Source organism: Saccoglossus kowalevskii, chromosome 5, assembly GCF_978046115.1.
Source record: "Saccoglossus kowalevskii chromosome 5, keSacKowa6.1, whole genome shotgun sequence".
Classification (NCBI taxonomy): domain Eukaryota; kingdom Metazoa; phylum Hemichordata; class Enteropneusta; family Harrimaniidae; genus Saccoglossus; species Saccoglossus kowalevskii.
The window spans coordinates 33,406,318-33,478,406 of record NC_140645.1 but is presented as its reverse complement, the minus strand read 5'-3'; the positions used below and the strand labels follow the sequence as shown (position 1 = coordinate 33,478,406).

At 36.3% G+C, this 72,089-nt stretch overlaps 1 protein-coding gene across 1 annotated transcript; it reads right to left on the bottom strand.

The window, feature by feature from the left end:
• Positions 1 to 47,714: 47,714 nt before the first annotated feature.
• Positions 47,715 to 71,708, bottom strand: LOC144344455 (putative G protein-coupled receptor 156). The gene is made up of 8 exons (XM_078006377.2): positions 71,408 to 71,708; positions 53,119 to 53,303; positions 52,601 to 52,736; positions 52,208 to 52,315; positions 51,546 to 51,671; positions 50,910 to 51,257; positions 49,829 to 49,984; positions 47,715 to 49,600 (listed from the first exon to the last, which is right to left on the bottom strand). Exons 2-8 carry the CDS (start codon positions 53,292 to 53,294, stop codon positions 48,776 to 48,778), a joined length of 1,875 nt encoding a protein of 624 aa, XP_077862503.2. The 5' UTR covers positions 53,295 to 53,303; positions 71,408 to 71,708; the 3' UTR covers positions 47,715 to 48,775.
• Positions 71,709 to 72,089: the final 381 nt, after the last annotated feature.

The window sequence follows — 72,089 nt, the reverse complement described above, 5'->3', positions numbered from 1 at the left end:
TACAATATAAAACTGTCAAGACATTGCCAATCTAATGCAAAGACAATATAAAACTGTCAAGATAATGCCAATCTAATGAAAAAACAAAATAAAATGTCAAGACAATGCCAACCTAATGCAAAGACAATATAAAAATGACAAGACAAAGTCAACCTAATGCAAAGACAATATAAAAATGACAAGACAAAGTCAACCTAATGCAAAGACAATATAAAACTGTCAAGACAGTGTCAACATAATGTAAAGACAATATAAAAATGACAAGACAATGCCATTCTAATGTAAAGACAGTACAAATATGTCAAAACAATGCCAACATAATGCAAATGCAATATAAAACTGTCAAGACAATGCCAACATAATGCAAAGACAATATAAAAATGACAAGACAAAGTCAACCTAATGCAAAGACAATATAAAACTGTTAAGACAATGCCAACCAAATGTAAAGACATTATAAACCTGTCAATGCAATGACAACCTAATGCAAAGACAATATAAAACGGTCAAGAAAATGCCAATCTAATGAAAAGACAAAATAAAACGTCAAGAAATGCCAAGCTAATGTAAAGACTATAAAAATGACAAAACAAAGCGAATCTAATGCAAAGACAATATAAAACTGTCAAGATAATGCCAATCTAATGAAAATACAATATAAAACTGTCAAGACATTGCCAACCTAATGCAAAGACAATATAAAACTGTCAAGAAAATGCCAATCTAATGAAAAGACAAAATAAAACGTCAAGAAATGCCAAGCTAATGTAAAGACTATAAAAATGACAAAACAAAGCGAATCTAATGCAAAGACAATATAAAACTGTCAAGATAATGCCAATCTAATGAAAAAACAAAATAAAATGTCAAGACAATGCCAACCTAATGCAAAAACAATATAAAAATGGCAAGACAAAGCCAACGTAAATCAAAGACAATATGAAACTGTCAAGACAATGCCAATCTAATATAAAGACAATATAAACATGACAAGACAAAGTCAATCTAATGCAAAGACAATATAAAACTGTCAAGACAATGCCAACATAATGTAAAGACAATACAAAACGATCAAAACAATGACAACTTAATGTAAAGACAATATAGAAATGTCATGACAATGCCAACATAATACAAAGACAAAATAAAAATGTCAAGAAATGCCAAGCTAATGAAAAGACAATATAAAACTGTCAAGACAATGCCAACATAATGTAAAGACAATACAAAACGATCAAAACAATGACAACTTAATGTAAAGACAATATAGAAATGTCATGATAATGCCAACATAATACAAAGACAAAATAAAAATGTCAAGAAATGCCAAGCTAATGAAAAGACAATATAAAAATGACAAAACAAATCCAACCTAATGCAAAGGCAATATAAAACTGTCAAGAAAATGTCAACCTAATGAAAAGACAATATAAAAATGACAAGACAAAGCCAATGTAATGCAAAGACAATATAAACCTGTCAAGACATTGCCAACATAAAGCAAATACAATATAAAAATGACAAGACAATGCCAACCTAATGCAAAGATAATATAAACCTATCAATACAATGCCAACCTAATGTAAAGACAATATAAAACGGTCAAAACAATGACAACTTAATGTCATGAAAATGCCAACCTAATGCAAAGACAAAATAAAAATGTCAAGAAAATTCCAACCTAATGTAAAGACAATATAAAAATGACAAGACAAAGCCAACGTAATGCAAAGACAATATAAAAATGTCAGGAAAATGCCAACCTAATGCAAAGACAATATAAACCTGTCAAGACATTGCCAACCTAATGCAAAAACAATATAAAAATGTCAAGAAAATGCCAATCTAATGCAAAGACGATATGAAACTGTCAAAAAATACCAACCTAATGCAAATACAATATAAAAATATCAAGACAGTACCAACCTAATGTAAAGACAATATAAACCTATCAATACAATGACAACCTAACGCAAAGACAATATAAAACGGTCAAAACGATGAAAGCTGAATGTAAAAACCATACAGAAATATCAAGACAAAGCCAATCTAATACAAAGACAAAATACAATGTCAAGAAATGCCAAGCTAATGTAAAGACTATATAAAAATGACAAAACAAATCCAACCTAATGAAAAGACAATATAAAACTGTCAAGAAAATGCCAATCTAATGAAAAGACAAAATAAAATGTCAAGACAATGCCAATCTAATGAAAAGACAAAATAAAATAAAATGACAAGACAATGCCAACATAATGCAAAGACATTATAAAAATGTCAGGAAAATGCCAACGTAATGCAAAGACAATATAAAACTGTCAAGATAATGCCAACCTAATGCAAAGACAATATAAAAATGACAAGACAAAGCCAACGTAATGCAAAGACATATAAACCTGTCAAGACAAAGCCAAACTAATGCAAAGACAATATAAAACTGTCAAGACAATGCCAACCAAATGTAAAGACAATATAAACCTGTCAATGCAATGACAACCTAACGCAAAGACAATATAAAACGGTCAAAACAATGACAACTGAATGTAAAAACCATATAGAAATATCACGACAAAGCCAATCTAATACAAAGACACAATAAAATGTCAAGAAATGCCAAGCTAATGTAAAGACTATATAAAAATGACAAAACAAATCCAACCTAATGAAAAGACAATATAAAACTGTCAAGATAATGCCAATCTAATGAAAAGACAATGTAAAACTGTCAAGACATTGCCAACCTAATGCAAGGACAATATAAAACTGTCAAGAAAATGCCAATCTAATGAAAAGACAAAATAAAACGTCAAGAAATGCCAAGCTAATGTAAAGACAATAAAAATGACAAAACAAAGCGAATCTAATGCAAAGACAATATAAAACTGTCACGATAATGCCAATCTAATGAAAAAACAAAATAAAATGTCAAGACAATGCCAACCTAATGCAAAAACAATATAAAAATGGCAAGACAAAGCCAACGTAAATCAAAGACAATATGAAACTGTCAACACAATGCCAATCTAATACAAAGACAATATAAACATGACAAGACAAAGTCAATCTAATGCAAAGACAATATAAAACTGTCAAGACAATGCCAACATAATGTAAAGACAATACAAAACGGTCAAAACAATGACAACTTAATGTAAAGACAATATAGAAATGTCATGACAATGCCAACATAATACAAAGACAAAATAAAAATGTCAAGAAATGCTAAGCTAATGAAAAGACAATATAAAAATGACAAAACAAATCCAACCTAATGCAAAGGCAATATAAAACTGTCAAGAAAATGCCAACCTAATGAAAAGACAATATAAAAATGACAAGACAAAGCCAATGTAATGCAAAGACAATATAAAACTGTCAAGACAATGCCAATCTAATGTAAAGACAGTACAAACATGTCAAAACAATGCCATCATAATGAAAAGACAAAATAAAATGTCAAGACAATGCCAATCTAATGAAAAGACAAAATAAAATAAAATGACAAGACAATGCCAACATAATGCAAAGACATTATAAAAATGTCAGGAAAATGCCAACGTAATGCAAAGACAATATAAAACTGTCAAGATAATGCCAACCTAATGCAAAGACAATATAAAAATGACAAGACAAAGCCAACGTAATGCAAAGACATATAAACCTGTCAAGACAAAGCCAAACTAATGCAAAGACAATATAAAACTGTCAAGACAATGCCAACCAAATGTAAAGACAATATAAACCTGTCAATGCAATGACAACCTAACGCAAAGACAATATAAAACGGTCAAAACAATGACAACTGAATGTAAAAACCATATAGAAATATCACGACAAAGCCAATCTAATACAAAGACACAATAAAATGTCAAGAAATGCCAAGCTAATGTAAAGACTATATAAAAATGACAAAACAAATCCAACCTAATGAAAAGACAATATAAAACTGTCAAGATAATGCCAATCTAATGAAAAGACAATGTAAAACTGTCAAGACATTGCCAACCTAATGCAAGGACAATATAAAACTGTCAAGAAAATGCCAATCTAATGAAAAGACAAAATAAAACGTCAAGAAATGCCAAGCTAATGTAAAGACAATAAAAATGACAAAACAAAGCGAATCTAATGCAAAGACAATATAAAACTGTCACGATAATGCCAATCTAATGAAAAAACAAAATAAAATGTCAAGACAATGCCAACCTAATGCAAAAACAATATAAAAATGGCAAGACAAAGCCAACGTAAATCAAAGACAATATTAAACTGTCAACACAATGCCAATCTAATACAAAGACAATATAAACATGACAAGACAAAGTCAATCTAATGCAAAGACAATATAAAACTGTCAAGACAATGCCAACATAATGTAAAGACAATACAAAACGGTCAAAACAATGACAACTTAATGTAAAGACAATATAGAAATGTCATGACAATGCCAACATAATACAAAGACAAAATAAAAATGTCAAGAAATGCTAAGCTAATGAAAAGACAATATAAAAATGACAAAACAAATCCAACCTAATGCAAAGGCAATATAAAACTGTCAAGAAAATGCCAACCTAATGAAAAGACAATATAAAAATGACAAGACAAAGCCAATGTAATGCAAAGACAATATAAAACTGTCAAGACAATGCCAATCTAATGTAAAGACAGTACAAACATGTCAAAACAATGCCATCATAATGCAAATACAATATAAAAATGACAAGACAAAGCCAACGTAATGCAAAGACAATATAAAACTGTCAAGACAATGTCAACCTAATGCAAAGACAATATAAAACTGTCAAGACAATGTCAACCTAATGCAAAGACAATATAAAACTGTCAAGATAATGCCAATCTAATCAAAAGACAAAATAAAATGTCAAGAAATGCCAACCAAATGCAAATATAATATAATATAATATAAAAATGACAAAAGAAAGTTAACCTAATGCAAAGACAATATAAACCTGCGAAGACAATGCCAACCTAATGCAAAGACAATATAAATATGACAAGAAAATGCCAACCTAATGCAAAGACAAAATAAAACTGTCAAGAAAATGCCAATCTAATGAAAAGACAATATAAAAATGACATAACAATGACAACTTAATGCAAAGACAATATAAAACTGGCAAGAAAATGCCCATCTAATGCAAAGACAATATAAATATGACAAGAAAATGCCAACCTAATGCAAAGACAATATAAAACTGTCAAGAAAATGCCAACCTAATGCAAAGACAATATAAAACTGTCAAGAAAATGCCAATCTAATGAAAAGACAATATAAAAATGACATAACAATGCCAACCTAATGCTAAGACAATATAAATATAAACGTCAAATGATGCGTTTCGTGGTCAAGCATCTTGCTTTAATGTACAGTAACCACATAACATACAATAAAACAGTTCCCATAATCAAGTAAAGACTTCCAAAATGTAAACAATAATAAGGCGAGTTTGAGTATAACATTGAAAAAACATATATAAATCGCATGCACAAGTGTCCTCGCATGTATATGTGTGTTTACTGAACTTTAAACCTTTCCTGGAACTGTAGATATAATAGTGGTAGTGAACATTGAAACTTCAAAACAGATGATTAATGAACTGAAACATGCTCTATAGAAATAAATGTACTTTATTGCAACCTCATTCAATACTCTAATATGTATGCATACACTACATCCATTCTACATCATTCATCTTGCACTTTTCAATCCAACAAATGCTTTGATTGCCTTTTTCACCACTTTAAAATCACCCCTAAAACAAGAAGTGTGTTATTTTAAGAATATATTTACCTCACCAGAGTTCTTCTGGCATAGAGGACAAAGACTATACATCGCAATAATAACCCATATTAACAGGAAACAAATATTTCCCAATATCCGGTCATTTCTCTTAAAATCTGAGAATTTAAATATTATCAAAATCGAGCAACTAATGTTTAATTATCAGTATAGTATCCAGCAATGCAATATTTGAATCAGAAATATGTAAAATATTATTGTTATTACAGTACCGCACACGGAATATGAAAAAAAATATGACCACAGACCATTGACACGAATCGAATTCTCCCGTTAAATTCTAACAAAATTTTCTTTGATTTTATTTGGTAACTCAGATCATGTCTCTGGGGGATGTCGGCAAGGAAGGTGTACAGTAAGAAATTCTCTGGTCCAGTGAATGCATGGTCTTGAGTTTAATCAGTTATTCACACAATAACGCTGCCTCTATTAATTACACTCTCCAAAGTTTGTTACAGAAAAACAATACCATATTAGCTTCAGGTGTATTAAGATAACTTCCGGTTCCCTTATTTCCTCAAAGAATCTAAAAGGCATCATTCGGACCAATATGTCATTGTTTCTTTAACGAATATGCTACATGTCCACATACTCACCATAGCATAATTCACTCGTTAAATAACATTGATAACAAAACCATATGACAGCTAAGCACTCGCAAACATATGAATATATAAAGTTGTTTGTTATTGAACATACTAAAACAAGGAATTTATCTTTACATGCACAGTATTTCTGCTGATAATGGTGAAGAGTGTGAGCGTTTTTCCCTAATAAATATGCTGCATACAGTCGTGAACATTGAACATTGTGTATATTATAGATGTATACTCTAGACGACATGTACATGTCTTATGTTTGTTTTGCGGGGTTCTTCAAAATATAATAGTTTGAAAAAAGGTGTACTTATAGGTTGGTAAGATCATAAAGGCGTGCACAGTGTGGGTTTTTTCAAATTGAACATTTTGAAATTCTGTCGTGTCTTGGTATTAAAAAAACAAGATAATTCAGAAATAATATATTAAGAATAATTCATCAGGAAATGTATTCCCTATGCACATATAATAAATAATTTTCATGATGTCGAAAACGGGAAGACTTTATCGCAGTTTTATACATGAAACTGGAGAATTACAGTGTGCTTGTCCTAATTTAAAAAAAAATATATGCCTTAAATAAATTGTTATTTCCCTTTCCATATTTTTGCACCCCAAAAAGTAGTACATGCTATATATACTTTATTCACCATAAATAATAAATAAAAAAACTTTAAGAACTATTCCGTAGTACATGGCCAAACTTGCTTTGGTCTTTTTAAACGTTTCTAATAGAGAAATACAGTATTGAATGAGTGAATGTGACCACGAGCAATAGTATCTATGCCGAACCTGAAACGCAATTGTGTGTCTTTCGTTCCAGATGTTTCTCGTTCATCCTAAGCCTGCAAAACACATAAAATAACCAAATTAGCAGTTTAATTTAGAAAAAAACCTGGCATTAACAACTGTGTGCACATTGAGGGGATAATAATTTTGCAGGGTTGAACTTAGAGCCAATGATAAAATGTAGATTGAAAAGCGGTTACTGGACACAGTGATCCAGATGAGATTAATAATTCATATGTTATCCTTTTGACAAATAAAATGTTGTCAACATAATTAACACAAAAGTTGTTTGTTTACCAAGTCACGTGCTTTTTTATATTTGCAGCGAAACAATTCGATGCACAGATCTATACAAATAAAGTCACATGCAGGTGAAATTTCTAAACACTCACAACTTGAATTTTTCCTGACTGTTACACTGTTTCTTTGTTGTACAAATATTAGCTAATCTGTTGAATTGTCTGCTCACGTTCTCACTTAGTAAAAACACTGGTGTTTTGCGCCCTCAAAGAATCATATCACGGAAAGGTCAATAAACAAATGGAGAAGTCAATCGACATCATGGAGTTCCCTCTAGTAAATGCATTAGCTTTGTTTCTGTTTTTCGAACAAGACCAAGAAATGATCGGTTCATGTTCACGCTATTTGCATGTATGAATAACGCAACAATAAACCCAGCAACCCGAGTGATTTAAACTCGACAACGCGTAGATAACTAGTGGAAAGATACAAGTCTAGTAATCTAGTTTCTTCGTTTGACCAGTTCGACATTCGACTTGTGACCTCTGATTCCATCTGTAATGTCAAGCAAGTAATGACAAAATAAGTCGGCGATAGAGGGCGTTTGGCCGTCGTAGTGTGCTCACACTGCATATTCGGTTGTGCAAGAGTCGGTGTGACAACGGCGTTTAGAATCTGGTGCACCTTTTTTAGGACGGTGTTTTTGTTCACAAACAAACATTTTAACAACGTTCTGAAGTAAAAGGCGTAAAAAGTATTTCGTCTAGTGAGAACACCACTATTTTATTATTTTACACCGTTCTATTTGCTAATGATGGGCAGCTATCCTTCCAAATACGGTAACAGTAAATTACACCAATTAGTGTGAAGCACAATACAAATGCCACTATTCATGGAGGTAGAGAAATAATTGTAATCACAAAATTGTTGCGCTATAAAAACAATAGTATGTGCAATTTGGCAAGACATTGAAATACGACCATAAACAATTATTTGTTTCACATACCAACAAACATATCCAATGAAATATTATGATTTGCAGTCGGTCATGCATACATGGAGAAATACTATAATTTAAATAAATATATCAATGTTTGCAAAGATTTCGTGTAAAGCGACTATAACATGGAATTCATACTGATGTTCTCATTGTAAACTAAGTGAGAAACATGACTTGTCCGTTGTGCTTATTCATCGGAAATAAATGCACTTATTCTGAACACGTCTTAAGGGATTTAAAGTGTCTGTCTAATTTGCAATTAATGATAATCCCAACTTTCACGTTACAAGTGAGCATAAACAGCGGAAATAGCAATCATCTCATGGGGCGGTTGAGCGCCAATATTTTGATCACAGAGTAGTGTCACCTCTCATGTTCACAGCTGGCTGATTGTTTAAAAACTAATAATATAACTATAACTAAGCCTAGGCAATCATACTCCTAATTTATTTGTCAAGTGATGTTTTTATTAAACGTGTCAGATCATTATGCATTTGCGATCTATTGAATTTATCTCAGAGTCGTGTCCTGTGTCAGTCAATGTTTTAGTGATATACAAACATACTTAGTTATTTCAGGCGCATGCCCAAATCGATGCATGTACACACGTTCACGTCAGTCAGTCAAGTGAGACACACGGGTGATTACATTTCATCGATCCATTGTGCTACTATATAAACTTCTATTGTTGAGTATCCGATTAATGTTCGAAAACAGTTGTAAAAATGGCCACTGGAAAAGTGGCCTATTTATTACTGTTACTATTACCGTTTGTGAAGTATATTTGAGCCTTGACCTAATTTACAACCACTATTATTTTCTAAAAATATGTGGTTTTTTTCTAGGTCGTTATAAGGCTGAATAAAAGGGGTTCCACTGGGGAAAAAAAGTCAGAATCAAAAAAGTAACTTACGATTTACGATTTAAATGCTAATTCAAAGCAATGTTCACAGCAATGTAGCAATGTCAAATAAGTTGCAGATTCCCCCACGGAGCATACATGTGGTAAGTGTTATTTAAGAGGAAGGAACGAATAACATCACAACTCACCTGATTTTCCAAACAAATAGATCAATAAATGCAACTACGAGACGCTAATACCATTGAGATATAACTTGTGTCCGTACCATGAATAAAATATTATACAATTCTGATGAACATAAATATTATGTTTCTTTGAAAATTACAGTGTGTTTCGAAATATGAAGCATTTTTGTTGCCACTTGAAAATCACTTTAAGTTTTTATAATCAAATACATTAAGTGATTTTCTTAGAATCGCAAATGAATATCTTTACATCACCACTGTTTAAAACATGTTTACATGTTTAAGTATTTATAAGCCTTTCCCTTCCCTACCCTAGGTTTATAACATGTTTTGCACATAACACAACATGTAAAGGTTTTTCAATAGGAACACGTATTGTAAAGTGGTTATTTTCACACATTTTGTAAAGTGTTTCCACAAGAATCATGTAACTCTTTTAAAAGCGCTTTTCCTATATTTTGTAAAGTGTTTATAATCGCAAAGCGTAAAAAGTATCTCATGTTTTAATGAAGTATTTACTATTACAACCTTTTGAAAAAACATAACTAAAACACACAAGAACTATGTATTGAAAAAGTGTTTAGCATAGAAAAACTTTGAAAAGCGCTTGTATGCAAAACACAAACTGAATATTGGATTGGAACACAGACATATTTTAAAATGCATTACTATTGATAACATGGTAAAAAGATTATTATCATTATTTTGGAAAGTGTTAATGAGCAAAATATATTAAATGATGCGTTTCATGATTAAGCAATTTACACTATCATACAGTGATCACAACTTACAATATACACATCACATAATCACGTATGTATTTATTCCCAAATATAAACATCAATCAGTTAAGTTTGACTATGACATTATAAAACAGACATATATAATTGTTGAGAAAAAGAATATAAATTGCATGGAGACATGTCCTCGACTTAAGTGCAGCTGAATAAGTGGGTTTACTGAAATTTAAACCTTTCGTGAAATTGTAGATATAATACCGAATAATTGTGAACATTGACAATCCTAAACGATGAGTAATGAACTATAATGAGCAATAACATATTTAAACCTTAATAAATAATAATAAATGATAATGCCTAATCATTTCCCATGTGGTAATATTGTCTCTTCGTGAGAACTGTCATGAATTTATTTACGCGTATCTGTTGACCGACTTAATTAGCTGATTATTAGCGAATTGCTGTGTTATGTCTGTCATCGTTTAGGCCTATTTGAAGTTTTGGACGGAACTTGGCTCAGGGATTTGGAACTAATTACGAGATAACCGTCGCTATTCTGACTACGAATTCTGACAGTTGGTATTTGTGGTTATTAATGTAGTGAACGATTAATCAAAAGATATGACGTATTCAGTACTTAGTGTGATTGGCTTTATGATTGAAGGTTACGCCTTAGAGTCTAGTTACTGCATTGTAATTGGTTAGAGTTTTGAAAATGAATAAAGAGAGTTTGAGTTGGTCTTGGGGAGCACAGCACGATAGACGCAGTCTGAGAGTCCAGTCCTGGAGAGTCTTGGGCGAGTCTTGAGTCAGCCTTGCGATAGTCTTGGGGATTTTTCCCCAGGCGCTGTGTCTTATAGAGTGCTCCACAGACCGACTAAGACGAGAGTTGAACGTATTTCGTTGTGTGTGTCTTATTTGACTGTAAAGTATAAGTGACTTCCCCGATCCCGTATCTCAAGGGGACGCGATATAGAGACGAGACGAGATCCCCCCTGACACGTGTGGAGAACCCCGAGGAGAAGAATTACCCCCTGATACGTTTTGGATGAACCCGGGCAGGTGTTTAACACACATTGACATCCTGTGAAGAAAAGTGAAATGGCGAAGGTGTGTCTTTCTTGTGAACCGAACTAACTGGCTCGATGGCAGAAATGAAATCGCACTTGACGACTAACACAGTTAACAGTATGGCACCGATGAACGACGCTGAAGAGATGAAAACTTCGGAACCCCTTGGAAAGAACCAGTATCAAATAGGACTGAATAATTAAGAATTGAGCGACATTAAAGACAAGAAGATGATAAAGAACGATCCGGACTAACGCGATGACAAGAGGAGACGCTTATAGACTTTGAATTAGAACTTTAGCTATCTGTGTATTGCTTAGAGAACCGCTCATTGGACACTGTAACTGACACTGTGTAACTCAAGATGTTGAACTCTTTTTCACAATCCCAACACTATTGCTCAGTAATGTAATGTATTGCTTGCTTTTCCTATCGTTTTTTCTTACCGTTTGTTTTTTGTGGTATTGAATTGTATGTATGTTGGCGCCCAGATTTTTGTTTTGAAATGATATTTAGTGATGTGCGAGGTCCTTTATAACGATTTAAGCGCGCCTCAGTGGACAAGTATTTGCAACACAGTGTTTTGAGTTTTGTGAAGTTTTATGGTGTTTTAATGAGTTTATGAGTAAGGATTATGATGGGAGGAATGATGCCCCCACGTCTTTTTCAGAGTTTTGAGATTTGTCGAGTACACAGTTATCGACGTTTTAAGAGTTGTTGTTGTTTACGTGTTGTTCCGGAATACTTCTGACGCTTTTTGAGTTGAGAGCACTTTGTAACGTTTTTTAATATCTTTTTGAAATACAGGTGGTGCGCCTATATACGTATTGTTTGATAACGCAAGCTTTTGTTCATGATTGACAGGCTTATATGTAACTCAGTAGTGTATATAGTTTTACTTTTCCGTCTTTTTGCCAAAGGAGTAATGTGTTATGACATTGTCTTTGCATTTCGTTTCCACGCTGTATGACTTGTATTTAGATTAACGACTTGTGAGTTCAGTTGAAGTTTATAAGCGTATATGACAGAAGTTTGATTAAGAGCTTGTTTATTCATTGTTTATTAGTTACCGCTTTGCAATGCTTTAACCGAGAGATGCATCCCTGGTAATCACGTGATCATGCTGTCGACTGCAGCGATTGGCTGATCGCTTGGTTTCACCGCCATGCCTTAGTTTTTTTTTGATCTTTTGATATAGAGTTTGTAACCTTAGTAACAGAGACAGTGCAGCGAAGGGTTACCCTCGGCGGACTGTTTGAGAAAAGCCAGTCGATTGGTAGCCTTTCCCTTGTTTTTGATTTATAACCGTTGATATTTGTGACTTTATAACCATTGTATTTAGACTTTATAATCAGTTTATTAATTATTGTGTTTCACTCTTTTGATTTATACCTTTTATTAGTATTGTATTTAACCTGTATGACAATGAGTAGAGGACGGTATCTTTGATTTGTGAACGTGCAATGCCGGGAGGCATAATCTCAGTTTGGGTGAAGGGATGTGTCATGAATTTGTTTATGCGTATTTGTTGACCGACTTAATTAGCTGATTATTAGCGAATTGCTGTGTTATGTCTGTCATCGTTTAGGCCTATTTGAAGTTTTGGACGGAACTTGGCTCAGTGATTTGGAACTAATTACGAGATAACCGTCGCTATTCTGACTACGAATTCTGACAGTTGGTATTCGTAGTTATTAATGTAGTGAGCGATTAATCAAAAGATATGACGTATTCAGTACTTAGTGTGATTGGCTTTATGATTGAAGGTTACGCCTTAGAGTCTTTTTACTGCATTGTAATTGGTTAGAGTTTTGAAAATGAATAAAGAGAGTTTGAGTTGGTCTTGGGAACACAGCACGATAGACGCAGTCTGAGAGTCCAGTCCTGGAGTCTTGGGCGAGTCTTGAGTCAGCCTTGCGATAGTCTTGGGGATTTTTCCCCAGGCGCTGTGTCTTATAGAGTGCTCCACAGACCGACTAAGACAAGAGTTGAACGTATTTCGTTGTGTGTGTCTTATTTGACTGTAAAGTATAAGTGACTTCCCCGATCCCGTACCTCAAGGGGACGCGATATAGAGACGAGACGAGATTTGCCCCTGACACGCGTGGAGAACCCCAAGGAGAAGAATTACCCCCTGATAGAACCAACAAATGGAGGACCAAATTAAATTTTATTAAATACAGAGAAACTTGCTCTTTAAATATGAATTTACAGTATTGCAATCCAATTCTCACACAATTCTCGAATCCGCATACATGCACTACATCAACTTTCTGTTGTATTCATCTTTCACCTTTCTATCCATCAAATAGTTTGATTGTTTATTAGAAACCTTCCCTAAAACGGAAGTGTGGTATTTTAAAACTATACTTACTTAACCAGCGCTATGGCATTGAGGACAATGAATCAACAGTAACCCATATTAACAGGTTAAAATTATCCTCGATTTATATTAATATTGCCTTGTCTGCTCCGATATCTTAACTTGAAATCTGTAATGTAAAATGTTTTGCTCTCTGTCTGTACAACATGTTTGCTTCTAAACGTGTGATGTATAGAGAATTAGTAATATAAAGTAGTTAACCATAAATCTCGCTGAACAATTCAAATAATAAACTATTTGATTGTAAAGTGTAACACGTTTACAATTTCAAATTTCATTACAATATTGCTTTACAAACCTTTTACTAAACAATAAATAATAAAAACAGGAAAGTGAATAAGGGAGTTGGAATTAGTATATGACTAATTGTCGCCAATATATTTCATGACTGTTCGGAGAAAGAAATGCACACACTGATGTACAATGCCCATCATGGTTAAATACATGCGTGTCATGAATAATAACTGTGTGTAATTAGAACGGCATCCTTGCACATCGTTTTATGCATTCATTAGTAATGCTATGTTATAACTCAGTTGACTCGTACAATGGCTAAATCACTTAGTTAAATTATTGTTATTGTATTAGTTTAACGAAATTCCCTGAAGTGGCATGTTATTATAGATCTTCATGTATAGACTTTGATCATTGCTTAGTATATGCATTGTCCAGGACTATCTCTCTCACTGATTAGGTCACGACATGTATTTGTATTATTTAACACACTCTCCAGGATGTATTTGCATTTAGCATCGCTAATTATATATATTAGCCAGGACTATCTCTCGCACTGATTAGGTCACGACATGTATTGGCATTATTTAACACACTCTCCATCATTTATTTGTATTTACCATGGCTATGTATATGCATTACCCAACACTATCTCTCACACTGAATATGTCACAACATGTATTTGTATCATTTAATACACTCTCCAGCATGTATTTGCATTTAGCATGGCTAAGTATATGCATTACCCAGGACTATCTCTTTCACTGATTAGGTCACGATATGTATTTGTATTATTTAACACACTCTCCAGGATGTATTTGCATTTAGCATGGTTAATATATGCATTACCCAGAACTATCTCTCTCACTGATTAAGTCACGACATGTATTTGTAGTATTTAACACACTCTCCAGCATGTATTTGCATTTAGCATCGCTAAGTTTATGCATTACTCAGGACAATCTCTCGCACTGATTAGGTCACGACATGTGTTTGTATTATTTAACACACTCTCCAGCATGTATTTGTATTTAGCATGGTTAAGATATGCATTACCCAGAACTATCTCTCTCACTGATTAGGTCACGACATGTATTTGTAGTATTTAACACACTCTCCAGCATGTATTTGCATTTAGCATCGCTAAGTATATGCATTACCCAGGACTATCTCTCCCACTGAATAGCATGTATTTTTATTTTGCATGGCTAATTATATGCAGAAACCAACATTATCTCCAGCAATGCATTTGTGTATTCAATACCGTAAAAGACATTCATGCCATTGAATAAGTATATATTCTCTACTACTATTTTTTACAATGAAATCATACGACAAAACGGGCCATACACGTTGAAATCTATATTTGTTCATGGTAACAAGTAATGCCAACAATGGTGTTTGTTATACACAACCACAATAAGGCAAATAGGCAAACATTATTAACAACAATTTAATTCATAAAACAACACTATATTTACTAATTTATTTTAAAACTTACTTACAATATTCACAATGATTTATGTAGATCTGTTGATTCATAACAGTCAAGGCAGTGGCTAAATGAAAACTACTTGCAGTATCATTGCACATAGAAGTACAGACAATTACAGCGGCTAACAGGACACCTTTTTAGCGTAGATTGTCTTTGCTCCTTATTGTCCGTGGTAAGTTTGAGCAGTTTCTGAACCTCGTTAGTATTTTATTATGTATAATGAATTAATATTAAGTTTATTTGATATTTAGTAATTAGTTTCCTACTTCACAGAATTTGAATTCCGAGTTTATCATAAAACTGCCAAATGACAATAGATAAGTTTAATTGATACGTAATCATAAAGCAGAAACGTTGCACAGTGGTTCAGATTAGATTATAATTTTATTTTCACAGAAAGTGACACGCGTTCTACAATGACACGCGTTGCTAGGGCGTAAAACTATCTATTCCATCCCGGTTTGTTGCACGTTCTTTCCTTAATATGAAATAATCAAATATGGGGAATATGTAATAATAACAGAACCCTCCCTTTACTTTCGTTGCGTACGGAAGTTATTTTCACTCAAGATGCGGTGTATTCTGCTTCGCTCGTGAAAGTACGGCCACAGGATACACTGCATCATCCGTGAAAATAACTTCCATACGCAACGAAAGCAACGGGAGGGTGTGGGTTCTGTCATATTATTTTCAGTGTATGTTATGTATCTCATGTCGTCCAAACACATATTTAACTAGCTCCGTAAATAATAAGTAATAATAATAATAAGGTGATAAGTATATCTGTGCTACCGCACAGAAAAATATATTGCGTTATTTCAAAGGATTTCAATGAGTGTGTGTCATTAAAAACTAGTTTTGTCATAATGGAGTCAGTGACTGTAAGGGACTTTGCAAATGTGGTATTGCAAAATAGATCGTTGAATGTCTTAGAGAGTGTGTGCCATTTGATTTGATGAATGTGCACGATTTTCTGTGATCGCGTTATTCTTTTGATTTTTATTGATTGTTTGTGGTCTGAACATCACCTCATAATAATATACAGTAGGAACTTACATAAAGCGAAGCTTTTCGTAAATTTTTAAACGAAGTCTTGCACGAGGAAAGTAGAGTCTTGTTGAGTGTAACTTTAAATGAATTAATTATGCAATTTTTATTATTGCCTTAATTTAACACTCCGGTGGTTTTCATTTTATAATTTTACAGGGAATATCCATTATCAAAAAAAAATGTCAGAAGAGAGCGAAATTTAAGGATGGAGTAGAGAATTGCACATCACAGAGATACTCCATTACTACCTGTCATAATAAATAGTTATAGCTCGAACTAAAAAGGCATAATGGACCATTTAAACTATTTAAAATTCATAATTTCAGCAGTCGTATTGATATTACTGTCATGGCAATCATGGTACCTGATAATCTGTGCCACCCAATTTGTCCCCATTTCTATCAACATTGTAACATTCCACACTCAGCTGCATTGTCATTATTCGTGTCAACCAAGCTAAGCATAAAAGTGTAAGGCTGTTTCACACATCCTATCTGGGAGATGCATTTTCTTATTTTTAGTAGTTACGTATCTGTGACGGGGCATATACTAATTCACTACTGTTTTTTTTTCGTACTTATTTTAAGGCTAATGTCAAGGACATTAGAGACGACCCAAGCTATCACATTGGACACGGCAGTGGTAGTGCAGTAGTTTCAAATATTACTGATTGAGAAATTAAACTTCATTATGAAACTCGTAAATACGAGTCAATTTAAATTATCTCGGTGTGTGTATGTAATTTCAATCAGATGGGGTGAGGAGTCATTCTGTTCGAGGACTAATATACGAGCATGTCGTATGTCAACATGTCCTTATGAAGGTGTTTCATTGCTGAGTAATGCCGTGATGTGGGATTTTGACGAACCCTGTTATTAATATGACCAATATCACAGTGTCTAGATTGCAGTTGTGTCATGTTGAAAAAAAAACACTGTGATTTGAATCATTTAAGGCGATCTGAGTGACAGTTTGTCATTTTGATCGAATGCAGTAATTATAATTATAAAAATCGTAAATATGAGGCGCCTAATGGTTGTAATTTCGGTGGGTAAAGCAATGTGCCATTTTGCCGGAACTCATATATATAAACTGCTAAAGAGATTCGAGGTTAGTGTGTAACATTGCATGATGTAAATCTGACAAATTTAAGAGGTATGATGTATACTGGACAATGTGGAACAATTATGTGTACATTCATCAATATGGCTGCTGATGCAAAGGAAAATATTGCGTCCGTCATTGCAGAAAACCTGGTATTTTTCAATGGGCAAGAACTGTGTGTATAACTGCTCATGCAAAGAGTCATTCGATTTATGGCTGTCAATGTGGTTGAACGTGCTTGTGTTATTCTGCCAACATAGTGTATTTGCTTACCAAAGTATCTATGCCAGCTAATGTGAATAGTTATAAAAAGTATATATGTCAATTCAGAGAGCCTAGATGTATATAGGCCAATACATGGAGCAGTGCTGTATGTTTGTTAAGGCGGAGTCATGTGTTTGGAGAAACACGGTGACTGCATTGTATGGCTAGCAGTGCTAAGGTCGTGGTGTATGCCCACTGATGTAGAAGAAGAAAATGCGCACTGTTGGAGCAGGCTTTGGTGCATTTTTTATTGATGGAAACGGATTCGATGTATGCATTACGATGAGAAGTTACTAATCAGTATATTAAAATAATCAACTTGTCAGGGGGTGGATATCAGCCACCCTGAATCCTATATCGTAAAGCGTTGTCATAATAAGAGGAAAAAGCTCCGCGTTCGGGTATGAGGAGAAACTACACCAGTCTTAGTGGGCATTGAATTTACAAATAGGTCAATTTAATCAATGGAAAACCATTTCTACTGTGCACAAGTTACATCCTCTACACTAATCAATGTAACCTATAATCATGACATACAGGAATTCAGTAGGTACAGCAGTACAATTAAGTTTAAGTCAGTTCTAGTAATAAATATAGCAGTACTTTTAGTTATACAATGCCAGTTGTTATATATGTACAACAGCACAGTGTTCAATCACTATCACTAGTGATCATTATTGTTAACACAATTGAAGTAAACCACCTAGGAAACGAAGTTGGTCTGTTTTGCTTACTCGGGCCATAACACATAAACATGTGCTTGTTGCCCTGCTTCGACTCCTTAGTTTGTCTCTCATATCAACTCAAAGCTCTAACTTGTCATAGAAGCACCTCCTCCTGATCCCATTTTACCACAGCTTGATTGTCCATAAAGGTGGCGCAACCGTCCGATAGGGACAGACCCCCTAACACAAAATTACACCTACCAGAGGTGAGACTATGTCAAGTATTTCAGTGGTGCTGATTCCAGCGGTTCAAAGGATGATCTTCTTAAAGCTGACAACATAACCAAGATTCCCTAGTGTGATTTAAGCCTTCGATTATGAAAAGCAAATAATTGCCCCAAAGATTTCTCAGTGGCAGATGAGAAGGCTGATCTATAACTAACGGTTGCAGCATAGGATAAACCTAACTGGTGGACGAAGAATCATCTACCTGGCCAACAGTAGGGTAGCATGGATCAATCTCTCTTTCACTACACCAATCCAAACATGCCTGTCACTTGGAGTCATAGGCTGCATTGGTAGAACCCCTATTCACCTCTAGGCAGAACGTTGGCAGCCTGGTCAAACCTTCCATCTCTGCGGGTCCACTGAGAGCCTTCCGGATGTCAGTAGTATACAGCTTGGCTCATCAGTAGTGTACCATCTCATTGGGGCAGTAGATCGGAAATGTATCAATTCACTACCGGTGTCTTGACTAACATTTCTAACAGTAGTGGAAACCAGGCCTTGGTTGGACCATTGGACGCCACCAACATCAAGTTTTCTCTAGTACCAGGAAAATTAGTGGGAATCCAAGCAGGGCCCAAAGTCCTTGGAATTGTTTGTCCATTATGTGCCTCTCCAGATTGTAAAGGGGATATTTGATACCAGATTCGCAACAATGGCGAGTGGTCCCCCGCATGAGGTTGGCAATTGCCACCCACCAGGGCAAAGCATCCCTTGATCATTCCGAGACAGGAACTTGACTCTCCAGGTCCCATAGGTGAGACTGCGAACTGACCTCATCTCAATGATGCTCGTTAGATCTTGGAGAGACATAAAGAGAACGTTGGCTTGACGTTTATTGCTATTGCTATTGAACTCCATGCTCACCAACTGACGGATCGGGTGGAGATGGGACTTTTAGATTTACTAGAAAGCCTAATTGGTGTAGTAAATCCTGTGTTAGCTTCACCTGCTCGTCCAACACCCTTTTGTTTTGGTGGTTAACCAACATGTCTTCTAGGTACGGGTTGATGTGTACCGACAACTGATGACGCAGCAGCCCACCTGCTTCAACAGCACCCTAAATTTGAATACTTGGCGCAAGTGGGTTAGTCAAAGACTCACTAGGTGCATCGGTATGTGCCAATAAGCATCGCTCAAATCTAGCATGAATAACCAATCAAACAGTGCACGGTGAGTAAAACAGTGCTTGGCGTCTCCATTTGGAACCGATGGAGATTAACATACTGATTTTTGCTTGCTTAGATCCAAAACTGGACGCCGTTCACCTGTAGCTTTTGGAACTACGAACATGTGAGAGTAGAAGCCTGGACTTACTGCCAGATCTCTGTCCTGTGTAAGGCGCCCATTGTATACCTCCTGTACGAATTGCTTCCATTTGAGGCATTTCCCCAACAGACCCACCACTTTGGCGCGCCATCACTTTTTCCTCCCCCAGGAGAGTATGGGCGCTTGTCTACCGGCTGCTTCTACAATCTACATTCCAGTGTGCTAGGCCTAAAAATCAATGGGTCGCAGGGCGTGGTGGACTGTTTCTGACTAAGATGGTGATAAACTCCACGGAATGCAGCCAACCCCTTTTACCCGTCCTATGAAAACCATGCTCATGGTACCTAGGTTAGGTTAATAAACATCATGTACTAGAACCGATGACCTCCCTATCCCTGTGATAAAAATGGAAACCATGCTCTGTTGCATATTGGCAAAATGAACGTTATTGTAAGCCATATCACAATTAGTGTTTAAAACACTGTTAGTCTTTCATATATTTTTAAGCTTCAGCTAGGAGTACAATGTTGTAATTTATCTCCACTTTGTTTATGCTTTTTGTTAATTGCGTAGCAAAAAAAATGAAAACGACTATTTATGTTGTGCGTAAGAAGTTAAAATGTTATTTTTTGCAACTAGTTTTAGAGAGGCTATGATAAGGTTTTTCCAAAGTATAATTAAATATATTCCTTTGATAAATATGCCTGCATATAACCATATAGGATTGTATATTGTGTGTCCACACAATGTAGTATTTATCAATTGTTAACAGCTATTGTTTTAACATTTCTAAGATCTACCAGTTGGGTCTGATAGAATTATTCATAATATAGGAGATCATTTCTCTATGATTTCTTTCTTTTACAATGACCTATGAGCCAAATATGTCATAACTAGCAGTCAACAAATCATTTGCTCAAGTTTTTTTTTTATCGGTGAAGCAACGTTCACAGAAAACAAGCAACCATATCTTCCAATGAAAATTGTTTTTTTTTACATTGTTGATATTATATAACATATACAATTTGGTCTAATAATTTAGAAATACGTTATATTATGGTTTCATTATAATTAACCCTAAATAAGTATGTGGTACATTATATGATTTGTTCAAGCTTGTATTATATTTATATACAATGAATGAATACAATGTATTTACTATACGTCAAATTCCCATGCAGGCTATTGTAATTGTTTGTGTTGCTTATTTGTTGTAGCTTGGACTTTGCAGATGCATGTACCAGTCACCGCACCTGGGACTGTAGTGAATTGCCAAGGCAGTGAACTGTCTCTAAGTGAGTGTGAAATAGCTGTGAAGTGGATGACGTATACTAACTATACCGAAGTGACATGTGACATTGGTAAAATGAACATTTCTTTGCATTTTACACTGGTACATTATCATATTGTACCATATTCCAACATAAAAAATATAAATGTTGATATATGATTTTATATTTATAGTGGTTTGATGCTGACAACTGAAAATTGTCATTTTGACACATAACAGGCTTTTACAGTTTGCTGTTTTAAATCACAAATAATTACATAATGGCGATGTGAATGTAAATAGCAACAATATTGAAATTGCAAATAATATATGCCATGTCTTTTGCTCGTTATGTTCTGACTGGTATATATATCCTCCCTTATTCTGAAGAAAGTGTATAATACAAATTTTATTTGAATCTATGTTATCACAAACTAGAATATTTCTTTCAGAATAGTTGTACATTGACGTCTGTTTTATTATATAGATGATTGCAAACCAAATCCTTTTCAAAACGATAGACTTTGTGAAAAACGATTGAATAATTATACTTGTCATTGTGTTGGTTCATATATGAGTCGTCAGTGTATAGGTAAATATTAGGTCACTGTTCCTCGGGAATCGACACATGAAAACCATTTGCAAACGTCTTGATTACATTGCAATTTTTTTCTCAAAACATTAACGCTGAAAGAGTAATTAAACTGAAGTGAAAACTGACATCAACTTTATAGATGTTTCCACCCTTTCGTAAATAACCTGCAGTTATCATCTCTCTCAACGGAAATTAAAGAGCACGTTTTAAGGCCGTTGTCATGTAAAGTTTGAGGTTTGACTTTAACTTAAACATTGCACAACTTTAAATAATTTCAGTTTTCTGCAGCCCTGTCGAGGTTTTTGTGTTGTCTATGTACGTGTGTTGTGTAGCTAATTTAGTGCAGAATGGCAATTGATCAATGACTTGTAGATATCTTACCTGCCACAAAATCATAGAGACAATCTCAATGAACACTGTCTCCAAACTACGCATGGTTGCCATGATTTAAATTTTTTGAGGGCGCATTTTCCTAACTAAAAGTTTTTCCTATTGTGTAATGTGAATAACTACGTTTGCAGTTTTCAGGACAATGTTGTCCTAATTTAAAGAAATATAAATATGTCAAGACAATGCCAACCTAATGCAAAGACAATGGAAAATTGCCAATTTAATAACAGTGTCCATTGTATCATTTTGGAACTGATTTGATTCTGGGTTTGAACTCATTTTAAACTTTTAAACAAAAAATAATGTTTCATAGTAAGAATAGTTTATAGATTTTATTAAAAACATACAATATACAATAAAAGTGATATATTGTTGTAGTGACTTGAAAAGTTGGTTGAATTCTTAAAGCGGTTGTGAATCTCTGGCGGAATCTAAAAGTAAACGAAAAAATCGTGTTATTACGAAGTCGATTTTGCATTAAAAAGCGAAACGTTTCTGCTACTTATTTTTACTTCAAGTCTAGTTAATATATATTTTAATATTAATCAAGGAGGCGTTAACGTTCTAAACGTGTTGAGCTGTTTTGAATCCTTGAATCAGAGAGAAACGTCGGATACATATCTTTTATAAGAAACACATTTTTTGGCATCATATAAACCAAACTTTGTCAGTAAACAGTGTATGTGTGTATGTTATTGAGTAATATATTACTTGTTATGATACATGAAATAAAATATTGCATACTTATAATATAAGTGTTGTTATTTTGTGGAAGAGCAAGTGTGAGAGATGCACGTTAGGTGGATGTTTTGTGGATGGTGGATAACTGTTTGATGAGATAAAATAAATAACACATGGTGATTCGGGCAATATCATGATTTGTTGCCTGACCTCGGGCTGCTGGTCATGACCATAATATTGATATCAATATTATAGTCATAACCACCATCTCTTCAGCAGAAAAAAAATCGTGATATTATCCTCACAAACATGGGTCATTATTTAAATATAACACTTACAACATAAAGAAACATCCAAAAACTTCTGTAATGAAGCACTTGAGCAATATCAGCACTGAGTTTTAAAATGGTATAGCCCCCCCCCCCCATTGATATGCAGATTTTGTGGAATTCGTCATCTGCACCTGGATGCATCTTAGTTTTATACAACCAATCAAGAAACGGACATGTGGTATTCACAATATTGAAGTTGTTTGATTTGCTACGTATTATCGGCTGAATGTGCGTATAAATGCAAAATCACACATGGCCAACTTAACCTAGTTCTCACTGACGCGCATCGTGGAGAGATTGAAGCATATCTCACTTTCTCGGACGTTTCCGACGACGACCTAATAGAAGCAACGCAGGCAGCTGAATATTTGAATCAGCTCGGGTTTGATAATGTCGATATTGAACCAGGTACTGTTCCACAAGTAGGTATTTTCGCACTTCAGTGACTACAATTTACTGGTTTATCATATTTTTGTATTTAAAAAGGCAAACTTGACTTTACATGCAACTTGTTTTGTCATATTGCAGGAAATCCAGAGTGGAAGATTTGGCGACCCAGTGTCGGATTCTGCTGTACGGGCCGTCGCCAAGTATTCAATACCAAAAAACAAGGCGACGTAACACGTGGGCTCTGAGTACTTTTAATGAATGGGCGATGGTACGAAATAACACCCGACTGGAATTAACGACTGATGAAAAGGTGAAAGTTTATGACGGTATCGAAGTAATGCCCGTTGTGGACTTGGCTTATTGGTTAAGTAAATTCGTTCTAAAGGTGCGCAAAGTTGATAGAAATTATCCTCCAAAAACGTTGTTATCTTTGATCTTGGGTTTGCAAAGCCACCGTTGTTCTGAGCTGAAAATGCCTGTAAATGTTCTAAGTGATAAAGAATTCCAGGGTTTTCGTCAAGTGCTCGATTCATAAATGAACAGATTTTCCAGTTTGGGGTTGAGATCAAAAACAAAACAAGCTGAGGTAATTAGCAAAGACCAAACCGCGTTACTGTGGAAAATGAAACTGCTAGGAGACTATTCTCCCCGGGTTCTTGTTCGTACTATGGTATTTCTAAATGGCAAACACTTTTCCCTCAGAAGCGGAATGGAGCATCGAGCTCTACGTTTTGACTCACCCAAAATCACTTTACACGAGTCACCAGGTGAAACGCCTTATTTGAAGTATGTGGAAGACGTGTCGAAAAGCAGCCAATGTGGTCTTAAGCATCGCTGCGTAAGACGAAAAGAGGTAATGCATTATGCAAATCTGAAAAACCCCAACAATGCCATATCAGAATGTACAAGAAGTACCCATCACTCTTCCCACCTGAGGGAAAACAAAAATCATTCTATCTGCAACACCGCCGTAAATACGAAGAATCCGACAAGATATGGTTTACTAAGCAGCCGATAGGTCACAATTCTATTCAACTCGTGGTGCCAGATTTATTCCGATCTGCTGGAATCGTTGGAAACTTAACAAACCATAATATACGTGCTACAGCTTCGACCAGTGTTTATGAGCATGGTGTTGACGAGCAGCTCATAATGGAACGAACAGAACACCGCTCAGTAGAAGGTAACCAAACTTGAACATTATTAATAGTTTGCTATCACTGTAAACTAACTTAACTGAAGAAAGTAGCAAAGCACGTTTTTACTGGTTGATTTTTCAAAGAATGTTAAATGAATGCATGATCACATGAAAAATTTAACTTAAATTTAAATTATCTTGACAATGTTTTTTTTTTTAATCTACAGGTATTCGCAGTTATAAACGCACAGCACAGAATCAGGAGAAGAAAGTAAGCGATATTTTGAATGATACTGCAGCTGCTACAACCTCCAAGCAAGTAAACATCGGCTTTGATGAATTTTCCGATACGTCATCTCCTGAGGATGTTGGAATCCATAAACTAAACACCCAAGACGCTGGAGCTAGAATAGTTTACAACAATGACGTGTTTACTATTACCGAAAATATCTGATCAATTATAGCAGTATAATTTGTCAACATAACATTTGATTGAAAACAATAAATGTGCAACAAACGTTTAACCTGTTTGTAAAATTTATTCGGAGGTAGGTCGTGATATCATCCCTCGTCTTCGCCATGGCGAGAGTATGACAGGTCTATAATATCGCCCATTCCCTTCAAATATTTCCTAAGTTGGAGGTTGTTATTAAAAAAACTCAAAGTCTATTGTTATTTTGCGTATGAAGTGTGTATTAGACGGTTTACCTCAAATTGGCAGTGAAAGTTTGGATATGATTAAAAGTCCGATCATCTATGTCTTTGTAGCAAAAGTGTTACGCATTTAAATGAAAAGACAGTAAATTTGTAAAGCCTTTTGTCCAACCCTCGGTCACGATTACAATGTCATCACTCTTTCAATTAATAAATGTTGCTTGCCAATTAAGTTTCGTAGAATCGTGTTTATTCTTTTATATATTCACTCAATTACATGTTTTTCACGAATAATAATAATTCTTGGCTGAACCACTTAATTAAAGATAATTTATTGTGTTATTGCCAGCGTGGTTGATTATACTACATGTATTAGTGTCACGCGAGAATCAGTCTTGAAATTAGATTGGTATACAGGTGCATGTCGTGAATGCAGAAACAGGTGTATGTTATATTTAATTTATTCAAAATTCCTTTGTTGTGTTTGCGTGGTGTGGTCGGAGGACACGTCACTCTGACTCAAGACGCCGCACTAGCAGGACGGGCTTTCAGTCGTCCGTGTGCAAGCTGAGAGACGAGCCAACACGTTTATCACGGGGCACCTGTGACACGCCAGTCCAGGTATAAGCTGGAGCCAGGTTACTGTAGGAACATAAATTCCTCTATTTCTGGCGGAAACCGTGTAGGGTGTCATAAATGAACCCAGTGTTGTTGGGAGACAGCGTTTACAGGAGGAAAACTTGTACAGACTTAGCAAGCTGTGCTCCGGGGGCTCGTCTGCACATTGACCTTGTCATTGACCATTGTGCGTACAACATTCTTGTAACTTTTACATTATTTATATTGTAATTTATATATTAACTATAACATTTAAAATGAAGCACGAGCTGTTTATACTTTACACAGGATAATGTACGTACATCTATGACAAAATTGTATGAAGTACTGAGAATAGTATGTAGCCATATTGTATCTTTCTCATCATTGTATACTTTATTGAATAGTGCCACTTATTGGACCTATGCTCTTGTATGGCGAAGCTTAGAACCGACCGTACTATCAAACTTGAGTTTATTCGAACTAGACATCATCTACCGGAGTCTGACGATATTGATGGACTGTGATATCGTGTACCGGAACCAGCCAAGTTCGACCGTCGTCATCGTATCCTCAACCCGTGCTCAGCCACTGTCATTCTTGGAATCAACATAGTTCGGACATTTATACATTATTTAAAGTTTATTTTGTTTACGTACAAACTGATTTAAATATTAACAGTACTGTATGCTTTCTTTAAATTTATAATCTATGCATAATTAATATAACTATTATAATTATTCTCACTTGACGCTGTAAGCGATTATTGTAAGACATATCTCCGATGGTGACGAATATAATAAAATATATACTACCATACGTCTTGTATATGAACTGTAATGTGGTAACGATAGCTAGACCAAACATTGCCAAATTGTTTCTGACCCGTGCCAGTGACAATTGTGTCCTCTATTTTGTTCACAATATTGTCCACTTTTGCAGTTGGTATTCGTACGGAATCCGATCACCTTCCCTTGTTTTTTTCATTAAATGCCAGTGTACCAAATGTGACTACCACTCACAATGAAACAAATGAATTAGTTTTAAAACGTTACGTTTGGTCACTGAGTAAAGAACACGTTTTTTCTCACAAACTCAAATCTAGTTTAGTTGACAAAGGTCTTGACAGCTTTATTTCCGACCCTAATTATGACATTTTTAATTTTGTTGATAATCTGTGTAATATCTTTACGAGGACAGCTGATTTGTGTGCAATGGGTCGACGGGCACCCGAAAACGTATCACAGTATCCTGGTCAGCCATCTTGGTTTGACAACGAGTGTAAAGCTTTGAAGTAAGGGAAGTATAAATTGTTGAGAAATTTCCGAGTTGATAGTAGCATTGATTCGCTTAATTTGTATAAAGCCGCGAAAAGAAATCTCAAACTAGTGTGTAGAGAGAAAAACGTGCCTTTTTCTGCGAAAAAAGGTTGGAATTGGGACTGAAAGATTCAAATAAGTTCTGAGCATTTTGCGACGTTTATAGTACATACCTGTTAGTATTAACTATTCAACCTGATGAGTGGTTTGATTACTTTAGTAAATTATTTACTCCCTGTGATTCACCAGGACAAGATGATTTCCCTCCTTCTGACGAGTTGTTAAATTTAATTAATAACAGTGTTGATATTTCTTTTGGAGTAGAGTCGGAAGCAAACTGCGAGTTTTTAAATAGTCCGATATTGGGTGAAGAAATTATAGTAGCCGTTCGCAAGTTAAAATATGGCAAATCACCCGGATCGGATGGATTACTAGGGGATTTTTTTTAAATCGAATATAGATTATCTTTTGCCGTACTTAATTGTGCTATTTAACAGATTATTTGATTTAAGTATTTTTTCCTCAGTAGTGGTCAAGGGCTATCATTGTACCAATTCACAAAAACGGTTTACTAAACAGACCCGATAATTACAGGGGAATATCTCCACTAAGTATATTTAGCAAAATATTCACGTCTATTCTAAACCGACGTCTCGGGTTCTGGTCGGAGGCCTTCGGAAAGATTGACAATCACAGGCTAGTTTTCGTGGTGGTTATTCAACTGTTGACAGTATCTTCATTTTACAGTGCGTTATTCAAAAATATCTGTCTAAAAAACGTGGAAAATTTTACTGTGCATTTGTCGATTTTTCCAACACCTTCGACACGGTTGAACGCCAACGATTGTGGTATATTCTGCTGAGGGATGGTGTTTTAAGCGAATCCAATTATCCCGAAATAGTTCCAATCGTGTTATATATATAATGAGAGTATTTATTATAATTTTAGTTGCTATACACTAGCAGTTTAACTGAACTGCCCAACTGTAGAATTTAAAAGTTGAGCGGTTTGTAGTGAGAGCATTGTATATTGTTCATCCCATTAAGTTTAATTATGTGCCATTCACAAAAATTAATTCATCAAAACTATCGCCCACTTCCGCAAATTGATAAATGCCAATCGATTAGCGTAATTGGTGCCTCATCCTGCAATAAAAACGTTCTCCAGTTCCAGTAGTAATAATCTCGTCATCATGTGGTTAACTCATGTGTTGTTCTCAACTATCTTACTGGTCGCTGTTCATCAACGTTCTACATTTACAAACGCGACATTCGTGGCCAATGTCGAGCCCACGAAAGTTATTTACTCCCCGTCTTTATCAGTCTGCTTGGACGCGTGCGTCCATATGGGTGACACGTGTATATCCGTGTTATTCAGTAATATATTTTATATGTGTGAAATGTATGACCGTACTACTGAAGACATCTTCCGCGACAGCACTTCAAACTTGGACAGAGGATGGATTGCTGCGAATAAACAGCAAGTATGGAATGTACATGTAAGTATATGACTTTTTATACTGTGCAAGATTGGTGCCTTCTCTCAGTGGGTTTTATACACACGTATATTTGCTGAAGCTTCCCGAAAGCGTATTTCAGTTTAAAGCTCTGTGACTATATTAAACATTTCATATCGTTATTCAAAGTATATATTTCATGAAAGTTTTAAAGGTTTCCTCAATCAAATACAACCAAGCGATTCGGTACCATTTATCTGTATGACATGAAAGACCCCACAACTAACCAGTAATATTTCCAGCGTATGTTCTGTCTCTCATTTCGACCAAACATACATTGAACAAGCTTCATGAAAATATATAAAACACAAGTGTATAAGTTCAAGTTACACCACAGAAATGTGTATTTTTCAATGAGTGTGTGTCATTCGAAAGTGCGTTTGTCAAGTTCGTGTATGCGATTCAATTTAATGGATCCGGAGTCGGTGACTGTATACTATACGATCGAGCGTTGCTAAAGTTTTATTTCAAAAGAGATCACTGAAAGTCTCTGTGAATGTGCATGTGATAGCCTTATTCTTGTGAGAGTTCATTTGAATGCAGCTCTTCAAAAGTGTGTAAATTTGAAAGAATACCGTCTTGTGGATCCTGCACATGTGAGCCGTTTCAAAAAATTCTACTTAAGAGATTGCAGTGATGTGTCTTTTTATAGAACCTATAAATATGAACCGTATCAGAATGTGTAGACGAAAGTGTGTAATTTTGAATGCACGTAGTAATACGTCATTTTGTTGGAGCCGCTTCACAGTATCTAGGTGAATGCAAAGAAATGCAACGATTGTCATGTTCCATGTGATGTAACTCGTAAAATGAGCCATTTCCGCTGTGTACCCTTTATGTTGCTGCTGCGATATCGTGCAACAATTGACACAGGCTTCAAACATCATTCTGTGAGACTTGTATGAACTGCTCTGCGATCTCCTGCTATCAGCGGTGCCCTCCAGAATAACAGCGTTTCTCTGCAAGCAAGACTACTGTATTTCTTCGTCATTGTCTTGCAGAAGCCATTGACTGTCATCAATTTCTACATCTCGGCACTGTGAGTTTTCAGCAATGCACACTTCCCTAGACAATCCTCTATTTTAGTGATTTTTTTTCATTGTACATTGTACGAATATGAATACCATCAAGTCACCAACTCCATTGAAGTCTTCAAGACGAAATACAACATTAATAATGCCATATTGTCTTTAGACCAAAACGACAACATTCAAATATAATTACTTAAGAATTCTTAGATTGTTAATTTAATTTGTCAATTTTGTTTTTCTAATTTTTTTTTGAATTATAATGCTTAATATGCTTTTTATATTGCTTAATTGTTGTATATAAACCTGTTACGTAACTGTCCATGTACTTGTGTATATCTGTGTCACAAGGTCTGTATTAAAATACATTCACTGTGGTCAGTTGAGGATAAGATCCACTATATGACAGCGAGGTAGGATATGACAGCTGAGATAGATTTTTATTATTTACATACGGTACATTTATGTCGCAATTATTTCAACTTCCCCGGTTCAGAAAGATCGTTAACTTTACGTACTGTCAAGACTCGTGACCTGCACGTGATGGAAATCACGTCACGGTGACTTTGGAACCCTTTGGCAGTCTGAACCGGAGAAATGCTAAATGCATTCTATTATACACAGCAATCGTTTTGAATTGACTTCCAGTAGTTTACTGCGAATGTGTGTAACGTGACACTACATTGTGTAATTGAGTGGTGTCAATTATCCCAGTGTATTGAGTGGTTCCGCCGTTAAGTTCCAGTGTATTGTTATGTTAATCCCAGATGTACGACTATATAATGCGTGAATGCCACGTCATTGGGGTTGCTTCTTCAGACATCACGGTGGAGGAAGACCCTTGACAAAGTTGGTCCCAGATTCTTGAAGTTGTGGTGACGCACATGGCTGTTCGAATATTCCCTGAAGACTAACCAGCGCTGGGTTTCTGCGAGCGAATGGTCTCGACGCGTAACATCGTTTCTCCGTCAGTTCTGCTATTCTGGTGATGACTATACTCCGTTTTCCGTACAACGAGCGCCGACTTCCATCACGGACATAACCACAAGTCGTACGGACATAACTGTGAGTCGCATGCACCCCACACCCACACTTTCCATTAGTCTAGGGCACTAGCTGTCAAGTGTTTAATTATTGTATTTTTGTGAAATCCATTCTGTATCTTTTGTGACTATTCTATTTTACGTGCACAAACCGGTTAATTAAGACAACAATTGAAACGGGGAAATGCCGTATTTTGTTTGAAAGTTGTGTAGCTACACCATGAAGTCTATTTATTATTAATCTAACATTTATAAGTTACCCGCTCGTGTTTGTGAGCTCTGGGGCATTTTTCCATCATATGCGCTGGTGCTCATAACCCGGAGCGAACCGTATACATTTATTTCCCTTGTTTAGGGAGCGGTTAATGTTATTTGTAATGCATTTGTTTTCAGTGATTAATTATATTCTTTTACTTGTTACTGATTAGTTCGTCTTCTCTAGTATGCTGTGTTTGTATGTTCGTATTCCCAAACATATTGCTGAACAGGTCACAACTACTCATTCAGAGGTATAAACCATTAATTTGGTACGGGTAAAAGAACCCCGCAACACAAGTGATATTTGGAACCCGACACTTAGACATTCGTATAATTTATCCAAATATTTAAATCAACTTCGTGACAATCTGTTTTACCTGTTTTTTGTTACTATCTATTTTATTTGAACCTTGAAATGTGTACACAAACTGATGACCGTTATTTTGATGTCACAGGGCAGAGGGTTCGTTACCCTCATTCACCGTGCCAAAATGTATTGGCCTGCCTGAGGGGTTTCAAGGTTTTTACTTCTACTGTCCTTCTACTGTTATCGACTTATTTTATACCTGCTAATAAAAAAGGATCCACCCGTCTGTCCGTCCGTCGGCCAGTTCATCCATCCATTCATCCTTCCAGTTTGTTTGTTGGTGTATCTTTTCATTTTCACAAGCTATGAACCTGCTGGGGGGCAGATCTTTCTCCGCCACTTTGTCTTAGCCAAAGCCTATCACACGTAGAGTTATTATTACGCATTTTTAATCCACATTTAAGGGCATTGAACATAACCCAATCAATTACAGTGTACCTAATTTCGCAGTTTCACGTATTACAGATATTAAAGTTAAACCAATAGGATGGTGGTCCAGTTACTGCTACAAACGATATGTTCTTTCTTCTTTCTCGGCCTCTATGCTTCTGCTTATAGGAGCTAAACTGTCCATTATGATTATTTAATACTGTGTGCAATGGGCTTCAATGACCTCTCTATAGAAGAGCCCTCATAGTTTTCAGATGTTTTATGTGATATAGCGCTCTCGTAGTCTTGATGATGGGTTGACACATTCCTTGTTAATTAATGTGTATATTGTCTGTACCTGCTTGCGTTTTTCTACCATCCCATTATGCCAAATAGTACTGTTAACGTGTGTTATGTTTTGGTTAAGCAAAGAGTGTAATTTCGAATTAATGCAATGATGTACCTCGTAAATAATGAAACTCGTAAATAAGAGCGAGTTCAATGTGCCAGTTCAGATAAAAGTGTGTTCCAACCGTTGCAGCATTGTGTCATGTTGATGGAATCATTTTGATATGACCCATTTCTGGTCATCCGGGTGACAATTTGTCATTTCGATCGGATTCAGTGATTGTCGTTCTTGAAATCGTATATATGAGGCGGTTTCAGAATGTTTAGCTGAATTAGTCACAAGTCGATGGAATGTAGTGATGTTTCATTTTGCTAGATCTCGTGAATATTAACCCACTAATGAGAGCCGAGTTGAAAGTATATCATCATTACTCGATGAAAATCTGCCAGTGTACACAGTTGGTGTATTTTACTCAATATGGGGGAGTTTTGTGCATGTTAAACTGAATGCCTGCTGATTCAAAGTCATATATTGTGTCTGTCATTGCAGACAACCTGGTGTCTGTCAAAGGAACTCTGTTTAGGTCCACTAATGCAAAGAGTAATTACCTGTATGTCTGTCAATATGGCCGGACTGTATGCCCTTTCAGGTGGGATATTCAGCTATTTATATCAATTGGTGCATGTCTGTCAGTTTTATAAAATTGTTTATGTTTTTGCTTATATGAAGGGACTTGATAAAATATTGGAATGTAGAGGAATAGTGTTACACTGTCGACAGCAAAACAATATAGGGACACTTACACTCAACACTTAGAGTTATGGACTTGACGTATGCTTGTCAAGGTAGAGGCATACCTGATGCATGCTTGCTAATGTAAAAACGTGATATAGAGTATATCTGTTTGTCGATTCGGTGTATGTTTGCCGATGCAGAGAGTTTTTATGTGAACGAACATTGTGTATCTCACGCCATGTGAAAGAGCATGGTGAATGTCATTATGTGCAGTGGAACACAGTATATGCCCACTAGTATGGAGGTCTTGCCTCATATGTATGCCGCCTGCTGATGTGGAAGAAATTATTTATTATCATTTCTAATGTAATGAAGACCAGAAATATAAACACGTTATATTTATAGTAAAGTCTGGAAAAGCTATGGATGACACAGTTTAAAGCGTCATAAAATGTCCTTATACATTGTTTATCGTGGGATGTACCTAATTGCATATTTTAGTTGTGAGTTAAAAATATTACATGCGCATATAAAAGGAATACAAATACCCTGAAAACAGTATAATAGATTAGATGTCAACAATTCTAAAATTAATAAAGCTGCATTTCTATTGCAAGGTTAACAGATGTTATATAATATTGTATTATGTTCAGTAAATCATAATATGCTATTTTAGTTGAGGATTTTCTTTTTTTCAAGGAATGGTATTTCAATGGTATTGAATTTGTAAATATTAGCAATACTCACGGGAGAAAAAATAGTACGAGTGTATGTGAACTGCATTGCATACAATGATGTGTTAGCAATATTTCTACTGACTTATAGTAACACATAGCATAAACATTATCCATGTTATGTACACACACACTCTTTCTACTAGTAAATGTTTCATATTGCTGTTCACAGTTGTCCAGAGATCCATGTGCCAGTAACCCTTGTAATAGCAATGGATGGTGCGTTGCTGTGAATAAAGACAAGTACAGATGTACCTGCAAGATTAAAAGTGGATACACGGGAATGAATTGTGATGTTCCGGGTATGTAATTGTATTCATTACCATAACATGATCTTTCCACAATGAAGGTTGTTCACTGTCACTGTTGTTCATCGCTGTTGACACGTGATACACCAAAATGCCATTGTTCTTATCCCAATGTATTAACATGTGTTGTAGTAGAAACAATTGCAGTTTCTTGGAGTGGATGGGCGGCTTGGACCGACTGTAGCAGTATGGTGGGAATCGGATATCGTGAACGAAATCGACGCTGCATTCGTGAGCATGTTGATGTCACAGTGAGATCTGATGGTTGCCCAGGACTGCCAGTCGAGTTTGAAAAATGTTATCCTGCTGAAGGTTAGTGGATATCAATTATTTGTATTTTCAAGTTACGCGATGCTTGGCGTGACCGGTCTTAACTCTCGTAATCGAACCAAATTTTCCAAAGTTACATATATTCTGTAACTGCATTTTTATAGCGATTTTTACATCTAATAACGTCATTGTATTGGAATTTGTACTTCTGCTATCTGTTCTCTATATTTATGCCAACAACAATTGTTCAGACAATTATGCAGTGAAAACTATCGGCAGTTGAATCATGATGCGTATAAAAATACCATAATATCACTGTTATTGTTAATGTAATTGATTAACTACACTTAGTTTCAGGTTCGTATTCGAGTGACAAGTTGACAACAGTTGAAAAAGGTATATACGATATAAAGTGTACGATTGATGTTTGTATGTGACGTGAATAGATTTGCCAATTGGTCGACATATTGGTATTTCCTAACAAATATCTTTGACTTTGAAGTTACATTTTACATTTGTTTGTGTAGCCATACCACGGTTATATAAATCAGATGATATTGGTAATGATACTCTGCAGTTATTTGTGAGAGGAAAATGGGTTGATGTTGTCGATATCGGTCAATGGGATGCAAATGATGCTATGGTTACTTGTAGACACTTTGGATTTCCCAATGCTGTGTCGGGTATGTTGAAAGTGTTTTCAATATGAGGTGTTATTTTATTGTATACGTATACAATGACGCGTTGCCTTTGAGAAATATTGTACATAGTACAATGACACTAAATCCTATTAAAAATCACAGCCAGCAGAATTAGAGGTTTTCATGAGATCATAGATTTTAAACTAATTAATACAACATGGACGTTACTACAGTTTCGAAATTTCCGCCAGAATTTGATTTGATAGAGTGCAATATTCTAAAGCAGCTTATCTATTAGCATTTATAAGACCTGTTCGCTGATAGGCAAAATGTTCGAAGCAGTGATTTTCTTTTTGTAATCATGCCCAGAGTGTTATGAAGAAGTAGTAGTTATTATAATAAAATCTAACAAAAACATTGTTTAGTTAGGCTGTATCAAAGTATATCAATTAGTATAGCAAAACAGCATTGACTATGAGTTGGAGATAATTGGAGACTGTTTTACATTGTTTAGAAAGCCTATACAAGCAATTGTTGCTATGCTACGGACACGTGTCCTCTGGCCAGTCACATATGCCTTGATATTACCATAAATGATTGGCAATCACATATACGAAACTATCTACAGCTTGATACACACAGTAAGTTGAAGATTATATAAAAATAATACTGAGTATGATATTATCGTCTACGTGTCGCATAGAAGTATGCGATGTATCTAATAGACCTTTAATCAATTACACAACCGACTATTTCTGTGATTTGTACATTTTTACAATGACCTAGAAGCCAAACATGTAACAACAAATGTTACGAATAATCAGCAGTCGAAATGCAATGTTCAGAAGAATAGTCAAATTTATATCAATATTCAACTTCAGTTACTCCAACAAACTACACAATAAGCATGAAATGCGATATGCTGTGGTTGCGGTACCCAGAGGCCACACAAGTTTATTACGCGTACCCGCCCCCCTCACAGAAAATAAAGCTCCATCTCGAATACATCGACCGCCCAGGAAAACCAGGTATAAAAACCCGATAGGGGAGGGGGCTGGAAACCTGTAACCACCTACTCTCAGGCACCTGGCTACCTAGCCAGTAACCAATCAAAGAACGTTGGAGTTCCAACTGTGAATATTTTACATACGAATAGATACCAATTATTTGCAAAGTACCGGTAATTTATCATTTCCAATACAAATACAATATTAATGTCAAATGTAGACATAACGCTTGACCTTCATGTGTTTATTACAATTATAAAAGAACAAAATGTATGTTATATATTAAAAATACATTACAATAGTGTGATATAATAATTAACCCTAAAACAATATATAATACATTATTCAATTGATTATGTTCATTTTTTGGTGACATTTCTTTAGTATTGCCTTTGCTCATATGAACGCAATATCTTTAAGCAGTTCACATTTACATGTCAGACTGTTGTAATTGTTAGTTTTGCTTATTTATTGTAGCTTGGTCTTTGAAAACGTTTGTACCAATCACCGGACCAGGATGTGTGATAAATTGCCAAGGCAGTGAACTGTCTCTTAACGAATGTGAAATAACTGAAGTTGATGACGTATACTAGATATGCTGGAGTGACATGTGACCTCGGTAAAATACACATTTAATTGCATTTTACACTGTTACATTATCAGATCGTACAATATGACAAGATAAAAACTGGATATTTAATTTTATAATTTATATTGGAAGTGGTTTGATGCTAACAATTCAAAAAGTAGCATTTTATACATATAACAAGGTCTTACTTAAATAGTGTTAAACTTTTATTCATATTGAATAACAAATAATCAATTGATAGGTATTAAAATAAAATCTGTTGTTCATATGTAGCCTAGTATAATCCATCTTCACTAGCCAAGCTTCATTTATTTACTATGTGTTATATAAGGGCTAGAAATTCAACCGATTAGATAAATTCATTTCATTGATTTGTTTGCCGGGTCATTTTTCACTATACTAAAACACAGCTACGGTATATGACCACTGTAAAATGTAAGATAACATTCGTGTGCATAATGCAAATTATATGTTCTCAGTATAATGTGAACATATAGTTTCAGTCGTCACACGTTTGAAAACATAGCAACTATATGTCTCCGAGGCAAGACTGTGAACCGATAAGGCTTTGGGAATGACTTCTGTCACAGTGTAAGGCTTGCTTATCGCAAATGAGAAGGCCACCAACAGAACTCACACTTGACAGGGGATTCTTTCACTGCTAGTATGGGGTAGGCAAGACAATAGTACTGGAAATATAATGCACATACACCAACATATCAAGTTATAGCTCCTGGATTTAATACCTCTCAAAATAATTACAAGAAATAAAGCACAGAAAAATACAATGAATAAAGTCAGTAAAATAAGGGATGGCTTAGGAAAGTGTGCATTGGTGATAACTCAGTTTCAGGATGTTTTATTGGACGACAGTCAATGGCTTCTGCAACACAACAACTGAGAAATACACGAGTCTTGCTTGCAGAGGAACGCTGGTGTTCTCGAGGGCACCGCTGAAAGTAGGAGATCGCAGAGCAGTTCATACAAGTCTCACAGAATGATGGCTGGAGCCTGTAATATCGTATCGTAGCAGAACACACAGGAAAGCAAGTTGAAGTGACAAACACCAAGTTGAAATAATCGACCCAAACCGTCCTCATTCTGTCCAATTTTTAGACAGTGACACCACCTGGGTTTCCACATGAGCCAATCAGAATGCGTTCTCGCTAGCAGCTGTGTCACGTAGGCAACTCAGTAGATCATAAACATCCCTTGTTATTCAAATAACAGCACACCTGGTAGAACATACTGTCCTTCCAGAGTTGAAAAGAAGTATGACCTGTCAATCACCTTTATGACAGTTATCACAATGCACACCGTTTCTTTCCATGATTCCATGCACACTTCTATTTCCAGGGTTTGAGGTAATATGACAAAAACATGAAATAAAGGATGCTGACAACTTCAATATTTTGCACAGACCGACCCTTGCTTTGACCGGACGCTTCGGGCTGTCTGCTGTAACGGACTCATAGAATCGACTGCGATGCCTGCGTCAAATACGCATTATAACAGTCAAGCGATGTTCTAAATAAATTGTTCGACCAACTGCAGTTTTTATTCAATACTAGGCTATATACAGAAGACAAGTCTGGCAATATTAACCGTGAAAAGGCTGCCACAAATGCATCGGCGATTTTCCGCGATCGGCAAGATAAAGCTCATATTTATGACAAGTTGTGACATGCTACGCCAATCCTGATTGGGCGCATGCTTTAGAGGCGCCTCCAATAAGATCTATGGATTTTACAGAATCTGAGGTAATATACGAGACTTATCAGTGCAGTCCCGTTGGAGAGTATGTTTACATTGAGCTCACAAAACCGCGCGATTCTGTTGATGAATATACCCTGTATAATAATGAAAATTAACTTTTTTGCATAAGGTTTGTGTGCTAAAATATTATTTTAAACCATAATACATTATGTATTATTACTATAGATAATTTCAAACCAAATCATTGTCAAAATTATACATTTTGTGAAGATGGCTCGAATATTTACACTTGCCTTTGTGCTGGTTCATGTCTAAAACGTCAATATTTATAGACCTATAGCGCGCTATATATGCTTGTTTCTACTGTGTGTTTTTTCAATAACTGGCAGTTATCATCTATCTTAACGACAACTGACGGCAACTTTTAGGGTTGAGGTCTGGTGCAATTCTGAGGTGGGAATTTAACTTTAACATACAGGTTGACAGAGTGATACCGTGACTGAGTTTTCTGTAGTCCTATCAAAGTGTTTGTTGTCACATCGTATCTGTGTTTGGCAAACTTTGATATAGAATATTGCAACAATAATCTGTACACACCACACTTGATATAAGTATTAAATAGTTTAAAGCAAGGTGTACTCATGAATCGTGCGTGAACTACCTCGTGCTAGCAATTGAAGACTATTTTCAACAACCAAAAAATAGGGCAGTTTTATCATAGAAAAATGGTGATCATGATCGACCACGTTTGACCACTGTCACTGTGAAATATGATATCGACTAACGACGGACAGATGGTGATTGCTTGGAATGTACAATTATACTTAGTTTCATGCTGATATGCCTTGTTTTATTCAGTATTGACGTCGTTTTAAATGTTTATTTTGATATTTATATTATATAAGGTTTATATTATATAAGGTGTAAATTACTGCAACCCAAACTCTTTTCCAAAATGGTGGACATTGCGATATTGTGTCAAGTTCATATGTTTGCCAATGTGTTGGTGTATATGATGGCAAGCAGTGAATTAGGAATTAGTTAAATGTTCATTTATCTCATTATATATATATATATATATATATATATCCTGTCTATGGTTCAAAGCGTCGTGTAGGAAGTGTTTAAATGTCCATCTATTTCATTACATAAATATTGTGTCTATGGTTTATAGCGTCGAGTAGGAATTTGTTAAATGTAGATTATTGTCATTACATAAATATTCTGCCTATGGTTCAAAGCGTCAAGCAGAAATTGTTTAAATGTCTGTCGATTTTATTACATAAATATTCTATCTGCATTGCATAGCATCAAGTAGGTAGTGTTTAAATATTCATATATTTTATTACATTAATATTTTGTCTCTGGTCCAAAGTATGTAGAACATTTTCAAGGTCCATGTATTTCATTATATAAATTTGTTTTCATTTAAATACATGGCGATAGCTATCTCATAACAACGCCAGTCACAAATGCAAGAATGACGCCCTAGAATAATTATTGGAACATGTTCATTTGTTTAAGATGATCTATGATTCTAATGGTGTGACCTTTGACGAGGCAAAGACAAGGTGTAGTGGCATCGACGCACACCTAGCAAAGATTCGATCCAAGGAGCAGCAAGATGAGATAGAAGACGTGCTTGTATCAAGTGGATATGGTGTTCGTAAGTAATTTACAGAGACCTATAAAATTAACCTTTTTAAAGTAATGTTTATTCCGTATACTGTGGGTAACGTTGATCGGAAAAAGATAATATGATAGTCAATACATATTATATTGTATATGGCATTTGGTTTGGTTTAAACGATATCGCGGTAGAAGGTACTTGGGTGTTTACGGATGGCGAACCAATTGGATATTCTAACTGGTACCTAAATTATCCGCAAGTTGGTGTTAACAAGCATTGTGTAACTTTGTAAGTAGAGCACATTCACTTTGCAATATAAAAAAATATGTCAAGCTGACACATGTTTTTAGCTGAAAATGGTTTTTAAACCAATGAGTGTCATTACATGTTTAAAATATTTCGCTCAATTTGAAATCAAGTTCTCAATTTGAAATCAGAAACTTGTTGGTCAATTCATGACAGTCGTTGATTTTATATATATCTATCCTTATTTTTAAGAATAGAAATTTATATAGTTGAGATCATTTCTTTATTTTTGATGACCAAGACAAAAGTCATAGTTACTACTTGGTCTGTTCGGTGTGTATTCAAAGTTAGTCTATTAGTAGCTGTATTATTATACAGCATTAAAATAGTCATGTGGCGTAGTTTTCAGTCACTTTCTGAGTGGCTCACACTTTGATATTTTTATCTGTACCATTGTGTGCAAACAATTGAGGTTTCATTGTATTCTGTTCACTGTATGGTACAAAATGTTCCTCGTCGTGCATAACGAGATGCACAATACTTATAGTATTTCAGGGAATTCGGGAAGAGTTAGATATGTGATTCTATTGTTAAATGTTTGGATTATCAAATAAAATAATGTTGGAATTGATTTCAGGTTTCTTTGTTTGTGTATTATGTATATAGTGCACCAAAGTGCCACTGTCATACTTGACATCGGGTTAATTAGAAAAACCTGGATTATAGTCTCAATGGAGGGAAATCCGGTAGCATTTTGCAACATACAGTGTTGACTGATTTAAAGCATTTTTTCTTGTCTACCAGAACTTAATTTATTAATGATAAACCCCGAAAACAAGGTTAAAATTCCACATGTACAATATGCCCGCGGAAATGAAAATAGAATACACTGAAACTAGACAGTAAAATCTGAATTCAATATTACCGCTCATTGAACGTCTGACGAAAACATTTGCACAACATAACGAGTTTATTGGAAACCAAATGCACAAACCACCGTACTCCTTATTGTTAAGTACAATGAACAGTCTATTTAAATCATTTCTATCAAGATATGATTTGTATAATCATAATTTGTATGATAAATATTTGCTGGTGTGTCAAAAGTCGTGGTTCAGACGTTAATCGTGGTATGACAGATGTGAATGGATCGCACAACAGAGCATAGTATAGAAGAATATTGAGGTTAAGGTGTGGTAGAACCTAATGTATGTACTTAATAAATATATTTATTTTTAGAAATAGAGACAACAGAAAATGGAAACAATACAAATGTACAGAATTAAAAAAGCTTGTAGCGTGTGAATATGACTGAGTCTCACCATGATTATTGTATAACTAGACCATAATTGACTGTCTATAACTTTGTGATTATTGTATCACTTGTAGATAACAAGATCATTTCTAATGGTCTATCTTTGTGATTATTGCATGACTTGTAGATGACTAGATCGCTACTGACTGTATATCTCATTGTGATTATTACATGACTTGTAGTTGACTAGATCATTACTGACTGTATATGTCATTGTAATTATTACATGACTTGCAGTTGACTAGATCATTACTGACTGTATATCTCATTGTGATTATTGCATGACTTGTAGTTGACTAGATCATTACTGACTGTATATGTAATTGTGAATATTGCATAACTTGTTGATGTCTAGATCATTACTGACTGTATATCTCATTGTGATTATTACATGACTTGTAGTTGACTAGATCATTACTGACTGTATATGTCATTGTGATTATTGCATGACTTGTAGATGACTAGATCATTACTGACTGTATATGTCATTGTGATTATTGCATGACTTGTAGATGACTAGATCATTACTGACTGTATATGTCATTGTGATTATTACATGACTTGTAGTTGACTAGATCATTACTGACTGTATATGTCATTGTGATTATTGCATGACTTGTAGATGACTAGATCATTACTGACTGTATATCTCATTGTGATTATTACATGACTTGTAGTTGACTAGATCATTACTGACTGTATATCTCATTGTGATTATTACATGACTTGTAGTTGACTAGATCATTACTGACTGTATATGTCATTGTGATTATTCTATGACATGAAAATGATTAGGTCATTTCTGACTGTATATCTCAATATAATTATTGCATAACTTGTAGATGACTACATCATTACTGACTGTATATCTCATTGTGATTATCATTTTCAACTAGGTTACTGGCTCTATATATTGTGGTTTTTGCACTACAAACAGTCAATTCTATATGAACTTTATCCTTGTACTCATCTTGTTTACTACATCACCTACCAGAAAATCCGTGGAAATAATTAATTTCATTATTACTCGTTAGGCCTAATTACAAATTACAGGGAATTTGCAATCTGTGGGATTCTCAATCGACGTAGGATGGAAAGCTGAGGGCAATCGATCGCAGAAAGCTGGTATGCGTCGCTCGAAAACGAGGAAGTCCGCAGTCGCAGCTAGCGATGTGTCCGTTTCAATGAGTGAACAATCTCTCCTTTTCCCTTCGTAGCAAGATAAGGTTTGCCTCCTATCGCAGACTGCGGGAGATCAAGTGTTGCCACAGTCGGACTCCCTGATGAATATGGCGGGATCGACGACTAAAGCAAGACTTTCACAGTCGTCCATTTCCGAGGTGTTGGAGGCATTGGTTTCTACCTCATAAGCATCGACGGTGGGATTTTCCCCCATTGTGTGGAGACTCTCCGTGCGGTATTGGCGAGGCAGGCATGCCTGTTCCATTGTTCTTGCCGGGAAATGGAGTTGCCAATCATTGCTGATACCGAGACCGTGATACACCATGTTCCTTCTAGGGCGTTGACATTGATGGAGAGTACCGAGGTGGGCTCGGTACAGCCCTTATATGCTGAACTGGTTCAATTCACTGAGTCTTAATCAACACTTATGCATGGAGAACACACCTGTTGGAGGGGTCTCAAAGGGCGATGGAGGGGGTGATTGGTACCCTTCGAGAGAAATGTGTGTATATTGGGGGTCTACTCTAGAGGCACCCGATCCCTGAAGAGTCACCTGATTGGTTGCATCCCAGGACAAGACTCATTGTTAGCGAGTAGTTTTAGATTTCTCTCAGTTTTTTTACCATTTCTGACTTTTTGTGTCAAAAAATTTGCATTTAAGCCATTGGAACTTCCCTACCTCCAGCAGGCGTGCTACTCCATATAACGATAATATATTTTCTGGTAGGTATGATTAGTAAACAAGCGTCTAAGTCCCTCTAGTATCTACAAACACTATAGTGTATATGTGTAGTATCCTAATACACGCACTAATTCAATTTCTGCATGTGATGTTCTTGCTACAGACGCTGATAACTATGGCCGCTGAATTATTTTACTGTGAGAGAAGAACGGCATCCACATTGTATCATGCTTCTTTAAATCCTCTGTTTTATATCTACTCAAATATGAGTGCTGGGAATATCTGTTTGATATATGCCCTCTGTGTATTTTATTATAGTTTTGGGGTAACAGGAACGCATCGATTATAATATAGTATAACTTGTTCATGAACTGACAGTGGTGTATTGGTCACAGGTATAGAAAAGGCTTTAGTTTATAAATTAGTAGTTACAGTTATAAAAAAGGTTTAGTTTATCGTCGGTGTTATTTAATTATGTTGTCAACACAGCTATATGCCTTGCCCGTGTGAGTAAACCATCGCATTCCTAGTATATAATAGCCATATGCGTAGGAGGTTACATATAATAACTAGCCTATGTAGGAGATTGCATCTTGATCAAATGGGGCTTATTTTTATGGAAGATTCCACCCTCAATACAAAATAACTTGTATGTAAGTGGTCGCACAACAATTCGTGTGTATATGACATCACACCTTGTTATCATAATAAATCCTGTGCAGTAGACCCTGATTATATATAACGCATATGTAGTTGCGATCTCCTCTGCACACGATTTATATATATTCAAGGTTCGATCTCATCTTGAATGTATAATTACTATATGTTAAATATAAAGTGAGATGTTTACCAATTATAGAGAAATGTTGAATTGTCAGATTTCACTACGTTTTGAGCAAGTTGTACACATTCAAATCATATTTCAAGTCATTTTTGCTTGAGATCGATCATCAAAATAGTTTCTAATAAGTTTGTTGATTATATGAGAATAGTAGTATGAAAGGTTTAACCTTTATTTTATCGGCCGCATATATATTTGAAGGGTTTAGTTTAAAGTTGTATTTCCACTTTGTATTATATACAGAACACTTATTATTATTCACATGAATAATTATCAGATCGATTAATTTAGTTTGCCTGCACTTGACAAAAACAAGGTTGCAGTGTCCAATTTCCAAATCAACATAACTTTCATTCACGCAAGGCCATCTTCGTTTGAATGTTGAATAAGACAGGTTATACAAATTTGAAATGTAATAGCTAATATCAGTTATTGATTTCGAATGAAATACACATCAAGAACTTTCCAGAGATCCATTGCTTGGCTATTTCACCTGTTGGTACTCTGATAAAATGATATATTTCACTGTCAATGTTGTGTGCATTCAGACGTAATAGGTGTGTGAAATAAAATATAAAGTACTTTCAATCCAATACTTGCATGCGTGTGCATGTTTGTAAAGACTCCATAAATGGAATGAAGACGGCGGTTTACGCGTTTAAATCCTTATAATATCCTACCCCTTATCATGTGACTGCATCTAGCTATACCGACTTTTGTGCGTTTGTTATTCTGTGCTCTGAATTCATCTAATTTATATTAATATTTGACTGGCTAACTTATCACTGAGTTGAGCTCCAACCAAATGTTTCTAGTGGGTATGTGCCTTACAATACCAATCTGGAATCAGCGAAGATATCAGCTAACGAAAAATATTAGGATCGTGTTAACCAATCACGAATAAGCAAGTCGCATCAAGAACGTGCAATCGTTCAGTTTATTTTGATTCGTCCCTGAAATCAAAATCGATATTTCCATATCTCATATGCAAGTGATGGATGGGAGAAAACAAAGTAGTCCTTTCAGAAGTACCGTATTTTTAGAAACGTACCATAAATAAACAATATTTAGAAGTACGATATTTTCCCTTGGGGTACATGAATATATTTGCCGAATGACATGAACAACAGTAATGGTACTTTTAAGCAGTCACTTATTTTGACTAAAACTAGTTTTCATATCACCCATGCAATAATGTTTTCGGTATTTTTACGGTCGATATGCAAATGACATGGTATTTCCATTGGCTACCGAACTATTTCATTTTGTAAACACAACGCCAAATGAGCAACATTTTAACCGGTAACCAAGACAATCCACGACCAGCAAACAACATCACAGACGAAGTTGTAGCGTGCAGCTCAGCGAGAATCGCTGTCGATGAAAGTCATACCGTCAGTGGAGTATCGCAGTTGCACGGCATGTTTGCCAATGCACAATACTGTGGAGGAAATTTTAATTTCAACATAAACTGTGTATCATAGTCGCTTCGCTCGTGAAAGTACGGTCACAACGAAAGTCATGGAAGGGGGTCTGTCGTAGTATTTTTACTGAATAAAATTATATAAATATATATATATACTAAAGATGTTTGTGATGATTTCATTAAGCTTCTTTCAGTCATATACAGAAATGAATTTCAAAAATATATGGAATATTGAAAATTCTGTTTTGTTTTTAATATTCATATGAAATTTGTAATTAATATGACGATTATTATTGGTGTGCATATAAAATACATTCCGTTATGAATTATTCATATATTATTTATGAATGTTCTTATCAAAATCAGTTGCTTTTGAAGAATTTTGCAATGTCGAAAACGGGAAATCTTTATTTCATTGTTCTAGGTTTTAAACAAATGCTGGATCAACAAATACAATAGAATAAAAAGATGATTATGTAAGGATAAACATTGCATGAACTTGTGCCTTGAGAAACTTACTAACGTTGCATGCTGATACAATTGCTAAAAATGACTTTGAAAGTGGTCACATGATATCATTACCCAAACTAATGCATCTATTATGAAGTTATACAGAGAAAGGTGAGAAAATCTTACGACACTCCGAAAGAAAAAATACTCCGGAGCGGTTAGTAAACCTTGCACTATCTTGCTTTTGAAATTTAACGTTATGCGCCAAGTGGTATGGGTACTCGTATTTGCATTTTACTCCAACAAATAAATCACCGTAATTTCAAGAGTTTTAAACAAATTTGATGGATCTATCTGTTGCGTTCGTGACAGTAAATTGGAAAATGATTGAAGAATCGCGATTTTTGTTTTGGCCGGCGTGACGAGATATAAAACGGCAAAATGATTGGTTTGAATTGGAAATTGATGCAAGTTTCTACAGGATTGTTGATTAATAGTTCAAGCTCCATGGTCCTCCAAATTAATTCATTCAATTATACTGAGGTCAAAACAGCTTTTCCTTGCACGAACCCGCACAGGTTCGTGGGGACAGTCAGGGATGATCAGCTTCTTCGAAGTACTGATGTTACGTTTGAATGAGTCGACAGTTTCAAGGCTATTACGGGTTGCCAGCCTCTAGTTTGTACTAACCATCACAGCGGGTATATAACTATGGTTGATACCGTTATTACAGATTACAATATTTCCAATACACTCGGCGCGACAGAGGCACTGCCTAGATCCTTATAATTTGAAAGTTTTATACATTTCACAATTCAGAATACAATGAGAGGTTTCTATGGGCCGATTTAATAATATTGAAACTTATTTCAAATGACGTCGTTGCGCTTTGTGTTTGCTGATTGGTTTGTAAGTTATCAGCAAGCAGAACATTTTCCGTTTTAACACAAAACTCATAATATTTAAAAACTACAATACACTTGTTGCGTCGGATATATTCCCCTAATGAAATGTACAATGATGTATGCTTGTCAAATTGAGCTATTTCAAACAATCTACTTGCTTCGACTGAAAAAAAAATAACAATTGTTACAAAACATATGTGCTCAGCATGCTCCGAAAAATCCCTAAGGAGTATCTTTGAGGCCACGAATGGACAAACTCATTTTCATTTAACGAACTTTTTAGGATTATTTAAATATTTCATGTAACAAAAGCGATGTACCAAATTATTTTTCTACTTTTTCTTGCAATTTGTGCACACTAAGAAATGAATATAATAATTTGCAGTCTCGGCAGCCAATGCAGTACTAACAAATAGATTATGTATTCAGAAAACTGCGATGAAAAACAACGTTTTAAATGTTGTATCTGCTTATGTTTATCAGTATTTATACCGCATGATTTAAGAATGCTACATTTTATAAATATCCTATTTGGTGAAAACATATTTTACTGATACAACACTATTGTTGAATAACTCACTTTGGTGAATTTGATATTTTCCCACAAATCATGCATTTCGTAGTCAGTACCACAAAACATAAACAATGTTTCCAGATTCAATTTCAGAAACTACGCTACAAGTGTTACAATAAGATTTATTTACAATATATTTTAATATACAAATATCATATTTAGGTTACGTACTATGGACGGGGAAATTGTTTTTGAATTTAAAACAAATACGTTGAAATAAAAGTATGTACAATTTGTTTGTTAAATTAACAGGACTGAAAATGGAACAGAAAAATCAGTATGTGGGTATGAAGTGCCGCATTTGTCCCAATCGATGTGGGTTTTAAAATAAGTTAAAATATTAAAATATAAAAAGTTTCTAAAAATAACTTTATGTGTCGTCAATTTGAGTGAAGAGAGCGATTGATTGAAATACAGAGTGACGATAATATATGTGGGTAGAAAAAATACGTTGTGTTTAGTTTTACCTCGTTCATAGCGCATAATATAATTTACCTTGATACTATGCGCAACCACGTAGCGCCCTCTAGCATGGATGCGCTGAGACGTAATCAGCGATGGAAATGTCACGCAACTATTGCCTTGATATTTATTGAGCGATTTCTTATTTTTGTTTGTGGATGACTAAACAGAGTTGTCTCCGAAGAGCTCGACTTAATGAAAAACTGAATTGGTGTATGCATATGTATTAGCACGATTCAGTTGCTAAAACCTAAGTTTTTCTTTACAGAAAAAAGGCAAGTTGATATAAATCCTTCAGTTGTTTTCTCTGTCAAAATCTCAAACCTGAATATTGTAGAATCTTTCCGTGATAACCGGTATAGAGTTATATTGTGTTCGGTAACAGTGTTGGAATAAATTAAGTCTAAAAGTGAAACTTCTCCAGATAAAGGTGTTAAGCATGTTAACTTGGCAGGAACTTGTAGTGGCAATGTGTAAACCATAAAAATACAAGACTTCGTTATCGAAAGTTTGATCAATAAAAAGTGCGATAGCGCTTTTTTTCCCCTTCTCAACGACGTTCCATGATTGGACCAACCGAGCGCTTGGTGAAGGTTATTAACAAATGCGGGAATATCACGTGTTATAAATATAATTATTCCAATTGTGACCCGCATAATCCACGTACACATAGGTGAGTTTCCAAAGTACAAGAAAAACAGTGAGAACTATACGTATGTGTCTGTTCCAATTTGTCGTTTGTATGCAATGTAGCTTTTGAGTATTTCCGGGTCAGCCGCAGCCGTTACCATCTTCTCTTCATCGTCATGGCGACTAGCGTGAAATCGATATTGTCTTGGTAATGAATGCCGCCTCGAGAATCGTCTGCTGAACCGTGACCCAGAGCTGTCCGTCGAACGAAACGACTGTCGACTGGCATACGAGCGAAAACTAGAATTCCTACTGCAACTGCAAGTGCAACTTGTATCGTGGCGATAATGTTCGTCGCACGATAACCAGAGTTCTGAACCGAATTGACCACTTTGGTCATCGTCGCCCCGCTCGCGATAATTAAATCTATTTGCGTACGTACTTGGCATACTGACCAAAGACGCTGCGTCTGCTTCGGATAAATGATAACAGCCTCTCAGTGATTCCGCCAAATGATGTTCAATGTCATCGTAATTATAAACAGACACTGGCATCCTCCGTAGTCTGTTCAAATCTCGCGAGATTGAATCTCGTAATGTCGATGAGAGAAAATCTGCTTTTTTCAAATCCTCAGCGATTGAATTGCGCACACGTTTGAACTGTTTCCAGCTATTGGCTGAAGATACACTCCTCCTATCACGTGATTTACGTTCCAAAGTTTCTTTCCTTTTTAAATTAATAGCCTGTGTCTCGTCGATACTGGTGTTTTTGTCCACACTTCTGTTTTCTTCCTGCGCACTTGACGTCGACATGTCGTCACATCCGCTATCAATCTCAATTTTCAGAAGATTATCTTCCGCTGTTTTAACATGCTGTTGTAAAGCCTGTAGTGTTTCTTCGTTCTGGTCGAAATGAAAAATAAACGCAATTTAAATGAATTAGTCAGATACAACAAATAGTTATAATCACAAAAAAAGTGTTAAAACAGGTAAACGTCAGGATGTTCACAACAATTGTAACATTCAAATTATATAAATACTTCTTCCCGAAGAACAGACGACAAATATTAAATATAGCGCCCTCTGAGCTACCCGAATCTACAGATAACGTTAATGGCGCTGGGATCTTACCTCGGACAGGGAGATTTTCAACTGAGTGTTCTCAGCGGACAATATCAGGTGGTCTTCTCCGGCGCGATCAGATCTATTATTCTGAGTTGTTGCTAGATACGATGACGTAATAAATTTTGATAAATCGGCAGGAGGGATCTTTTTCCAGGCATAGATCTGAAGAAAAGTTGAATTTGTCTATTAAAGCGGAGGTGTCGTCAATTGCGCATGCGCGTAAATTGAGTCCCAAGCCACAATAATAACGCACACTAAAAACGCAAAGGCTGATGAGTAGACGCTTGTTTGTAAACAACGACACGCTATGGTCGTCTGATGCACGCGCAGGTGACGACTCCCCCGCTGTAACGTAATTATGGAACGACACCGTCTTTATATTCACAGTATAAATTTCGAATTCAGTTTCGGATATTTCTAAAAACGTTAAACTAAAAAAGATCGACACAGCCAAAAAGGAGTTACGACAACACTAGGCGATGCTGTCAAATTGTACTCAATGCTTAACGACCAGATTCTCCCCACCAATATGTCGGCGCGAAGATATACTGAGTGAAGTGTTCTGCATTTTGCACTGAAACATTATACTGACCGACAATTTGTATCGTTCCCATTGATAGGACGCAGTGAAGAGCTGAGGGACCCCTTATTATATATGCGAGGCGAGTAGGCCATCTATTTTACCTCGGTGCCAATTGCAAAAATCAATGGGAGCCGAGGCGCACAGTTGCCTTGGTAATCGTAACTAACTGCCCGATAATTACTAGTTGAAATTGACGACCAAGAGTTGCACAACTTCTGTTATGTCATAGACCCTGAAAAGGGACTATGGTTATGTATACTGTTACAACTAAATGTGTACATTTCTGAAATAAACATATAGCAAACAAACAAACGATATTTCACGCGTGACTGAGTGACTGGAGTTCGACCCAAATTTGTAGTTTACAATGACGGGCCATGTGTTCAACTTTCACAATGGCAATGCACGTAAATACGGATATGGGCTGCGGTTGTAGGTCATTGTTTTATACTGAACCAAAGTATTCCCTTTGTGCCACATATGTAATAACATCATATAACTTACCTTTGGTACGTTCTGTAGCAGTAAGACTTCAGACGTGCAGATAAATATGACAGCCACAATACACGCGTACCATAAATTAGGCCACGTGACCAAAAACGCGGACAGACTGGTCACCATGGCAGTCAGAATGACGCAGGTATATACGCTGATGATGATACTGGTGGCGTCGTTCATAGGTGGCAAAGTCACGTGTCTCGTAGACCACGAGAGATAGGTTCCACCCAGTAAAAGAACAGCTTTGTAGACGAATACCAAACACAACCAAATATAGGTGTAGTCAGAACTGCATATCTGAATGGCAATCAGTTCATCTGGTGCTGGCGGTGGGTCTTCGTATTTCCTCGGCCCCTGAAATTGCAAATACCAAATTGAAAATTGATGAGAAAAAATACTTATTTACACCGGTTAGTTTAACATGTAGCTATATTATATTACCTGACTGGTGACAACATTAAATATTCTATTTCAATTATAACACATTATTTATGGCAGGCATTTTAAATTGACGGGCATTCCATGGTGATTTTTGACATTGCCCTCTTGATCATGTTCATCGTGACATTCCCGGGACAATACACAAATGTCAGAAGACCGAGGTAGGGGGACATGACATATAATTGTCGCAATGGTCCTCACCGGTTTTTTGTCCACTATATACTTGTTGCAAGTGAGCGGATCGAATCCTTGCCAAAACGCCAATATGACGATGTCAACCAGCAGCATCATACTGATCATCACTATAAGTTTGTTGTCACGAATAACCTGTTGAATAAACGAATAGTATTAGAATGGTGAAATTTATAATATAATAAATAATAATAATAATAATAAAACTTAATTATTATAAAAATATAATTAATACGCTTATTGCGTCGGTCAGTGTTTTACTTATACATATGTACACACTGTACGGTGTTGCTCAGCAGAACATAAAGTCCTGGTATGAAAAGTATCATATTTCGCAATGGTATTAACGCCGACTGACACGACCGAGAATAGTGTGCAAAATGCCACAGAATCCCTGGAAGCTATCCAACCATAGTACATTTGTGCTTAGCGTATACAATACATTCGCATGGCTAAACAAAAATATTGAGTTTATAGTACAGTTTTTCAGATAACGGAAAGAGAAAAGTTTTAAGATGATGTGCTGCATTGCCACGGTTGTCACGCAGCTCGTTTGATTTTCGTGAAAGCAATGTAGTGTACACGCCTTGTAAACGTCACGAGGGATCCACTACAAACGATAGGTACGTGATGGCGTTTTATATGCCATTGATATTAGTGCTATAACTTACCGTTCTTTCTATAGTTGCACGTGTGAAAATCCTGTGTACTCGCCATGTTTTACTGAATATGGCGCCATATACCAAGGTGAATGCCATGACTAGGAGCCAAGTTCGCATCTAGAGTACAATCAAATATACATATTCGGTGTTCGTGTAATAAAGGTCTGTTGACAAGATTAGCGGGATTCGAGAGATAATAAATCGATGTTTTCTTGTTCTGAAATTATGAATGATGAATTTGAAATTGTTTCACAAACGTCAATAAATAAATCACGTGACTAAACCATGCTGAGCTTGAGTAGTGTCGCGTACTTACTAGACTCTGGTGACGTTAGCATGAAAATTTACACATACCCATACATAAGATCATACTAATTCCGAACTCTACATTGGCAGACTTACCTGACAAAACACTGTGGCGACGTGCATGTCATTGGTAATGCCATAGTCGATGCCAAACAGTATACAGCAAAAGTAGAGTATGGCGCCTCCTACGGCTATGAGTGCATTTATATTGGGGCTTGACATTTTAATGAACCTGCAAAAAATGAATGCATAACTAGAAATAACGTACAAAATGTATCAAAATCCCCCGATAAAATGAAAAAAGTATAAAGCTAAGACTCATTGACCATTTGGGCATTGTGTGACTCCATTAAGAGAAATATGGTTATTGTGATTGGCAAAATAACAATGAAAATACGCGCCCTCTAATAACGATGTACTTTTGTAACGTCGTTATTAAAAGTAGGGCAGCTCTAAGGAGGGCAGCCGGAATCAACATTATTTTTACGAAATAGAGGCGTTTCGGCTACAGAGGGCGCTATTTTCAAGAAAAGTGCTCAGTGTCCAGGCAGGCGGCAGGCTTAATACAATACAGTCGCTAACAATGTAGAATTAGTCAATAGAAATTGCCTTACTTGATATTTTTATGTAGAATGTTGAACACTATCATTCCTATTGCCATGGCAACTCCGAGCACCGATAAGACACATACAAATATAAACAAACCAAGCGAAATGGCCCTGACCTCCATAGTTGAATAATTCCCAGTAGCATAGGGAGTACTGACTGTAACCGTATTATTCAAATCCATGGCACAGACCTGAAACCGAAATAGAATAGATGGTTATATGATTACAATGAACCTTTTTGGAAATATTCACTACACGAGAAAATAATATTACTAGTATAAATGAGCCATTGAAAAACTGAAAAAAAACAATGTGAAAGCCGAAGCGGATACGAATTTTGGGTATGGTGCTGTTGTAGAGTAGAGAGTATAGAGTTAGGGAATTGGCGTATTCGAATCTCGTTAGAAAAACTGAAACAAAAAATAGTTTACTGTGCTAGGTTACAAGTGGTAATCGCCCCTGGCAACTCACAATCCGCATAACATGGCTGACTATCAAGATTTCCTTTAACCTACATTGAGTCTAATTATATAATATTCGGAACAAGTTAACCTTAATTGCTCCTATTGCACCACTAATGGTGATTGGTGTATAGATAACTTATCTATAAGATAATGTCAGTGTGTGTATTAGGGAATTAAAACAGCGATTGAAAAGTCGTTGCGTAGCAACAATTACGACAATTCTACCTATTTATTCGAGAGTTTGTACTGTTCAAATCGACTTTTAATTCTCTTCAATGATGCTTAGTTTGCATTGTGTTTGAGACATTCTCCAAACTTGAATAAGGCAGTAGTAATGACGAATGCTCTGACGTAGGTTATCACGTGGTATGAACAATATATTGTTGCTGTAATACAGTCAATATTACAGTATCAGAACCAGTATTTACATGTTACCCTTTTTCCCTGTCTACATCAGCGTAAATAATATTATGCACTGAGTTGCACCCTACCACATTTGACGTCACTGTGGTGCTTGTGTGATACATACATTTGTAAATGTGATTGCACGAATGAGCCAGCCACCATGTCACTTGTTTATTTTCACAAATATTGTTTTTCGTTTTGATCAGTTTGACGTACGGTAGCGTATTGCGATACGCAGACATACATGCCTATCCAAAGTCAATGTTACCGTCCCCGATCAGTCTCATGCATGTACATCTCGGCGACGCCACAAGCACCGAACAATGTCGTTTACAATCACCCCTTTAATACAAGGTTTATACTCGGCTAGTGTGCTTGTTTACTGGTCTGCTGTGTGGTTTATATCAGTTTGCGCCTTATCGACCTACGATGCCGGATGCGATGTACGAATGGACATTCAACAAAATTTGTTTAGCGGTATCGCTCCGCGCATTCAGAGCTCACTCGAGATATAAGTTACTTGAGTCACGTGACGTATATACCTGCGCAATGGATAATAGTTCCCTGCAAAGCACTGGATTTAAGGAAAGATCTAATCACTTGGGTTGCGCTATGAAATCATGGGATATAATTGATTTCATGTGCAGGGTTGTATAATAGGTTAAATTCGGTCGAGCACACTACACACGTACAAATATCAGCTTAATCCACGTCAACCCGACGAAAAAAGTATTTACTAAGCGAATTGCTGGTATCAAGTGTGCGTGATATGTTGTTTGATTACGTCATTAATGTTCAATATGCTCCCCCATGACAGTGAATACATAATTTGAATACGTTCAATATGCCTTGATAATCCAATATATAATAATTTGAATACAACCATAGTGATTTATAATCTCCATATGAATACAACCTTAGTGGTTTACAATCTGCATATGAATACAGCCATATGGGTTTACAATATCCATATGAATACAACCATAGTGGGTTACAATCTACATATGAATACAACCATGTTGGTTTACAATCTGCATATGAATACAACCTTAGTGGTTTACAATCTCCATATGAATACAACCACATTGGTTTACAATCTCCATATGAATACAACCCTATTGGTTTACAATCTCCATATGAATACAACCTTACTAGTTTACAATCTGCATATGAATACAGCCATATGAGTTTACAATATCCATATGAATACAACCATAGTGGTTTACAATCTGCATATGAATACAACCTTAGTGGTTTACAATCTCCATATGAATACATCCATATGGGTTTACAATCCCCATATGAATACAACCATAGTGGGTTACAATCTACATATGAATACAACCATGTTGGTTTACAATCTGCATATGAATACAACCTTAGTGGTTTACAATCTCCATATGAATACAACCATATTGGTTTACAATCTCCATATGAATACAACCATATTGGTTTACAATCTCCATATGAATACAACCATTTTGGTTTACAATCTCCATATGAATACAACCATATTGGTTTACAATCTCCATATGAATACAACCTTACTAGTTTACAATCTGCATATGAATGCAGCCATATGGGTTTACAATATCCATATGAATACAACCATAGCGGTTTACAATCTGCATATGAATACAACCTTAGTGGTTTACACTCTCCATATGAATACAATCTTAGTGATTTATAATCTCCATATGAATACAACCATCTTGGTTTACAATCTCCATATGAATACAATCATAATGATTCAAAATCTCCATATGAATATAGTCATATGGGTTTACAACCTCCATATGAATACAATCTTAGTAGTTTACAATCTATATATGAATACAACCATATGGGTTTACAGTCTCCATATGAATACAACTTTAGTGGTTTACAATCTGCATATGAATACAACCATATTGGTTTACAATCTCCATATGAATACAACCATGTGGGTTTACAATCTCCATATGAATACAACCTTGTGGGTTTACAATCTGCATATGAATACAACTATAGTGATTTACAATACCCATATGAATACAACCATATGGGTTTGCAATCTGCATATGAATACAACCATGTTGGTTTACAATCTCTATATGAATACAACCATGTGGTTTACAATCTCCATATGAATACAAGCTTAGTGGTTTACAATCTCCATATTAATACAACCATGTTGGTTTACAATCTCCATATTAATACAACCATGTTGGTTTACAATCTTCATATGAATACAACAATATGGGTTTACAATCCCCATATGAATACAACCATATGGGTTTACAATCTCCATATGAATACAACCTTAGTGGTTTACAATCTGCATATGAATACAGCCATATGTGTTTACACTCTCCATATGAATACAACCTTAGTGATTCACAATCTGCATATGGATACAACAATATTGGTTTACAATCGCCATATGAATACAACCATGTGGGTTTCCAATCTGCATATGAATACAACCATAGTGATTTACAATATCCATATGAATACAACCATATTGGTTTACAATCCCCATATGACTACAACCATGTGGGTTTGCAATCTACATATGAATACAACCATACTGGTTTACAATCTCTATATGAATACAACCATATGGATTTACAATCTCCATGTGAATACAACCATAGTGATTTATAATCTCTATATGAATACAGCCATATGGGTTCACAGTCTGTATATGAATACAACCATATGGGTTTACAATCACCATATGAATACAATCATGTGGGTTTACAATCTGTATATGAATACAACCATATGGGTTTACAATCTCCATATGAATACAACCATGTTGGTTTACAATCTCCATATGAATATAACCTTAGTGGTTTACAATCTCCACATGAATACAACCATGTTAGTTTACAATCTCCATATAAATACAACCTTAGTGGTTTACAATCTCCATATGAATACAACCATGTTGGTTTACAATCTCCATATGAATACAACCATAGTGATTTATAATCTCTATATGAATACAGCCATATGGGTTCACAGTCTGTATATGAATACATGCATATGGGTTTACAATCACCATATGAATGCAATCATATGGGTTTACAATCTGTATATGAATACAACCATATGGGTTTACAATCTCCATATGAATACAACCATGTTAGTTTACAATCTCCATATAAATACAACCTTAGTGGTTTACAATCTCCATATGAATACAACCATGTTGGTTTACAATCTCCATATGAATACAACCATAGTGATTTATAATCTCTATATGAATACAACCATATGGGTTTACAATCACCATATGAATGCAATCATGTGGGTTTACAATCTGTATATGAATACAACCATATGGGTTTACAATCTCCATATGAATGCAACCATGTTGATTTACAATCTCCATATGAATATAACCTTAGTGGTTTACAATCTCCATATGAATACAACCATGTTGGTTTACAATCTCCATATGAATACAACCATGTTGGTTTACTATCTGCATATGAATACAACCATGTTGGTTTACAATCTCCATATGAATACAACCATGTTGGTTTACTATCTGCATATGAATACAACCATAGTGGTTCACTATCTGCAAATAAATAAAACCGTTCTGATTTACAATGTATATATGGATACAACCACAGTAAATTACAACTTCCATGTGATTACAGCCGTTGTGGTTTACAATATGCAGTAGTTTACATAAAGACACATATATACACGTGGGCAAGGGTCTGTTCATCGCCGCCTCTCGTCATATATACGCGTGCGTATACAAGGAATCATGTTTATTTCGTACGTTCACCATTATGTACACTTATTTTATAGATCATTGGGCGGGTACAGCATTGTTAGAGATGTGCTTAGACAATGACATTGTTGATGGCGATTAATCGCTGCCAATGGGAGAATCCCGTTGTTATCTGATCAGTTCTGTAACCTCGACATTGATTATTGCACTAAGGCAAAGGTATTGTTCAATGGAGTTCAAAAACTATTTTTGTTTCGCAGTTAGGCAAGACAAATATCGTGAACGTACAGTACAGCTATGGAACCTATTTTGCAGCTCGGTATCACTATCGCCGTAGGATAATTCAAGTAGCCTTCCCCCGTCTTGCATTAGAAATAAAACTAAAAGTTTCCAAATGTGGGAGTCATTGTTTGACCCATATACACATCATTGTCATCCGCCGTGACAAACTAGTCCCGTATACAGTCTACTTGTGTTCGTTAAGAATGTTAGCAATAATGATCGAAAACTGGAAGCAATTTAAAATTTAGGTTGTTTTGGTCAAAATTTAACGCTAGAATTTAAGAACATTGCACAGCTTATGATCAATTCTATATATATATATATATATATTGGCGTAGGAATATACTGTGTGAATAGTTCTTCAGCAGTGTTCAAATTCGACGTCAAGTATCAAGGACAGAGGAAATTAAAACGTACTCAGACGACAACATTTCCTTAATTTGGAAAAAATATGATACATGTAATAATTTGATGATTAATTGCTATCTTGTATAAACGGGCGATATTTTTAATTACAGTTTGATTGGAAAAAGAAACTGTAAGGGTCTACGTGATGGAATTTGAGTGTTTCGGTGGGTCCAATGATGGCGAGCGTCCAGAGGTCGTTTGTCGGACATGTCCGATGCCCGAAGGAATGTTAACGATGTGGTATATTTTCATCAATTGTTAAATCGGATTATTTAATCAGAGCCCCTTACCCCATGAATTATTGTTTCCTCGTAGGCATCATTCCTATATCTCAGTGTGTGGGTTTTGTTCAAAATACACTGTGGAGACGAAGCTCGCGTGTGATGTAATTATTTGTGACGAGTAGCGTACAGGTATATTTAGTGTTATGTCAGGCGCTAATCGATTTTATGTTAGTCGTGACTATTACTTAACGTTATTGATGTCCAGTCGGTAGAATAAATAAAAGCCTCAAGTCAATCGTAATAGCTTAATTGGAGTGACTATATATGGGTATTGACAGATGCCACTATTCACAGATTGTCAGAATTCTTACTGTGGTTTAGTGCGTCGCTGTGATTGAGTGTATCACTGTGGTTTAGCGCATCATTGTGGTTTAGCGCATCATTTTGGTTTAGCGCATCAATGTGATTAGTGCGTAATTTGGATTTAGTGCATCACTTTGGTTTAGTGCATCTCTGTGGTTTAGTGCATCATTTTGATTTAGCGCACCATTGTGGTTTAGCGCATCACTGTGGTTTAGCGCATCACTTTGGTTTGGCGCATCATTTTGGTTTAGCGCGTCACTGTGGTTAGTGCGTAATTTGGATTTAGTGCATCACTTTGGTTTAGTGCATCTCTGTGGTTTAGTGCATTATTTTGGTTTAGCGCATCACTGTGGTTTAGTGCGTAATTTGAATTTACTGCATCACTGTGATTTAGTACATCACTTTAGTTTAGTGTATCTCTGTGGTTTAGTGCATCATTTTGGTTTAGCGCATCATTGTGGTTTAGCGCATCACTGTGGTTTAGCGCATCACTTTGGTTTGGCGCATCATTTTGGTTTAGTGCATCACTGTGGTTAGTGCGTAATTTGGATTTAGTGCATCACTTTGGTTTAGTGCATCTCTGTGGTTTAGTGCATTATTTTGGTTTAGTGCATCATTGTGGTTTAGTGCGTAATTTGAATTTAGTGCATCACTGTGATTTAGTGCATCTCCGTGGTTTAATGTATCATTTTGGTTTAGCGCATCACTGTGGTTTAGTGCATCACTTTGGTTTAGCGCATCTCTGTGGTTTAGTGCATCTCTGTGGTTTAGTGCATCATTTTGGTTTAGCGCATCATTGTGATTTAGTGCATCTCTGTGGTTTAGTGCATCATTTTGGTTTAGCGCATCATTGTGGTTTAGTGCATCGCTGTGGTTTAGCGCATCACTGTGGTTTAGTGTGTAATTTGGATTTAGTGCATCACTGTGAGTTAGTGCATCACTGTGATTTAGTGCATCTCTGTGGTTTAGCGCATCATTGTGGTTTAGTGCATTCTTGTGGTTTACTGCATTATTTTAGTTCAGTGCATCGCTGTGGTTTAGTGTGTAATTTGGATTTAGTGCATCGCTGTGGTTTAAGGCACCACTTTGGTTTACTGCATCGCTGTGGTTTAGTGCAATAAGCTGGCAGTTGCCTCGTAGAGTTTTATTGCACCCCCCCCCCGACCAGGGGTGTCACCGTTCCATTATGTCGCTGCTACACATGAGGATACGATATCGCTCTTCACATACAGCATACCTGAACGAATACACGAATCATTGCCATCGTGACCTGCCTTGGACTAAACTCATTACACTTTCAAGCCACTCAAAATAAACAAAATACAAATAAATCTGCCACTGTACAATATATATTCGTCGCATGCCTTGGATTGACTTACTCCTGTAAACGACAAGTTGAACATATAACAACGCAAATACCTGTCTGTCTGTCTGCCAAGTTGCCGGCCTAGGGGGTACAGTGAAATTAACATGTAGACGCACGAACAGAACGCGTCCATGTATCATCGAGAGTTATGTCTAGCATTCTGTCAACTCACGCCTCTAAGAACTTTAGAAACGTAACGAATTACAGTCACGTTAGCGGAAATCACAGATAATACAACAACATCAAATACACAGTGAACTTACTTTCAGTAACTTGCCAAAATTAATAATATAATGACCCTATCTTGATGCTGAGGCCAACACATAGATGTGTCTGGTCGGCGAGAATGTACCTGTTAGAGGAGCAGTATCATTTGTTATGCATGGGTAGATCGATATGTTTAATGTTTTGTATGAATAACATCATTTTCTTCTTCTTTTTTTCATTGGACACCTATTTTTGTTTCTGGCCTACAAGCATGACGCGATTATCTGTAACTGTACAGTTATGTTGTCCAGGGTAACTGCTAATCGACAAGGTACATCTAAATATGGCGATTGGCGACGTCATTTGGTCATCTACTGTACTCTAATTACCGATTTGCACTTTGTATATTGTTTGTTTTGGATTTTAATGAGTATGTTTGCATAATTAAAAGTGTCAACACACTCACAATTATGATTATAGCCGGAAATTGTTTCCTCGTGACTGAAATACTAAGAGTTTGAGTGTGACCCTTGTATGTGGGTTTTGTTGAATGTGATTCACGCATTCTCGTGTACGACGATGACGTCAAAATATTTTTCATCTCCATGTGTACGATAAATATTTAACCTGAATGCGTTTAGAGGTTATTGACTGTAGATTATACTCCAAAATCTAATGGCGAATAATATATTTAGCTCTTCATTATTTATGTCAAATCCATTATTAATTTACACAAATTTCGATCACGCGCTGCGTGGCGACTAAGGCGTACGTACTGGTGACCACGTTCTTTAAACGTCCACATTGACATGTAACATGTTCAATATCCACGCTGCAATACGAGTTTTTGTAAAACTTGCTGATGTAGCTGTATACAAGATATTAATTCTATGATGAAATTTGCACTACGAAAACGCGCATGCGCATTAGATTTTTGGTACGCATAAATAATTAAAAATGTATGTGTGGTTGTGTAACTCACTATTTTATGGAACACGGATCGTTTCCATGTGCTGTGCAACAACATATTAGTTATAATAAACTCAGTATTGTGCATGTGCTAGTGTATGAAAAGTATCTACGAAATAATAATAAATCCATAATGCTATTTTTATTAACTTTACTAGCACTAGGAAAATGTTATATATATTTTGCCATGAGTATTTGTACATTCAGGAAATTATTATTATTAAAATACGTTCAACTATGTATTATGTGGGGTTTGCGATAATTGTACACGACTGTCGTAGTTGTACCGGGACACCCTATCGGTTTGACCACTATAGCGTGGCGTGTATTCTTATATACTCAAATAATGTCGGTGATCCAATTGTCCTACATACGTTGAATAAGGTCGATTCGCATCTCAGCTAAGGCTTGGTTAGCTAGAGCTCCGGTCGAAGTACAAATGTCATCGTTAAGGTTATGTGTGAAGCTACTGAACAAACAATTAAACTCAACTTTGGGAGATGAACATACACCTACTGTTATTGTTATAATCATATCTATGTGTGTTGATAGATTCCACTATCAAATGTACAGAAACTGATGGCATGTAAGCGACGGTAAAATAACACTGACCCGTGCTGTCAAGTTTATGAGTGAAAAAACGTCAGCACAATGAGTGAGTGGAGGGGGATACCGTGGTTCCTTGTTATTTAAGCGTCAGGCCAGAGTAATAACACCAACAACAGCTCAGTGCTGTGGTGGCGTCGACTCACGGGAGATACGATGCTCATGCTAAAACAGCCGAACAAATTTTGCCGCAAAAATGCGATCAGAAAACTCAACGACGTGATCGTATTGTAAAACATGTCGATCGTGTGGTAGGACATTAAGCGCGCTGTGTCATCGACCCAGAGTAAGTGTTGAAGTGGTGCGGAATTTGGACCCGTGGAACGCACCACAAAACAGTAATAAATTGTCTCATTTACAAATTACCTACCTACCTTAAGTTGAGGTTAAGAACGTGCCCGTTGTAACAGAACTACCGTTTTGTATCGGGAAAAGTCTGCTCTTTGGTCGGTAACAACGGTCGTTACGCTGTGTTCGCGCCTCCATAGAGTAAACGACTTTGATAAACTCTCGAGCTACTTTATGGAGTTAATTTTATGGGCGTACCGGTGCCAAATAGATTTGGCAGTGATATGTCACGATAGACACGCTGATAGTGGTGACTAACGTGCACTCGACGGTCACTAAGCAGGACAAGTTTACTCTGTCAACGAACAATGTTAATGAAACTCACTGCTGTATAAATCAACGAGAAAATTCAAACCATAATGGTACTCCACAGTTTAGAAACCATCTTGAGCGAAATCCCTTATGTATTGAAGATATGTTGCACTTGTCCCCTACAATGATAACATGTAACAAACTTGCTTTTTGGATATGTTTTGTACGTCAGACGACCAACGGGTCAAGTCCTCGGGACTTCGAGAGCAAGTTTTGTCAAACCATAAATACGTTCAAGTGGGTACTTAGCAACACGACTGGGGCAATGAAAACTAATACTGAGTGCAGACGAACCCGAAATTTTAATGTTTTGGTGATTTCAAAAACACAAAAAACGATAAAGGGGAAAATGCGAAATTCCACAAATTACACAGAACAGAGGGGTGACTGGAGATATTTGAAAAAGAATGTGTGAACTAAGAAAGAAACTCGTTTCAGTGTTAATGCGTAGAATTTCTTTTTTGTGTTTCCCCATTCTGCTTGGTAACTTATTTCTAACATAGACTTAGTAGTGATGATATCAGCTGGTGTGCGGTGGTTTCTTGAAGTCGTATCCCATCGGAGCGATACAATTATCAGCCACCTTTATGCGTATATTTTAAACTCCGAAAACGGTAGATGTGTATAAGCCGTCTAAAATAAAGACAACAAACGTTTTCGGTGGACTTCGAAACAAAAACTGAATATATATATTGTAAATTGGATAGACGGAAATGACCCCTTTTCAAATACCCCATCTAGTCACGGTGGATGGGGTATGTTGAGTAAGACATTGATGTCAGACAACCTGGCACGAGTTCCTCGTCACAATAGTGCCCGTAAATTCGCCGCATAGTACAGCAACCGCTGACTTCAGACTCGATTACAGATCGAATACAACTATTGCGATATCAAATAATTACCAATGATTTTTTTATTTCATATTTTAAATTTATTACCAGTGAAATGTACGGAATGTATAAGTAGACAAAGTGTTATGCTCTCGAAGACTGTGGTAATCAATGTTTTGAAGCAAGACACCTGCCGTATGTGGTCACGTGGTTTGGTCTTGTCACATTTTTGACCGTGATAATAATTTCCCGGGACCGCTTTTATATATAACTCGGTTACCTGGATACAGATTAACAGTTTTTATATATTGCTGAACTGTGTCCGTGGCTTGTCATTATTTTGATTTATTTTAATTTCACGAATAATTCACGTACACACATGCCGACACGTCTGAGTTGAAAACAGATCGGTCAACGTTTTGTTATTTATAAGTAAAATGAACAAATGAAGCACACGATGTGGCGGTGCTCTTCACACTTCGTTTTCTAATACCTTCTAGGTATTATGTTGATTTGATATAAACTTGAAAAAGTGAAAACTTACACAATAAGTACAATAAGTCGAGTTTTTTCTATTATTTCTCCAAAATTCTGATCGAGACTTGTTTTTGTACAATGAAATGATGCACAACAAATTCAGCGGCGACTCTTATACGATTTTTTATAACTTTTTATTCTGTGGGGACAGATAACCTTTCTTAACAATTACGCAACTCGTGAATGGGGCACCCTAAGTTGTTTCAATATTGTATTTATTTATACATGTGGTATGCTCTTAACGTCATTATTTCAAATCGGCTGTCATTTTGGATAACCGTAAAGGTAAATGAGCACGGGAACGAGCGCGAGAGTCACGAGAGAGTCTCCCACACGCGCATACAAATACTGTTCCATTCTTTTCCCTAATCTCGTGCACTAACACCGTGGTTATATGAACCAGTGGAACAGAGGGCGTAATGACGAAAAAGGATCAAGCACTGTTTGAGGGGTAAAAAAAACAAGTCTGGTGGCTCACTCGCTCTGAGCGAGATTTTGGCGGCCATATTTATCGATGGTCTACTGGTGTATAGTCTAGGGTATTTGTGAACTTGGTAAACACATCGGTAAATACAAATTTTAGTAGATATTTCTAACTATATATTTTTAAAGCGCGGTAGTCGGCGAGCTGCGCATGTGCGACATTTGTGTTGATAAACACATACAACCTGGGCGCGACATGCACTAATTACCATCGATGACTCCTTCGATACCTTCCAACCACCTAAAATACCTAATTGGAGTTTCGTAACGTCTCAGTTTGTACTCGTTGATCTGCGCAACGGTCAAAGTCGCCATCTTTGTTTATATGAGACCCATATATCTCGCGCATGCGTGGCACGACGACTACCGTCCTTTAATGTAAACAATACAAATAGTAATACTAGATTATATGTATTTGTGTAGTTCTAACTATTTCTAACTATATATGTGCGTGCGTGTGTGTGCGTTAAAATTACTGAATGCTATCTACTAGTAGGTTCAATCTAGTATAAGTTGATGTCGAATTATATGGTACACTTGTCACCACTATTGTGCGCAGTGCATATTCCGAAACGTGTCAGCAAGGTCGGTTTCTGTATTTTACCAGCTCTGGTACGGTTTCATGCACGCTCGACTGGTACTATGTTACACAGTGTCGTCGAATACACATGTTGATGATTGCACTACAGTTAATTCTTCCAAACGCTCTAATACCCAAAACATTTAGCGTTTCAGGGTTATGTCGTGGATGCCACATTTTAAATTGTATTTTGACTAACTTGTTCTATTGGGGAGGGGTGTTGATATGTTCTTTTTTAGGAAGGTTTATGTCAATACAGCCTTGGGACAAAAGTATTTATATTATTTTATCTACTATAATGAATACGAGGCACGTCTATTCGCAAAACCGCTGGACGCACTGCATACATGCAACCATGGAACCATGGTTTGTAGTTTCATGATTAGTTCTTCGCGCACTACAAACGGAGTTAAACGAACTGATTTTCAAATATGCAATTGGCCAGTACGTGATCCGAAGCCATCCATGTGATTGGCTAGTACGTGATCCGAAGCTATCCAGGTGATTGGCTAATACGTGATCCGAAGCCATTCATGTGATTGGCTCAGCGTGCACATGACTTTTACGCAATGCTCTCGTTGATTAGTTGATAGATTCAGCTTCCATTGAAATTTGGTAAATGCGCTAAATACACATCTGATGACGGTTTATTGTCGCGCACAATTGAGGGTAATAACCACGCATATCCATTGCTACACCACTCCTATAAATCGCGCCCTCTAATGATCTAACGATCATGTGACGTCAAAATGACTTATATGGGTGAAGGCAATGTCGTTCAAATAGACAACCGTGTTTGCTTGTGCATTCTGTTATCGCCTAGAATATATGAAATTTCTCAAAAACATAATCTTCATCGATGGACGACAACGAGGATTCAAACGGCATTCGTGTCACCCATTTAAGTCATACTAGAAGCGCTTCGTCACTAGAGGGTGCGTTATCGGTGTACGTATTGGTGCGCGGAAAGGTGTACGTTCCGGTAATTAAAAGCGCGTGCGCATAAGTTTATAGTCCGATCGACTAGCAAATGAATACTAAGTTCTTATTTTTTAATAAGCAGGTAGTTACACTAAACGGCATAAACCTAGGATTTTTATTTTTTATTTTGTCCAAACATAATTGGCAAATCCAGAAACGATATGGCGACATTCTCGCAAGTTCGAATTAACACTAATAATTAAAGCGTGGTGGTCGTCGCGCAGCGCGTGTTCGAATTTCATGTTAATAAACAATGTATTTTACACGCGTTGTATACGTCGCTACAAGTTCCATATCGAACAGGAATCGGCACGACGACTGCCGCCCTTTAAGCTAGTTTAACCAATCAACACCCCCCCCCCCTTTCGGAAAAGTGGACAGTCGCGGTTGCTAGACAATATGGTGTTTAGCCAATCACTGTTGAATATCTGAATTTGAATGAAAGCTGATTAAAATTATTATAAATATGTTTAAAAAACAGTGTACTCTTTACTGGTTTTGACTGTATCATTGGCAAGTCAATATTCACTGTTATATGGGTTAGCCTTTTGCCCTTTGTCCTATTTTTTTCAAGCAAGTCAAGATGTAATTATACCAGCTTATCGTATCCAATAAATCAATATGTAAACGTGTGATTGTATAATTGGTCATTCTTCCATTGTTCTTTTTGATATTTCAATGATAATTAACTTTAAAACCAAAGCTTGTAAAAATGGCAAATGCAAAACATGTTTCAAAATAGATGAAAAAGACAAAATAAATTGTCATCAAATGGTTAAAGCTTACTGTATTCGTCGCCAAGACTGTAGCAGATTGTTACGATGGCCCAGGCAGCTGAATTTAATATACATGTATTAAGAGACGTCTTGGTTTGCGACGTAACAAACATGTGTGAACGTTCACACATTCTAGCTTATTTGTCTGGTGCTTTTACCGGCGATTTACGTGGTGTTCGGTGGTTGTTCAAGCCAGACATCATGTGACCCCCCAAGGAGGGTTACACGCGGGGTCATCATTTGTATGGCCATTCTGGAGTACATTTCACACCCTTCACAAGTCTTGGGTCGTTAAACTAATTGCTATTAACGATTTGAATCACCAATACAAGACTTAATAATCGATACATGTTGATAAATTGGGTGAAAGGCCATTTTATCATCACACATTTGACGAAATGATTTATTGAAATAGATATTACGCGACTACCGATTGCGTTAGTCCTCGACATTGATTGAATGGATACCGTGCCATGCACTCGGTGCTCTATTAACATGAGGTCATCAAACTGTAGCTGTCGAAGATCGAAATGAACCAGAATGTTTTAAAAGAGAGAGTGAGAAACTCACGTCGTTCGATACAGATTCGATGCCCCATTTTTAAAATAGAAATAAATTAAAGCGACACAGACGTCGCGCCGCGTTCTGTTTGATAAGGAGAGCCATGTGATCCTTTATATTATGTCTTCCAATGAAATTGAAACGCGCGCTGCATCTTATCTGTATGCCCCGATTGATGTATTTTAGTTTCACCTGCCTGCGCATGCGTACATACCCGGGAGGCTTTAGCAATACTTATACAGATTTCAAATTATACTAATATTACAAACACACTCATCTTGATTAAACTCCGAGATTATATGAACCAAAATGTGGTGGCATCATTATAGACCCATTGCCTGAATATTAAGCGACACCCTGTGAACGACTCATACCATTATATTCTCCGTCAGTAATTCTGCCGTATGGTCGTAAGTGTCGATGCACAGTGACAACGGAGTACGTAAACAAATGAACAATTATGCCTTGCTTCTAGAGCAGAATTAAAGTGTTGATCGATTATTCTGGTAGATGCACACGCGATTAAGTTAATCAAACCACCAAGCCTTAAAGTAATGATGTCCAATTAAACTGCACTGTCGCTGAAAGTAGCAGATGCCTTCAGTGTGGAGTCACCCGTGGTACACCGGGCATTATAAATCACATATTTTATCTGGGGGCTGTTACAATAGCTGTCGTGGTTTTCCCCGCAAGCAATCTAGATGCAAGTGTTCTCGCTCCACTTTCGAATTTAGGAATTAAAAGTAAGGGGTTTCCATAGGCATGGATTTACCTCGCCCATCCATATATCACATTGTGCCGTACTTGCAACTAGAATTAAATTAACAGGTTGGCCAAACATACACATTTTTACGTTCAGACAATGAGTTAATTCGACCAAGAAAGCGGCCAAACGTGAAAGGTTCGGATGCATTGTCTGAATGAACGTAATTTTCTTCTTCGATCAAAGGTCGTGGCGTCTGCTTCTGGTGCTATTATTCGTGTGCATTGTACAACGTATGCACTTTTAAGTGTGATGTCCTCGCCACTTACTGTGCATTGTGTAGAAGATACTCTTTAATCAAAACAGTTTACATTGGTAGCATCAGATAAACAGATCTTTGGAATCGTCTTTATATATACTAGTATATATATATATGTACTGTAGAGTGAACTTTACTCATGTAGCCGTGTCTTAATTTCTCTGTCCACGTATGTATATATGCATATATATATATACAATTGAAAATGGACATTCAAGACAAAACTCAGCGCGTTCCAATGCCATTACTCGTCCCTGTGACATATAATGTGGGATTTGAGTTTGGCGAGTGGTATTTATATGTCCCACAGTCATCGTAAAAACATTGCGCATCAGTTCCGACTGAGACGAAACAGTGGATAAACACAATGTAGCCAGATGCTACTGTCCATTTGGAAAGTGTTTCCGGAGGATCTGTCTGACCAGAGCCGAAACCCGGGCTACTAGGACAGCAGCTTCTCCTCCTAATTTTTTGAAGATTTTTGTTTTTCTAATAATCCTCGCAGTTTCACAGGTCACTACAAAGATCTAAAACATGTTAGCTACAGCTCTGTTGGTATACAGGCAATTTATCCACAAAATTGCATACGAAACCTGTGGCGACGGGGGTATATTAGTATTTATCATATATCCATGCAAAGACTGTGTGGTAATGGTGTCTCACAAACTCCTTTTTTTTTTTCAAATCAGAAAAAAATCAATGAAACGTACTAAAATCTAATAAATTAAACATTATTTTCAAAAGCAAAACTCCTGAAATATTACGAATATTTTAATTTTTAATAACTTCATAATAAGAATGGAAAGCGACTTTTATTAGATCGACGATTTACTGCCATATATGAGTACCCAACAGATGATTAACTTCTCTATATTTTATTATTACTGAGCAGTTTTACTACTTTTGGAAGAAATTGCGTTTGGATTTACGACAACGGGACATTGCGACCATCTATTAACGCGATAACGAGAGAATGTGCCGTGAATTTACCGTTCCTTCACGACTTGGCATCCACCCAAAATTAATGTAACTTTCTTTTAGCGGACATTGAAAATGACATCATGATTTCACCTCATTTTTTTAAGTTTACGACATCGTTAGGCTGGTTTTAAATGGGTTCTAAGTTTACTAGTTTCCTGTTAGCTGGTATTGTAGTGGGTTTTCTGATATTGTGTGTTGGATTTTTCTGGGTTTGACGAAACAAAGAAAAATATAGTTTCCTCCGATGGTGGCCCCGTCGACATTAACATGGCAACAACGAAACGAACGACAGTCGCACTTAACTTTGAATTGTATCTGTTTCACCAACACAGACAATGTTTATAATATAATTTCATGTGAATGACCGTGAGTTTGACTCTGATCTTGGACACAATGGGTCGTGAACGAACAATTGTTGCTTTTTACAGCCTCTGACAAGTTAGTTTTTATTAATGTAAAATAAAACATCTTTTTCTGTTTCGTTTTTGTTGTTGCTACCGTGTTTATTATTATTATTATTATTGCCAATATTCCTTTCTAAATCAGGTTGATTCTGAATCATATCGCAATCTGTGTGTTGGTTGGATTGTTCACCCAAACCATAATTTCTCGTTTGAGGAAACGGCGTTGTCTATGGTGTGTTATACGGGAAACCGTCCATACAGTCTGTGTCCGTGTGTATACATCAGGCATGCTGTGTTTATATTAATTAAAACCTGGAACGCAATAACGGGCTAGAATCGACATCAGAATATACATGACGGGGTAACCAAGGCGCAGCTATGCTCTTCCTTTCGTGCTTTTGTTCATTTTAACGACGCCTCGTGAACACAGAAGACGTCTTCACTGAATTAACAAAAGAAGTTGTTTATAGCAATAAAGCGAATTTAATGTTGCTTGTTGGGGGATATTCGAGTTTTATGGTCTCCAATTTCACGCCACGCTGTCTTATTGATTCGTGCGGAATACCACGGGTTGCCCGTGGCGAGGACATGCATTGGTGAGGACACCGTTAACGTGGAACTACTTCATCAAGTTTTAAGAAAAAGAAAATAAGAATTCAGCGAGATTACTCCTAGTCGTCCATGACAGCTCCGTTATATCGAATTGAGTATTAATACACTGCTTAAAACAACAGTCCCATTGACCTTGTCCTGAAATTATCGGTACCACCCTAAAGGTGTGGGGGTATTTTTATCGTGCAATATTTTACGAGCGATTGACGGACGGATGTTTTCGTTTAACATACTCTATGTCCGTCAAACACCGCGATGTAACTGCAAGATACGATTGACAACAATGCGGTTTCCACGGTCCAAAGTTGCCCCGAAACATCAGCACAGAAATACCCCCTCTCGACACCACTTTATTAAGAGTATGAAAATTAGAACATTTTTGATTCGTAATAACATCACCAGGTCTTCTACTGACGATATAAAAATAAGACCAACTCGGTAAAAAACGTGTAACATGAGTTTGGACTAAACTATGCGGTAGTATGTGTATGATTGACCCGAGTGTGTTAACATGTTACTTAACGGTGTCTGTTCTCGTGTACGCGACTCCGGTACGGACCAACACTGTGTAAATAGTACAGTCAATAAAACAACCTTAAAACGGGCTTGACCATTTTGACGCGGCTACTGTGTTCTCGAGATAAGCGCATTGCTACGATATGTCGCAGCATGGATGTACTTAGTACATCCATGGTCGCAGTAAGCGGGGATAAACTATATTCAAATATACATTGTGATTGCTCGTGTACGTTTGTGACAGTATAACGTATAGTTGTCGCGTGGCAAACTTTTTTGGAATGGTGTGCACGTGCACGTACGCGCTACTGGGATATGTACGTACCTGTATTACACCGTGTATCTATATTTTTAAACACTCTGGCACATCTACCGCGGGTCCTAGCTGGAAATATCGCAATATCCTTCAAAAACAAGCTACCTGGTATACGGATCACGTTATAATGGATCGATGTAGTTTCTGGTAAATATGTCTCACAGTATGATTACTCGACTATACAAGGTGAAACGGCGGGTAGATGACAACGGTGTCAACACAAAGTTCGATCAACAATTAAATTCGGCGGCGGAGCCACAACGTACCAACTCGGCGCTGGTAAAATGTGATGGGGTATATAATCCACGCATCAATGGCACCGCATAACTTATAACATTGAATGCTAGGTGACCTTTGACACACACTCACACACGTGACAAGCACTGTACATGCTACTCACAGGTGAGCAGGTTTCTATAGTCAGCAATAACAGTGATTCTGAAAGACTGTCATTTGACTTCCGCTTCATTTGTTCTTACAGGCCGTAACGTTTGCGAGAAGCGTCGCTGTAACTCGGTGGGATGCGACGCCTTGATAACGTCCACATATGCGTGCATCACCAATTTTATTGCCCGGACCGTGAAATTGACCCACTAAGAACAATGTCCTGTTTCTGAAATACGACGTGTTTATATCGGCATAAAATCATACGTAACAAAGCTAAGCGCATGCCACAGACCGATGACGTAAC

Excerpts from the sequence above, each read along its gene's own strand:
- LOC144344455 (XM_078006377.2), bottom strand. The coding sequence starts at position 53,294 with ATGGATTTGAATAATACGGTTACAGTCAGTACTCCCTATGCTACTGGG. Across the intron at positions 51,672-52,207 it reads GTGCAACTATAGAAAGAACG|GTTATTCGTGACAACAAACT; the intron begins GTAAGTTATAGC and ends TTTATTCAACAG. Across the intron at positions 49,601-49,828 it reads TGAAAATCTCCCTGTCCGAG|AACGAAGAAACACTACAGGC; the intron begins GTAAGATCCCAG and ends CATTTCGACCAG.